At 43.7% G+C, this 71717-nt stretch overlaps 3 protein-coding genes and 1 pseudogene across 3 annotated transcripts in view; all 4 read right to left on the reverse strand.

The window, feature by feature from the left end:
• Nucleotides 1-9065: 9065 nt before the first annotated feature.
• LOC121449381 (leukocyte immunoglobulin-like receptor subfamily B member 3) lies at nucleotides 9066-14020 on the reverse strand. Its single transcript, XM_041653752.1, has 9 exons — nucleotides 13987-14020; nucleotides 13788-13823; nucleotides 13333-13617; nucleotides 12924-13229; nucleotides 11516-11800; nucleotides 11085-11390; nucleotides 10562-10858; nucleotides 10017-10319; nucleotides 9066-9258 (listed from the first exon to the last, which is right to left on the reverse strand). The coding sequence occupies exons 1-9, from the start codon at nucleotides 14018-14020 to the stop codon at nucleotides 9122-9124; spliced, it is 1989 nt and encodes a 662-aa protein (XP_041509686.1). The 3' UTR covers nucleotides 9066-9121.
• An 11790-nt stretch (nucleotides 14021-25810) lies between these two features.
• Nucleotides 25811-30545, reverse strand: LOC121449800 (leukocyte immunoglobulin-like receptor subfamily B member 3). The gene is given in 10 exon segments (XM_041654475.1): nucleotides 25811-25947; nucleotides 26706-27008; nucleotides 27252-27548; nucleotides 27775-28080; nucleotides 28206-28486; nucleotides 29450-29507; nucleotides 29510-29758; nucleotides 29861-30145; nucleotides 30316-30351; nucleotides 30512-30545. Coding segments are annotated over 10 exon segments (1986 nt in total).
• Nucleotides 30546-38305: 7760 nt separating this feature from the next.
• On the reverse strand, nucleotides 38306-44307 carry LOC121449801 (annotated as a pseudogene).
• A 19879-nt stretch (nucleotides 44308-64186) lies between these two features.
• The window catches only part of LOC121449333 (leukocyte immunoglobulin-like receptor subfamily B member 3), a 9036-nt gene continuing 1505 nt past the window's right edge, over nucleotides 64187-71717 (reverse strand). The window contains 7 exon segments of the mRNA XM_041653662.1: nucleotides 64187-64389; nucleotides 68494-68632; nucleotides 69394-69696; nucleotides 69942-70119; nucleotides 70121-70239; nucleotides 70467-70772; nucleotides 70898-71182. Of these exon segments, the coding sequence (XP_041509596.1) occupies nucleotides 64344-64389; nucleotides 68494-68632; nucleotides 69394-69696; nucleotides 69942-70119; nucleotides 70121-70239; nucleotides 70467-70772; nucleotides 70898-71182 (1376 nt within the window). The 3' untranslated portion in view covers nucleotides 64187-64343.

Genomic DNA, 71717 nt, shown 5'->3' on the forward strand with positions numbered 1-71717 from the left:
TTGGGAGAGCCAACATTGGGGAGAGACAGCGTTTGGTAGGCAAGGAGACCTAATCCGGTAAAAGAAGATCCATAGGGAGCATTTGGAAGAAGAGATGGGCCGACGTCAAGGCAAGAATTCGCCCAACAAGCTGAAAAGCAACATGAAGCTACCAGAAACAAGCGACCTCACAACGGGAGGACAAGAACCCCTTAATCAAGAGGAAGGAGAAAAGATTGACTTCATGAAAGTGATTGACACCCTTAAACAGCATGTAAAAAACGCCCTTATAGAAATGGATGAGAAATATAACAGAAAGTTTGAAGAATTGAATAAATCAGTGAATGATACCCTAGAAAACCAAGGAAAAACAATCAAACAGATAATGGAAACAGTTCAAGACCTGAAAACTGAAATGGAGGCAAAGAAGAAAACACAAACAGAGGGCCGTCTGGACATGGAAAATCTAGGTAAACGAATAGAGACTACAGAAACAAGCATAACCAGCAGAATACAAGAGATAGAAGAAAGACTCTCGGATTCTGAAGATACCATAGAGAAAATAAACACACTGATCAAAGAAAACAGCAAGTCCAACAAACTCTCATCACAAAACATTCAGGAAATATGGGACACAATAAAAAGACCAAACCTAAGAATAATAGGAGTAGAAGAAGGAGAAGAAGGGCAGCTCAATGGTCCAGAAAATCTATTTAATAAAATTATAGAAGAAAACTTTCCCAACCTAAGGAAAGATTTTCCTATGAAGGTGCAAGAAGCATACAGAACACCGAATAGGCTGGATCAAAAAAAAACATCCCCTCGCCATATAATTATCAAAACACAAAGCATACAAAATAAGGAAAGAATATTAAGAGCTGCAAAGGAAAAAGGCCAAATTACTTATAAAGGTAAACCTATCAGACTTACACCTGACTTCTCCATGGAAACCATGAAAGCCAGAAGGTCCTGGTTAGATGTACTGCAGAAACTGAGAGACCATGGGTGCAAGCCCAGATTACTATACCCAGCCAAGCTTTCATTCACTATAAATGGAGAAAATAAAATTTTCCAGGATAAAAACAAATTTAAACAATACGCAGCCACAAATCCAGCCTTACAGAAAGTAATTGAAGGAAAATCACTAACCAAGGAGTCCAACAATGACCACAATACCTCAGACATCTAGAGACCCTTCACCAACACAAAACAAAGAAGGGAAACACACAAACTCTACGACTAAAAAAAAATGACCGGAGTTAACAACCACTGGTCATTAATATCACTTAATGTCAATGGACTCAACTCACCTATAAAAAGGCACAGGCTAAGAGATTGGATAAGAAAACAGGATCCAACATTCTGCTGTTTACAAGAAACACACCTCAACCACAAAGACAGGCACCTACTCAGAGTAAAGGGCTGGGAAAAGGCCTATCAAGCAAATGGTCCTAAGAAACAGGCAGGTGTGGCCATACTAATCTCTAACAAAGTTGACTTTAAACTTAAATCAATCAGAAGAGATGGAGAGGGGCATTTTATACTCATAACAGGAACAGTTCATCAGGATGAAGTCTCAATCCTGAACATCTATGCCCCTAATATAAAAGCACCCACGTACATAAAAGAAACATTGCTAAAATTCAAGGCAGCCATCAAACCGCACACACTAATAGTAGGAGACTTCAACACTCCTCTCTCACCAATGGACAGGTCAATCAGACAGGAACCTAACAGAGAAATAAGAGAATTAGTGGAGGTAATGAATCAAATGGACTTAACAGACATCTATAGAACATTCCATCCAAATAGGAAAGAATATACCTTCTTCTCTGCAGCTCATGGAACCTTCTCGAAAATCGACCACATAGTCGGTAACAAAGCAAACATCCACAGTTACAAAAAAAATATTAGTAACCACCTGTGTCTTATCAGATCACCATGGATTAAAGTTAGAATTCAACAATAATGCTACCCCCAGAAAGCATACAAAGTCATGGAAACTGAACAGTCAACTATTGAACCATAGCTGGATTAAGGAAGAAATAAAGAAAGAAATTAAAGTCTTCCTGGAATTCAATGAAAATAAAGAAACAACATACTCAAACTTATGGGACACTATGAAAGCAGTCCTAAGAGGAAAGTTCATAGCACTAAGTGCCCACCCACTTAAAGAAAACAGAGAAAGCTCACATTGGAGACTTAACAGCCCACCTGAAAGCTCTAGAAAAAAAAGAAGCAGACTCACCTAGGAGGAGTAGAAGACTGGAAATAATCAAAATGAGGGCTGAAATCAACAAAATAGAAACACAGAAAACAATACAAAAAATCAATGAAACAAAAAGCTGGTTCCTGGAGAAAATCAACAAGATTGACAAACCACTATCCAAGCTAATCAAACGTCAGAGAGAGAATTTGCAAATTAATAAGATCAGAAATGAAAAGGGGGACATAACCACAGACACAGAGGAAATTCAGAGAATCATTAGATCTTACTACAAAAGCCTATATGCCACAAAATTGGAAAATGTAAAGGAAATGGATACTTTTTTAGATAAATATCATATACCAAAGTTAAATCAGGACCTGGTGAACAATCTAAATAGACCTGTTAGTCGCGAAGAATTAGAAGAGGTTATCAAAAACCTCTCTACCAAAAAAAGCCCAGGACCAGATGGTTTCAATGCGGAATTCTACCAGATCTTCCAAGAAGATCTAATACCTATACTCCTTAATGTATTCCACAAGATAGAAACAGAAGGGTCATTACCAAACTCCTTTTATGAAGCCACAATTACTCTGATACCAAAACCACTCAAAGACTCAACCAGGAAAGAGAACTACAGGCCAATCTCACTCATGAATATCGACGCAAAAATCCTCAACAAAATACTGGCAAATCGAATCCAAGAACACATCCGAAAAATTATCCATTATGATCAAGTAGGCTTCATTCCTGAGATGCAGGGCTGGTTCAACATACGAAAATCTATCAATGTAATCCAGCATATAAATAAACTGAAAGAAAAAAACCATATGATCATTTCATTAGATGCTGAAAAAGCATTTGACAAAATTCAACATCCATTTATGTTAAAAGTCTTGGAGAGATTAGGGATACAAGGGTCATACCTAAATATAATAAAAGCTATATACAGCAAGCCGACAGCTAACATCAAATTAAACGGAGAGAAACTCAAAGCCATCCCGCTTAACTCAGGAACACGACAAGGCTGTCCACTCTCCCCATACCTCTTCAATATAGTGCTTGAAGTTCTAGCAATAGCAATAAGACAACATAATGGAATCAAGGGGATTCGAATTGGAAAGGAAGAAGTTAAACTTTCGTTATTTGCAGATGATATGATAGTGTACATAAGCGACCCCAAAAACTCCACCAAAGAACTCCTACAGCTGATAAACAGCTTTAGTAATGTGGCAGGATACAAGATCAACTCCAAAAAATCAGTCGCCCTCTTATACACAAAGGATATGGAAGCAGAGAGGGAAATCAGAGAAGCTTCACCATTCACAATAGCCAAAAACAGCATAAAATATCTTGGGGTACATCTAACCAAGGAAGTGAAAGATCTATTTGACAAGAACTTTAAGGCATTGAAGAAAGAAATTGAAGAGGATACCAAAAAATGGATGGACCTCCCTTGCTCTTGGATTGGGAGGATCAACATAGTAAAAATGGCAATTCTACCAAAGGCTATTTATAGATTCAATGCAATCCCCATCAAGATCCCATCAAAATTCTTCACAGATCTGGAGAGGACAATAATCAACTTTATATGGAAAAACAAAAAACCCAGGATAGCCAAAACAATCCTATACAATAAAGGATCTTCTGGAGGCATTACCATCCCTGACTTCAAACTCTATTACAGAGCTACAGTAATGAAAACAGTGTGGTACTGGCATAAAAACAGAGAAGTCGACCAATGGAATCGTATAGAAGACCCGGATTTTATCCCACAAACCTATGAACACCTGATTTTCGATAAAGGAGCTAAAAGTATAAAATGGAAGAAAGAAAGCATCTTCAACAAATGGTGCTGGCACAACTGGATGTCATCTTGTAGAAGAATGAAAATAGACCCTTATCTATCACCGTGCACAAAACTCAAGTCCAAATGGATTAAAGACCTCAATATCAGCCCGAACACACTGAACCTGATAGAAGAGAAAGTGGGAAGTACCCTACAGGAGCTGGGCACAGGAGATCGCTTCCTATGTATAACCCCAGAAGCACAGACATTAAGGGCAACATTGAATAAATGGGACCTACTTAAACTGAGAAGCTTCTGTAAAGCAAAGGACATAGTCAATAAGACACAAAGGCAACCTACTGATTGGGAGAAGATCTTCACCAACCCCACAACAGACAAAGGTCTGATCTCCAAAATATATAGAGAACTCAAGAAACTAGACTTTAAAATGCTAATTAACCCAATTAAAAAATGGGGCACTGAACTGAACAGAGAATTCTCAGCAGAGGAAGTTCAAATGGCCAAAAGACACTTAAAGTCGTGCTCAACTTCCTTAGCAATCAGGGAAATGCAAATCAAAACAACTTTGAGATATCATCTTACACCTGTCAGAATGGCTAAAGTCAAAAACACCAAGGATAACCTTTGCTGGAGAGGCTGTGGAGGAACGGGTACCCTCATCCATTGCTGGTGGGAATGCCATCTTGTGCAACCACTGTGGAAGTCAGTGTTTCGGTTTCTCAGGAAATTCGGGATCAACTTACCCCTGGACCCAGCAATACCACTCCTGGGAATATACCCAAGAGATGCTCTATCATATGACAAAAGCATTTGTTCAACTATGTTCATAGCAGTATTATTTGTAATAGCCAGAACCTGGAAACAACCTAGATGCCCTTCAATGGAAGAATGGATGAAGAAAGTATGGAATATATACACGCTAGAGTACTACGCTGCGGTAAAAAACAATGACTTCTCGAATTTTGCAGGCAAATGGATGGAAATAGAAAACACTATCCTGAGTGAGGTGTCCCAGACCCAAAAAGATGAACATGGGATGTACTCGCTCATAATTGGTTTCTAGCCATAAATTAGGGCCACGGAGTCTACAATAGGTGAACCTAAAGAAGCTAAGTAAGAAGGTGAACCCAAGGAAAAACATATAGTTATCCTCTTGGCTAAGGGAAGTAGACCCAATTGCCGGGGAGAAAATTAGGATCTTGGGGGTGGGGTGGGATGGGGGTAAGGGGAGATGGGGAGAGAAAAGGTAGAAGGGAAGGAGGGGGGACTTGGGGAATCAGGAGAATTGGGATAAAGGAAAGGTGGATAGGGGAGCACGGAACCACAATTCTTAGTTAAGGGAACCACTTTAGGGTGAGCAAGAGATTTGACCCTAGAGGGGCTCCCAAGTGCCCAACATGAGGTTCCCAGTTAGTTCCTTGGGTAGCTGAGGATTGGGAACCTGAAATGACCCTATCCGAGAGCAATACTGACGAATATCTTGCATATCATCATAGAACCTTCATCTGGTGATGGATGGAGACAGAGACAGAGACCCACACTGGAGCACTGGACTGAGCTCCCAAGGTCCCAATGAGGAGCAGAAGGAGGGAGAACATGAGCAAAGAAGTCGGGACCACGAGGCGTGCACCCACCCACTGAGACAGTGGAGCTGATCTACTGGGAGCTCACCAAGGCCAGCTGGACTGTGACCGAAAAAGCATGGGATAAAACCGGACTCTCTGAACATGGCGAACAATGAGGGCTGATGAGACGCCAAGGACAATGGCACGGGGTTTTGATCCTACTTAATGTGCTGGCTTTGTGGAAGCCTAGCCAGTTTGGATGTTCACCTTCCTAGATATGGACGGAGGGGGGAGGACCTAGGACTTACCACAGGGCAGGGAACCTGGACTGCTCTGTGGACTGGAGAGGGAGGGGGAGAGGAGTGGGGGGAGGGGTAGAAGGGTGGGAGGAGGGGGAGAAGGGTGGGAGGAGGGGGAGGGAAATGGGAGGCTTGGAGGAGGTGGAAACTTGTTTTTTGTTTATGTTTTTTTTCTTCTTTTCTTAATAAAAAAATTATTAAAAAAAAAGAGGAAATTTCATAGCACTAAATGCCTACATAAAGAAGCTGGATTGCTCCAATACTGAGGGAACCTGAGAGGTGAGTGAACAGCCACATGTCTGCCTGCTCCACTCTCTAGGACCTCCCCAGTAGGACAAAACCCAGGGGCCCTTCACCAACTCCTCACCTTTTCTAGTCAGCCAGCAGGCAGGTTCCTGCAGCTAGGCCTCCCCCAAAACCCACATCATTCAAGGTACTAACCACACACTGCCTAAGAGCTGCGAGCTTGCTATAATACTGAGGGGACCAAGAGCATGCTACCACACTGAGGTGATTAAGAGAGAGCACCAAGAGAGCAAACCAGGAGAGAAGACCAATAGAGCAGGTGTATAGAGACCTCAGAGTCTTTCTGAGACAGACATTGACAGTAGAGAGCAGACCAAGAAAAACTCCCAAATACTCAGACAGCCACAGCTAGGATTGGACCAAGATGCAAAGACACTGCTGGCCTCATTTGAAGGAAGAGATGGGTAGGCACCAATGCAAGAGTTCCTTCAATAACCTAAAAAGCAGCATGGTAACACCAGAACCCAGTGGTCACACTACAGGAAGACTTGATCATCCTAACCCAGAAGAAGTAGAAGAAAACAACTTTATATAATAAAAGTAATATATAGCAAGCCGACAGCTAACATCAAATTAAATGGAGTGAAACTCCAAGTGATTCCACTAATATCAGAAATAAACAAGTCTGTCCACTCTCTCCATATCACTTCAACATAGTTTTTGAGTTTTAGCAATAGCAATAAGGCAACAAAAGGAGATCAAGGGGATTCATGTTGGAAAGGAAGAAGTCAATCTTTCGTTATTTGCAGATGATATGATAGTATATATAAGTGACCCTAAAAACTCTAACATAGAACTCCTATAGCTATTAAACACCTTCAGTGATGTGGCAGGATCCAAAATCAAGTCAACAAAATCAGTAGCCCTCCTATACACAAATGATAAAGAAGGTGAGACAGAAATCAGAGAAACATCACCTTTCACAATGGTAACAAAAAAACATAATATCTTGGTGTAACACTAACACTACCATGCTGTGTGAAGACTCCCCAAACTGTAATGTGGGGGAAAGATCTCATCACACCAAATCTGCAATGAGGACAGCTAACACATTCAGAAGATTTTATACCTCATCATTTTGCTAGAATAGGTTAATGAGATGTGCATCTCTGGTGTCAATATTCCTTTTCGCCCTGTTAAACAAGGGTTATCTCCATGAGATCTGAATTTCTGATGGGCTGACCTACGAAGTACTCTCTGGTCTCTCACTGCATAATTCTGCAATCCATAGCAGAAACAGTTATGGAAGCCCTAGTGACTCACTGGGGATCTGACTTCCGTCCTGCCTGAGCTTGTGGTTTGACACTGGCAACTTTCTTTTTCCTCTGACTTCTCCATTTTTGGCCCAGAAAGACCCTTCTACTCCCTTCTCTGCTTCCAAACCTCTTCACCGTGTTTTTCCGTGTTTCTTTTCTATCTGTTCCAGAGTTTCTGACATGACACTACAAATCCTGTCTCAACGCACTCAGCTCAGGGATCAAATTTTCTGACTGCAGTGTAAGGTGCAAGAATATCATCTGCTCACTTTCAAACTGAAGCTGGTAATAATCTCCCCCTGCCCCTCCTTGGGGTACAATGAGGACAATGACATTTCCTTCAGGGTTATTGTGAGAATCAACTAGTCCAGGAACATGGGAGGGTTCATACATGGATTCTTATTTCTGAGAATATACACTGGGGCGAGTGAGGGCATTGGCTGGTTTTTGTCATTTTGAAGAAGACTAAAATCAATTGGAAACAGGGAACCTCAACTGAGGATATGCCTTGATGAGATTAGACTGTAGTCATGTCTGTGGGGGCATTTTTTTTGATTAATGATGAGAAGAGAGGTCAGAACCTGAAACTATTCCTCTGAGAGACAATACATGGAAACAAATTTTGATACTCCTGACATGGTCACTTCCTTCCCATGATCCCAGCATGTAGTTTGCTGACTTAGATATATGAGGAGGTCTATAATTTCACAGATATTAGTTATCTCTGCTGGATCTATCCAGCCCTTTGTCTTCTGGTTCACTTTGGTATTGCTCACTCCTCCTCCCACAGCTTCATGCAAAAGGGTCTGAAGTGTTAGGAAGTATTGGTAATGGTTGAAGTCTTGATAACTATTTGTTTCCTGTGGCACAAACAATAAAATCCCAGAGACAGATACTGGAGATCAAGCTGAAGATCAGAAAAGCAAAGTGGCCAGCGCTAGCTCTTACTACTAGTTCAGATCTAATGGGTGATCCTGCCACCATAAATCCTCAGACCAAGACTGCTGCGACATGTCTCCTTGCATCTTATATTTCTCTTTAGTGCTAGGGTTAAATATGTGCAACACCACATCCCAGTCATATGGCTAATTAGTGTGGCTGATGGGATTAAAGTTGTGTGCCACCATTGCCTAACCTATATCGATGTCTAGGGTGTCTGTCTTGCATTCTGACTTTCAGGCAGGTTTTTCTTTTAAAACATGAATACTAAACCACTATAGTTTCCCAGCAGGGGGACAATAGACTCTCCTCATGCTTCCATCAGCAACCTATTCCCTTCATCATTTGTATAACTTTCTGTGAACTAGTGTTGTGCACTGAGTGGAAAGGACCCTTGAGCATCTGGGCTGGAAGGTTTCATGTGGTATCCTAGCTCCTTGTACCCCTTCCATTGACCTCAAATATAGCAATTATTAGAGTATCAATTTCTAGAGTTTACTCTAGACATCATGATATCAAGACCACGACACATCTCCCTCCATGGGCCTACCAGTATCACACCTTCCTCTGCATCCAACACTCATACCTTCCTCTGCATCCAACACTCACACCTTCTTCTGCATGCAAAACCCCTTTGCTCCCTGGACATTCTCTCACAGCAGTTCCTCAAAGTAAGAACTGGATTTTTACAGAAAATCTGGATCATTAGATTTATTTCACAGGGTTTGTATCCATGAAATATTTACTTCTTTCTCTTCTGGTTACATCCGGACTGCACATTGGCTTTGCCTCTGGCTGTCCCAAGCCTCAAAGACCAGAATCCCAAGGACTATGAGGATCATGGCAGCAAATCCCATCCTGATGAGATTCTCCACTGTGTGATCTCGTTTGTCTGAGCCTGTGGTTGTGGACAAAAAAGTTACAGAGTTTAGTGATGGTCAAAATTCCCCCAAAGAAGCTAAATGTCCCCAAGATAACTAAATGTCTCTAAGATAATTGAATGCCCACATTCATTCCCATACATTCCCCGGACAGAATTTGGCCTTTATGTTTTCAGTGGTTTGAGTTTGAATTTTCTTTATTCAAATGCCTTGGGTTTGGGCATGTTCTAGGATGGGCTGATAGTCTTCAGTGATCTTGTGAACATAAGAGTATGATGTGGGCTTGTGACCTAAGGGATTTTTCTGTGTTCTGCTTTCTCACTTAATATAAATACCCATCATTCTCATCGTATAAACTAATAAAGTTCTGGAATGAATCTTTTTTCCTTGGCATAGCTGGGTTCCATCCCTTATTCTTATTAGTTCCTTCAGCACCACTGTGAAACACCAGTGAAAACAGAAAATTAAGAGTAGAATAAATTGTCCTGACATTACACGAGTGTGAGGATTCGATGCTAATGAAGCGATCCTGACTCTGCTCACTGTTCTACATCTGCTCTGAAACCTCCCCAACAGCTTCATGCTGTTTACTCCAAACCTAGATATAATAGAGGAAGGAGAGGACATTATTTGATAGACTGCTACTGGTATCCACTTCTATGGCAGGGATAGTGCCTTTTGAATAACTTTCCTATTGTCCTTTTGATCTCACCATGTCAAGGTCACTCCTAGTGTTTGGATCTTAAGTCACCATGACAGTTCAGGGTCACTTCACCTGAGACAGTGAGCTCCACAGGGGCACTGGCATGTGACAACAGGTAGAGAGATGAGCCTGCAGAACCATAGCACCTGTATGTGCCCAAGAGGTCAGATGTCACAGCACTCATGGTGAATTCTGCCTGGAACTCCCGAAATTGGAACTTTGGTTTTAGTCTCTGGGGTTGTTGTGTTGCTCCCTCCTTGGACAGAATGAAAGTGTCCACTGTGTCTGCTGTCTTACACAACAGGGTCACGTTGTCTCCAGAGTGTAGCATGGAGTTAGGATTCACAGAGAGGGAAGGAATGACTTGAAACTGTCCTAAAGAAGAGAGAGATGATGAGAGGCTGCCTTCATTGTTCTGAGCTGACACAACACCTGGATCTTCCGTGAACATCTAGGACTCTGTTACTTTTTTTGCCTGAGTCCATCTCCTGCTCCCCTGCCTCTGCTTCTATTGCTAAATAAGATCCCTGTCCCTCATCCCAGCCAGCACCTCATTAATTCTCCAAAGAGAGCCCTAGTAGAGATTAGGTACCCAGGGAATCTATTTAGTTCCTCACCTGAGATCAGGATGTCCAGGGGGTCACTGGAGGCTGACCACTCAGAGGAGAGGTTGTGAGCACCATAGCATCTGTATTGGCCTCCAGTAGAGTTGCTCACAGAGCCCAGTGTGAAGTTGGCCAAGGAGAGACCGGACTGAGTCCACTGGCCATCTTGCTGGATGAAGTCAGCTCCCCCCAATTTGTACAGGACAAATCTGTCATATTTGATGTCAGAGCAACACTGCAGGGTGAGGCTCTTTCCAGGATCCAGGATATGGCCTTGGTGAGTCAGCAGGGAGGGCTTCTTAGACAGACCTAGAAAAAGGTGACAGGCTAGTGATGGAGGAGCTGGCTTTTACCAAGCACTTATCCTCTCCCACCCTGCCCTGCACACATCACTGCTTCTACCCAGGGGTGAGGCTCTGGCACAGGAACCAGGCTCTTCCTTTTTCACCTTTTATCTGCAACTACCCAGTAAGACACTTCCATGGCAAAGGCATCGGGATTCAGAAATGATTGGTCGATGATGGGAGTGACTCACCAGAGATGTGTATTTCCAGGGGGTCACTGGGTCCTGACAGCAGCTGTGGAGTATGATTGTAGTAACCATAACATCTGAATGTCCCTTTGTGATCTGGTGTTACATGATCTATAGAGAACAAGGCTTGGTACTGCCTAGTACTGTGTATATACTGTGAGTCCACGGAGTTGAGGAACTTCTGATCTTCTTTGGTGAGAATGAACTTGTCATATTTCTCCCCTGAGACACACTGGAGAGTCACGTTCCCTCCTGAGGTCACCACCGGGCTGGGTAGGGCTGTCAGGCCGGGTTTACTGTTGTGGATTCCTAGGACAGAAGACGCAGAAATTTACATGAGCTCACACAGCGACGGTGTTCTTCAGGGCTAGGCTGAGGGAGGGGAATACAGCTAAAAGTAGAGCCTGGGGCTGAGACCCTGACTGTCCCCTCACCTGTTACCACCAGTTCCAGGGTGTCACTGCGCTCTGACCAGCCAGCTGAGCTGTAGTAGTAACAGCGATATTGTCCCCCATGTTGGTATGTCACAAAAGGGATGGAGAACTTGGCCTTGTTCTCCGGCTTCTCTGGGGTCTTTGTACCCCAGGGTTTTTGGCTTCCCTCTTTATGCAGAACATAGATTTCTGCCTCCAGGGTCCCCTGACACCAGATGTTCATGGGACTTCCGAAGGTGATCACAGATCCTGGCTCAGCCTTGATGGTGGGTTTATGGAGGGTCCCTGCAAGGAAGAAGGAGAGAAGGGGATGAGTCTGTCTGACAGTGGCACAGGGAAAGTCACTTTGGATGGCACTTCTTTTCTTGTTAATTTATTCTTCTGTCATACAATACACCCCAACAGCAACTTCCTCACCTCCTCTCTCCCCAGATCCACTGCTCCATTTCCCTTCAGAAAAGTCCACCTTCTCCATGATATTAATGCAACATGGGCTAACAGCATGCAATAAGACTAGTCACACACCATCATATTAAGGTGGACAACACAACCCAGATGAGGAAAAAGATCCACGTGTAAGTGAGAGACTTCCTCACTCTCATTGTTATCAGTCTAACTAAATCCCCAAGCTAGTCAGTTAGTGAAGGTGCATTCCTTTAATCCTCAGCACCATGAGGTGGATGCAGGCGGATCTCTGTGAGTTCAAGGCTAGCCTGGACTACAATGTGAGGTCCAGGACAGCCAGAGCTACACAGTGAGACTCCAAAACAAACCAACAAACATGCAAGCAAACAAACAACAACAGAAACCCAAGCTAAACAACCACAGTATATGTGCAGAGGGCCTAAGGCAGACCCAAGCAGGCTCAGTGGTTGCTGCTTCAGTCTCTGTGAACCCTCATGATCCCTGCTTAGTTGATTCTGTGGACTCTGTTCTCCTGGTGTCCTGAAGCTCTGGCTCCTCTCTCTCTTCTGGGATTACTGTGCTCTTGTGGATGATGGTTTTTTTTTTTTTTTTGGTTTTTCGAGACAGGGTTTCTCTGTTGTTTTGGAGCCTGTCCTGAAACTAGCTTTTGTAGAGCAGGCTGGCCTCGAACTCACAGAGATCCGCCTGCCTCTGCCTCCTGAGTGCTGGGATTAAAGGTGTGCGCCGCCACCGCCCGGCTTGGATGATGGTTCTTGAGCTGATCCAGAGTAACACAAGGCTCCATGAAGATTCATCTGTCCTGGATCTCCTGGGCTTTGCTGTCACTGTCTGCCTTGGATTCTGTATCTTGTGACCACTGTCGTCCATGCTCTGTGTTAATAGACTCAGGAGCCCTGGCTGCTCACACACACCACACACCAAGGCCTCTCTTAGCACCTATATCATTTCAGCATCATCTTAGGGAAAGGCTAGGCTTCCTTACCTGGGACCAGGAGCTCCAGGGGGTCACTAGGTTCTGACCACACCTGAGGGCTGTAGTTGTTAAAGCTGTAGCATCTGAATGTCCACCTTTGACTGGAGGTCACAGGGCCCACAGAGAACTGGGCATGGCGCTCCAAGGTATAGATGTTACAGCGTGAGTCCAGTTTTTGGGACTGCTGCTGTGGTCCTTCCTTAGTCAGAATGAAACAGTAATGTGCCTCCCCTGCGTCACACTGTAGGGTGACATTCTGTCCTTCAGTCACCTCAGGGCTGGGCTGGGCTGACAGCCTGGGTTTGCTGTAGAATCCTAGGAGAGAAGAAGGAATCAGTTAAATGTCCTCGATAGTCTCATTATGTTCCTCGGTTGTGAGGGGGTGGACATACTTACTGAACAGACTGTGTCCTCTCACCTGTCACCACCAGCTCCAGGAAGTCACTGTACTTTGACCATCGATTAAGGGTCCAATATTGACAACAATATTGCCCTGCGTGGTGGCGATCTAATTTTGAGATTGAGAATTCATTCTTTTTCTTAGGGTTCTGTGAAATCTCTCTCTGCCATGGATTTAGGTAGTCCTCTTTGTGCAATCTATAGTCTTTGGCTCCTGCGGCTCCCTCACACAGGAAGGTCACCTTATTCTGCTTGGAGACCACAGAGTGTGGCTGTGCCCTGAGGACAGGCTTAGGAAGGGTCCCTGCAAGAAAAGAGCAGCTAGGACTCAGGACAGCCATCCTAAGATTGCAACCCCATTCCCAAGCCCTCATCACCCCCAGTGCACGTGTGTTGTTTCCATCCTCACTGCCCAGGCAGGGCTCCTGATGATGATGGAAGCCAAGGTCAGGACATCTGCAGACACTCACTCACCTGTCAGCACTGGGGTCCCAAGGCCCAGAGTCAGTCCTGGAAGAGAGTTTCCTGTGAGAGGTTTGTCCCTGAGGCTTGAGCAGGTCCTCCCCTCTTTAGAACCCCCTGAGACCCAGGGCTTTCCTGATGGGCCAGTGCTGAGCGGTGGGGCAGCATCATTTCTAGCCAATGGTATCCCCTCCCCTTCTCCACATCTCACCTACACAGAGCAGGGCTGTGCAGGTGAAGGTCATGGTATCTCTTCCTGTAGTCTGCAACTGTGCTCCTGGGCAGAACAACAGAGACTGACTGCAGGGACAGGAGACATAGGGTGTGGCCTCTGGAGGCAGGAACTCCCCATGACAGGGTTGTACTGGAGCAGCCCCACAGGAAGGGGAACTGCCCTCCTCAGGCACCAGCTCTGACTTCCCCAATACTGTGCCTAGGTCAGGCAGTAGATTCTTCAGTCAATATTTGATGGATGTCATTTCCATAACCCCATCCGCATCTGTCTTATCTGTCCTCATCTTTGTCAGGACCAGATTTCTTACCATGTAGCAGACATGTATGAATATTATACCTAAAAAAATACAAATTTAAATATGTGTTTGTTTTATTTCTTTTCACATTTTTATGTGAAATAGTTTTCATATTCAAAATGTTTGAAGGTTTCTGTGAAGGGTCTTGCTGTGTACATCTGCCTGGAATGAGATTTATACTCCTTTCCTCATAGTCTTGAGTGATGGGTTCCAAATGTGGACTGCTTTCTCTGGCTGTTTGTTATTTTTGGATATGTGTACTTTCCATTCCAAATCTAAATTACACTTATTTATTTATTTACAGTTACGTCTTTAAATTGCATGTATGTGATAATAATATATTGCACTTATTTCTTCTTTATGTGTGACACTCACATGTGTCACAGCTCCTGCATGGAGGTCGGAGGACAACTCCAGAAGGCAGTTTTCTCATTGAGCAATGTAGAATAGAGTCAGGGCTGAAGGTGATGGCAGACACTTATACACTGATCTGTGTCTCTAGTCCAGTCTTATAATCATCACTTTCCTTAATCCTTCCTCTTCAGGTAAAGAAAAAAGTATTCACTGTTTCTGGGGATCTTGAACAGAACAAATTCTCAGCATTGTTTGCCTTTCTTAGGATGCAGGTTGCTGGTGTGGCCACCCTTCCTGGGGCAGTTAATTTCACAGGACTGCAGGTGTGGGCAGCACTTGTGGGCAGTAGTGCATGACTTTGTCACTGTTGTGCTTGTGAATAAACTGGCAAAGGGATGGCTCTTGGATGCCACCACACTGCTGTAGGAAATCATACAGCCAATAGCCTTTGAGTTAACCGTCCACTGGGGGTGTGGCCTCTTATGCTATTTATGCTGATGTAAAGCATGTTTCTGGCCTCTTTTTCTGGCTGTGGGATTTGGTTTCTGTTCTCCATTCAGGAGAGAATTTTGATTTGTGAGTCTACACCTAAATAAATAACAGTCTATTATTTCCAGTTCTCAGCTAGTGTGGGATTTCTTTTAAGTGTCTTTCTACACCACACAGGGGAAGAACCAGGGTAAGTGTGGGAGTGTTCTGTACTTTGCCGTTGACCAGGGGGCAGCCATGCTCACTTTGGGGGCAGCAAATACCAGATGCTGCTAATCAGGTGGGATGCCTTCCTTGTTTTGGATCTTGGCCTTGACATCCCCTGTGGAGTCTCTGGGCTCAACTTCAAGGGTGATGATCTTGCCTTTCAGGAGTTTTCCAAAGACCTACATGTTAGTATTTTTTTGGCAACCAAGATTAAGAGAGAGAGCCCAGTAAATACATTTCGTTTCCTTTTACTTTTGTTGGTAGGTGTAATGGCGGGGCCTTCAGTATTCTAATTCTCCTAAGCCACCCCTGAGTCACACCCACTCTATCATGTAATTTTCAATTTCTGTTCTTTCAATATTTTCATCTGCTATCCTTTTCTTATGACTATGAGCTTACTTATCTTTGTTGTTGTTTTAAGACAAGCTCTCTCTGTGGAGCCCTGGCTGTCCTGGAGCTGGTTATGTAGACCAGGTTGGGCTGGAACTCATAGAAATCTTCCTGCCTGTGTCTCAATTGTTTGTATTAAAGGTGTTGGCCACCAACCAGACCATGGGTTTAACATCCCAATTGTTTCAAAATGTCATATCAGTATGTATTGTGTTTTGATGGAGTCCACCATGTACCTCAACATTTCTTCCTCAACCTCTCTTGCTGGTTTCCCTTCTCTCTGACCTGATCTTCTTTTTGATTTTTTTTGAGACTTGCTAGTTGTTGAAAATACACTGCCCTTTCTTACACCCCAACTTTCTGTTCTCTTCCTTTCATGTAGCTCAATTTGTGCTTCTCATATTCTTGGGCATGGTACCAGGGGCCACACCATTAAAGAAACCTGACCCTTCCTCTCCAGATGCCAATTGCTCTTGATCTATGTGTGAGATTTTGTTCCATTATCTCAGCTTACAGGGATGTATAGATGTAATCACAACCACTGTGAGCTCAGATGTGCAACTGTGTTGCAGTTTCAGAACAGAGAATCTTGTATCATCCACCACCTCTGAGTCTTACCAATTTTCAACCTCCTCTTTAGTAATGTTCCCATGGTAGGAATGTGTCCCAAGCGGAATATTCTCTTACCTAACATCACTTCAAATGGTGTATCCATGGCACACACATGTCCTGTTTGTCACATGGATGATGAGAGAGAGGTCATTGAGTATTTCCCCTTTTTGTTGCTGAGTCCAGCAGACGCCCTTTGTTTCCTTTGTATCAATGTCAATAGGAAGAAATACTATCTTGTAAGCCTGTCTATACATGTCCTGTAAATCAGGACAGTGCTCAGTTGGTAGAGTTTTTGTGTGACATTTTTAGATATCTGTGTTTGATCCCCAGTAATACATACATCTGATGCTGTGGCTCATGTCTTTGACATTAGGGATTATTAGCTAGAGTTAAGAGTATCAAGACTTAAAGGAAATCCTTATTTTGCAGTGTTTTTTTGTCAGTCTGGGTTATATCAGGCACCGAAAAGGAAAGAAAAAGTTTCCTAGAGTATGTGGTGAACATGAGCAAATGTATTTTATACATATAATTTTCTTCAAAGAAATAATACAATTATATTTAGTATAAGGCTCCCACCCTGGGGAAATGTCCCAAGTATTTCATCATATCCATTTCTACGGGGATATTTCTATCTCAGCCCCTACGTCTTTTGCACCCGTATGAGTTGTCATGCCAAGTGTGTCACATGGCTAGAGTGTCTCTCTCGTATTGATTTCATGGGCACCTGTTTCTCCTGACCTGAGAATAAGTGATGGGCCATGCCATTTGGACCGGTCAGAGTTGCACTGAGTGTTGTGAGCTCATTCACCTGTCCGTCCCACAGGCCTCATTGTCAGTGAGAAGAGGTGCTGCCCTCTGCTGGTTGTGTGCGGTGTTCCTGCAGAGCATGGCAGCTGGCTTGTGTGCTGGAGTTTAGCATCTGTCTTTGCAATAAGTTTGTTCTCTACCTTCTGTTTGGCATATGTAAAGCTCATCTGAGTTCTTCCTGTAAGTTTCAAACCTAAGCAATATTTGGTTGTAGGAGAACTAAGAAAACCAAGTGGTCCTGTGACATTTGTCTGTGGCATTTGTCTCTTTAGGGAAGCTTCAGATCAGAGGTTTAGGTATACGGAAATTTACTTGCTAAGGTATAATAATATAAAAGTCTGTCGAGAAGCAAGCAAAGATAAATCAATTCACGAGAAGCTGGCTCTCTTCCCTCTGCAAAAGCCAAAATTCTTCCCGCAGTGACCTTTTTTCCTCTATGGACCTAGGTGAAATGACACAAGAGCTCTTGGCCTGATGAGATGAACTCCATGTGATGAACTTGCCTCAGATGCCTGACAGCCACATATGGCATCTTTTGTGTGTCCTCTCTGACACAGATGTGTTAGATGTAGAGGTCCAGCAGAGACATCACATTTGCTGGTGGATATGAACTCCCCAGGATGTAGTGTCATGATAATGTCTTTATCAACCTTTTCCCATGCCCCCTTGCAACGCACTCCACAGGCACCACAGTGGCTGACCACATAGTCAGATAGACTCTGCTGGGTCAGTCCTTTAAACCTGGGTGTCCATCAGAGTTTTCCAGCTGAGGACAATGCCTGTTACTTTTTACAATCAGCTCATAATGAAATGTAAAAGAGTCTCTGTCTTGAATCTACCTCAGTATTGGGTGGAATCTGAGTGACTGGATCTTAAGTGCAGGCTCTATGCTTGTTTGACCCACTGTACATTCACACTGTATCTAGTGTTTTGATATTTTGGAAAATGAGTTATTTTCTATCCTTTACCAAGTAGGTTCAGATCTTGATTATTGACTTTTGATCAAATTATTTTTCAGTTCAAGGGAGCACGTTTCCCAATATTTAGTCTCTGAATGAAGCACACACATCCATACTCTTCCACACATGCATGTGCACGCACACACAACATGCTCTTCCAGAGGATATTGTTTCAGCCTCCAGCAACCACTTGATGCATCACACAATCTCCATAAGAACAGTCTGAGTGACCGGATGACCACGTGTGACCTGCACAGGCACCAGGACAGACATACACTGAGACAAACCACCAGTACACATAATATTAATTAAATTAATATTTAAATTCTGATAAAAATGTTCTTTTTAGAGGTGTTCATCTGCTTTTTTCTTAGTTGATTCCAGACACAGTCAAATTGTTAACCAAGAAACTCATCACAGCTGGCCTTTGTATTTTCTTGACAATTTTCTAATTTTGACTTTGACATATTGATGCCTCATTGCAAGCTCTCTCTGAAGGTCTCTTGTTTAATGGGAGAGAGTCAAATAATGAATATTCTTAGCAAATTTTTTTATTGGGCAACAGCAAATATTTTAAGGAGAAGTCACAGCTGAACTGGTTTGAAGTCGTACCAACAGCACTGATTTTCCTAAGTTTCAGCTGTCTGGCATTGAGTAAGTCCTCCTCCTGAATGTGGGCTTTGAGTTCCATTTGGAAACTGAGACAAATAACTTCATTAGGCTTCCAAGAAAACAGAAGATGCAATGTGCCCTTAATATATTACTACAATGTTATAAATTTCGCAAGCACACAGTGCTTTTCCCTGCAATTGGTAAGGCACCTGTGACATTTATTAATCCCCTATAATATATGCATTTCATGGGTCAGAGATCAGGCGCCACACCAGCTGAATTTATGCATGGGACTGTCCATCCCCAGCAATGATTCCATGCTCATTCTCTTGGATTTAATTATAATGAGGCAGGCATGAGTCATGTTGGTTCTGTTCCTTGGGGCTATGGAAAAGTATCTACACACATGCATGTTTCCATGGAGGTTCCGTGAAGGTTGAGCTTCTTTCCTGTAGCAGTTGAGCTTTTCTGACTCCTGGGTCTCACAATGAAACATTGAGGTTATCTTTATGTCATTGGTGTGTCATGTGAAGGTGAAATTTCATGAAGGAGGCTTTTGTATCAGAGTTTTCTATTACTAATTTTTGTAATTAAAGATAAACTCCAAAGATGGTAATACCTTACAGTGGAGTGCATGTAAAAGGAACAAAGACAATCAATGATCAATGTCTGATGGCATTTTTAGTCATGAGAATTAGAGGGATAATGACCCTTTGGATTCTGAGAAGCCCCATGGTGAAGATACTAGCGGAGGAAGTGCATGCCAGTGGAGTAAGGTGTCAACTGATGAATGAAAATGGTGAATTTATTTTCCAGTCATGAAACTAACTTCTACACTCCATTTCCCCTTCAAACAGTTTTGTGAATTTTTTTTTAATCAAATCATCAATTGTTCATAATAAACAAATGCTAAGTTCTACAGACAACTTCCAGTCCAAGGGATTTTGGGTGGTGGCAGGAGTGAGGGTGAGGTTGGCGGAAAGGAGAGAGTTGGAGAGGGAAGGGAGAAGGGAAGGACTGGCAACAGCTTGGGGGAGTGGGAGGGTGGAGATGGAGGAAGGGTGGATATAGGAGCAGGGAAGAAAATACCTACATTAAGGGATCCATTTTAGAGTTGGCAAGAGACTTGGCTCTAGAGGGGATCCCAGGTGTCCACGGGGATGTCCCCAGCTAGGTCCTTGGACAGCAGAGGAGAGGGTACCTGAAAGGTCCTTGCCCCACTATCACGCTGATGATTATCTCGAATGTCACCATAGAATCTTCGTCCGGTGACGGATAGAGATAAAGAGACCCTCATCAGAGCAACGGATTGAGCTCCTAAAGTCCAGTTGAAAGGCAGAAGAAGGAAGAAGACGAGCAAAGAAGTCAGGATCGCGAGGGGTTGGTCCACCATCTGAGGGAGTGTGTCTGTTCTAATGGGAGCTCACAAATCCAGCTGGACCTGTTCTGAATGAGCATGTGATCAAACCGGGCTCTCTGATTGTGACTGACAATGGGGGCTGACTGAGAAGCCATTGATAAAGGCACTGGGTCTTGTTTTTATGGCATTTACTGGCTTTGGGACCCTAGTCTATATGGATGCACGGCTCCCTAGGCATGGATGTAGGGGGGAGGGCCTTGGACTTCCCATAGAGCAGGGTTCTCTGCCCTCTCTCAAGCAGGGTGGGAGACGGTGGGGGGGTGTGGGGGAGCGGGAGGGGATTGGGAGGAGGGAAGGAAGTGTAAATAATTGAATGGAAAAATTAATAAATTAAAAAATTTAATAAATATAAATTATAAATATAATAAAATAATTATGATAATAAATTATAAACATAAAATATATTATATATAAACTGTGTTTATATATGTAAATATATTATAAATAAATAAATTAATACATATAATAAATTAATTAATTAGCCGGGCGATGGTGGCGCACGCCTTTAATCCCAGCACTCGGGAGGCAGAGGCAGGCAGATCTCTGTGAGTTCGAGACCAGCCTGGTCTACAGAGCTAGTTCCAGGACAGGCTCCAAAGCCACAGAGAAATCCTGCCTTGAAAAACCAAAAAAAAAATTAATTAATACAAAGAATTAATAAATCTCTCAAACCCCCAAGAATACCAAGAAAAAAAACAATTCAAACATGTGTAGAAAACAAATCAAACCTTGAAGTTTGAAATAGAAGCAATGAAGAAAACACAAAGAGAGAGAATTCTGGATATGGAAAATCTTAGTAAACAAACAGGAAGTACAGAGATAAGCATAACCAACAGAACAGAAGAGATGGAAGAAAGAAACTTAAGGGTTCAAGATACTATAGAGGAAACAGATTCACTGGTCAAAAAAATTCATTAAATCCTAAAAATCTGTAACACAAAACATCCAGGAAATCTGGGACACTATGAAAAGACCAAATCTAAGAATAAATAGAAGAAGGAGAAAAACTTCAGCTCAAAGGCACAGAAAATATATTTAACAAAATCGTAGAAGAAAATTTTCCCAACCAAAAGAAGGATATCCCTATGAAGGTACAAGAAGCTAACAGAACACCAAATACACTGGATCAAAAAAAAGTCTCCTTACCATATAATAATCAAAATTCAAAACATACAGAATAAAGAAAGACTATTAAGAGCTGCAAAGGAAAAAGGTCAAGTAACATATAAAGGTAGAGCTATTAGAATTACACCCGAATTCTCAATCGAAAGCATGAAAGTAAGAAAGTCCTGGGCCGATGAGCTACAGACTTTAAGAGACCACAGATACAAGCCCAGATTATTATATCCAGTGATGTTTTCATTTACCATCAATGGTCAAAGCAAGATACTCTATGACAGGACTAGACTTAACCATACCTAGCCACAAACCCAGCCCTACACAAAGTACAAGAAGGAAAACTCCAACTGAAGGAAGTTAGCTATAACCTTAAAAACACAGACAATAGTTGATGTCACAGCAGGAAATCCCAGGAAAGGGAAAAACACACAAAATAACATCACCACCAACAAAAAGTAAAATAACAGAAACTAGTAATTGCTGGTCCTTAATATCCTTTAATATAAATGGACTCAACTCATATACGAAAAGACACAGGCTAACAGATTGGAAACAAAAACAGAATCCATCCGTCTGTTGCATACAAGAAGCACACCTCAACCTCAAAGAGAGACATCACTTTAGAATAAAGGGTTGGGAAAAAAATTTCCATCAAATCGACTTAAGAAACAAGTGGTTGTAACTATCCTAATATCTAACAAAGTAGACCTCAAGCTAAATTTAATCAAAAGAGACAAAGAAGGACATTTCATATTAGTCGCAGTAAAAATCCATCAAGAGGAAATCTCAATACTGAACATCTATGCCTCAAATACTAGGGCACCCTCATATGGAAAAGAAACACTACAAAAGCTTAAAACACACATTAAACCCCACACATGAATAGTGGGAGACTTCAGAGGGGAGATGGTGGTGCACGCCTTTAATCCCAGCACTCGGGAGGCAGAGGAAGGCGGATCTCTGTGAGTTCACGACCAACCTGGTCTACAGAGCTAGTTCCAGTCTCGAAAAACCAAAACAAAAAAAAAAAATAGTGGGAGACTTCAGCACCCCACTCTCACCATGGGACAGGTCTGCCAGACAGAAACTTAACAGAAATGAGGGAACTTATAGATGTTATGACTCAAATGGATTTAACAGATATCTATAGAACATTCCATCCAAACATAAAAGAATATACCTTCTTCTCAGCACCTCATGGAACCTTCTTCAAAACTGACCACATACTAGGTAACAAAACAAACCCCAATAGATAAAAAATATTGGAATAACCCCATGTATCTTATCAGATCATCATGGCTTAAAATTAGAATTCAAGAGCAACACTAATTTCAGAAATTCCACACACACATGAAAATTAAACAATAGTTACCTTAATCACAATGGGTCAAGGAAGAAATAAAGGAGAAATTAAAGATTTCCTAAATTCAATGAAAATGACTACACAACATACCCATACTTGTGGGATGCAATGAAAGCAGTGTTAAGAGGAAATTTCATAGCACTAAATGCCTACATAAAGAAGCTGGATTGCTCCAATACTGAGGGAACCTGAGAGGTGAGTGAACAGCCACATGTCTGCCTGCTCCACTCTCTAGGACCTCCCCAGTAGGACAAAACCCAGGGGCCCTTCACCAACTCCTCACCTTTTCTAGTCAGCCAGCAGGCAGGTTCCTGCAGCTAGGCCTCCCCCAAAACCCACATCATTCAAGGTACTAACCACACACTGCCTAAGAGCTGCGAGCTTGCTATAATACTGAGGGGACCAAGAGCATGCTACCACACTGAGGTGATTAAGAGAGAGCACCAAGAGAGCAAACCAGGAGAGAAGACCAATAGAGCAGGTGTATAGAGACCTCAGAGTCTTTCTGAGACAGACATTGACAGTAGTGAGCAGACCAAGAAAAACTCCCAAATACTCAGACAGCCACAGCTAGGATTGGACCAAGATGCAAAGACACTGCTGGCCTCATTTGAAGGAAGAGATGGGTAGGCACCAATGCAAGAGTTCCTTCAATAACCTAAAAAGCAGCATGGTAACACCAGAACCCAGTGGTCACACTACAGGAAGACTTGATCATCCTAACCCAGAAGAAGTAGAAGAAAACAACTTTATATAATAAAAGTAATATATAGCAAGCCATCAGCTAACATCAAATTAAATGGAGTGAAACTCCAAGTGATTCCACTAATATCAGAAATAGACAAGTCTGTCCACTCTCTCCATATCACTTCAACATAGTTTTTGAGTTTTAGCAATAGCAATAAGGCATCAAAAGGAGATCAAGGGGATTCATGTTGGAAAGGAAGAAGTCAATCTTTCGTTATTTGCAGATGATATGATAGTATATATAAGTGACCCAAAAACTCTAACATAGAACTCCTATAGCTATTAAACACCTTCAGTGATGTGGCAGGATCCAAAATCAAGTCAACAAAATCAGTAGCCCTCCTATACACAAATGATAAAGAAGGTGAGACAGAAATCAGAGAAACATCACCTTTCACAATGGCAACAAAAAACCATAATATCTTGGTGTAACACTAACACTACCATGCTGTGTGAAGACTCCCCAAACTGTAATGTGGGGGAAAGATCTCATCACACCAAATCTGCAATGAGGACAGCTAACACATTCAGAAGATTTTATACCTCATCATTTTGCTAGAATAGGTTAATGAGATGTGCATCTCTGGTGTCAATATTCCTTTCGCCCTGTTAAACAAGGGTTATCTCCATGAGATCTGCATTTCTGATGGGCTGACCTACGAAGTACTCTCTGGTCTCTCACTGCATAATTCTGCAATCCATAGCAGAAACAGTTATGGAAGCCCTAGTGACTCACTGGGGATCTGACTTCCGTCCTGCCTGAGCTTGTGGTTTGACACTGGCAACTTTCTTTTTCCTCTGACTTCTCCATTTTTGGCCTAGAAAGACCCTTCTACTCCCTTCTCTGCTTCCAAACCTCTTCACCGTGTTTTTCCGTGTTTCTTTTCTATCTGTTCCAGAGTTTCTGACATGACACTACAAATCCTGTCTCAATGCACTCAGCTCAGGGATCAAATTTTCTGACTGCAGTGTAAAGTGCAAGAATATCATCTGCTCACTTTCAAACTGAAGCTGGTAATAATCTCCCCCTGCCCCTCCTTGGGGTACAATGAGGACAATGACATTTCCTTCAGGGTTATTGTGAGAATCAACTAGTCCAGGAACATGGGAGGGTTCATACATGGATTCTCATATCTGAGAATATACACTGGGGCGAGTGAGGGCATTGGCTGGTTTTTGTCATTTTGAAGAAGACTAAAATCAACTGGAAACAGGGAACCTCAACTGAGGATATGCTTTGATGAGATTAGACTGTAGTCATGTCTGTGGGGGCATTTTTTTTGATTAATGATGAGAAGAGAGGTCAGAACCTGAAACTATTCCTCTGAGAGACAATACATGGAAACAAATTTTGATACTCCTGACATGGTCACTTCCTTCCCATGATCCCAGCATGTAGTTTGCTGACTTAGATATATGAGGAGGTCTATAATTACAGAGATATTAGTTATCTCTGCTGGATCTATCCAGCCCTTTGTCTTCTGGTTCACTTTGGTATTGCTCACTCCTCCTCCCACAGCTTCATGCAAAAGGGTCTGAAGTGTTAGGAAGTATTGGTAATGGTTGAAGTCTTGATAACTATTTGTTTCCTGTGGCACAAACAATAAAATCCCAGAGACAGATATTGGAGATCAAGCTGAAGATCAGAAAAGCAAAGTGGCCAGCGCTAGCTCTTACTACTAGTTCAGATCTAATGGGTGATCCTGCCACCATAAATCCTCAGACCGAGACTGCTGCGACATGCCACCTTGCATCTTGTATTTCTCTTTAGTGCTAGGGTTAAATATGTGCAACACCACATCCCAGTCCTATGGCTAATTAGTGTGGCTGATGGGATTAAAGGTGTGTGCCACCATTGCCTAACCTATATCGATGACTAGGGTGGCTGTCTTGCATTCTGACTTTCAGGCAGGTTTTTCTTTTAAAACATGAATACTAAACCACTATAGTTTCCCAGCAGGGGGACAACAGACTCTCCTCATGCTTCCTTCAGCAACCTATTCCCTTCACCATTTGTATAACTTCCTGTGAACTAGTGTTGTGCACTGAGTGGAAAGGACCCTAGAGCATCTGGGCTGGAAGGTTTCATGTGGTATCCCAGGTCCTTGTACCCCTTCCATTGACCTCAAATATAGCAATTATTAGAGTATCAATTTCTAGAGTTTACTCTAGACATCATGATATCAAGACCATGACACAGCTCCCTCCATGGGCCTACCAGTATCACACCTTCCTCTGCATCCAACACTCATACCTTCCTCTGCACCCAACACTCACACCTTCTGCATGCAAAACACCTTTGCTCCCTGGACATTCTCTCACAGCAGTTCCTCAGAGTAAGAACTGGATTTTTACAGAAAATCTGGATCATTAGATTTATTTCACAGGGTTTGTATCCATAAAATATTTACTTCTTTCTCTTCTGGTTACATCTGAATTGCACATTGGCTTTGTCTCTGGCTGTCCCAAGCCTCAAAGACCAGAATCCCAAGGACTATGAGGATCATGACAGCAAATCCCATCCTGATGAGATTCTCCACTGTGTGATCCCGTTTCTCTGAGCCTGTGATTGTGGACAAAAAGTTACAGAGTTTAGTGATGGTCAAAATTCCCTCAGGGAAGCTAAATGTCCCCAAGATAACTAAATGTCTCTAAGATAATTGAATGCCCACATTCATTCCCATACATTCCCCGGACAGAATTTGGCCTTTATGTTTTCAGTGGTTTGCGTTTGAATTTTCTTTATTCAAATGCCTTGGGTTTGGGCATGTTCTAGGATGGGCTGATAGTCTTCAGTGATCTTGTGAACATAAGAGTATGATGTGGGCTTATGACCTAAGGGATTTTTCAGTGTTCTGCTTTCTCATTTAACATAAATACCCATCATTCTCATCGTATAAACTAATAAAGTTCTGGAATGAATCTTTTTTCCTTGGCATAGCTGGGTTCCATCCCTTATTCTTATTAGTTCCTTCAGCACCACTGTGAAACACCAGTGAAAGCAGAAAATTAAGAGTAGAATAAATTGTCCTGACATTACACGAGTATGAGGATTCGGTGCTGATGAAGGGATCTTGACTTTGCTCACTGTTCTACATCTGCTCTGTAACCTCCCTAAGAGCTTCATGCTGTTTACTCCATACCTAGATTGTAATAGAGGAAGGAGAGGACATTATTTGATAGACTGCTACTGGGATTCACTTCTATGGCAGGGATAGTGCCTTTTGAATAACTTTCCTATTGTCCTTTTGATCTCAGCATGTCAAGGTCACTCCTAGTGTTTGGTTCTTAAGTCACCATGACAGTTCAGGGTCACTTCACCTGAGACAGTGAGCTCCACAGGGGCACTGGCATATGACAACAGGTAGAGAGATGAGTTTTGAGAACAATAACACCTGTATGAGTCGGAGACATCAGAGTTCACAGCACTCATGGAGAATTCTGCCTGGAACTCCTGTACTTGGAGCTTCTGTTTTAGTCTCTGGGGTTGGTGTGCTGCTCCTTCCTTGGACAGAATGAAAGTGTCCACTGTGTCTGCTGTCTTACACAACAAGGTCACGTTGTCTCCAGAGTGTACCGTAGAGTTAGGCTTCACTGAGAGGGAAGGAAGGACCTGAAGCTGTCCTAAAGAAAAGAGAGATGATGAGAGGCTGCCTTCAATGTTCTGAGCTGACACAACACCTGGATCTTCCGTGAACATCTAGGACTCTGTTACTTTTTTTTGCCTGAGTCCATCTCCTGTTCCCCTGCCTCTGCATCTATTGCTAAATAAGATCCCTGTCCTTCATCCTAGCCAGCACCTCATTAATTCTCCAAAGAGAGCCCTAGTAGAGATTAGGTACGCAGGGAATCTATTTAGTTCCTCACCTGAGATCAGGATGTCCAGGGGGTCACTGGAGGCTGACCACTCAGAGGAGAGGTTGTGTGCACCATAGCATCTGTACCGGCCTCCAGTAGAGCTGCTCACAGAGCCCAGTGTGAAGTTGGCCAAGGAGAGACCGGACTGAGTCCACTGGCCATCTTGCTGGATGAAGTCAGCTCCCCACAATTTGTACAGGGCAAATCTGTCATATTTGATGTCAGAGCAACACTGCAGGGTGAGGCTCTTTCCAGGATCCAGGATATGGCCATGGTGAGTCAGCAGGGAGGGCCTCTTAGACAGCCCTAGAGGGAAGGTGACAGGCTAGTGATGGAGGAGCTGGCTTTTACCAAGCACTCATCCTCTCCCACCCTGCCCTGCACATCACTGCTTCTACCCAGGTGTGGATCTTTGGCACAGGAACCAGGCTCTTCCTTTTTCACCCTTTATCTGCAAGTACCCAGTAAGACACTTCCAAGGCAAAAGGCATCGGGGATCAGATATGATTGGTCAATGATGGGAGTGACTCACCAGAGATGTGTATTTCCAGGGCGTCACTGGGTACTGACCACAGCTGTGGGGTCTGCTTGTAGTAACCATAACATCTGAATGTCCCTTTGTGATCTGGTGTTACATGATCTATAGAGAACAAGGCTTGGTACTGCCTAGTACTGTGTATATACTGTGAGTCCACGGAGTTGAGGAACTTCTGATCTTCTTTGGTGAGAATGAACTTGTCATATTTCTCCCCTGAGACACACTGGAGAGTCATGCTCCCTCCTGAGGTCACCACAGGGCTGGGCAGGGCTGTCAGGCTGGGTTTAATGTTGTAGATTCCTAGGATAGAAGGCGCAGACTGTTACATGTGCTCACACAGACACAATGTTCTTCAGGGCTAGGCTGTGGGAGGGGAATACTCCTGAGAGTAGAGCCTGGGGCTGAGACCCTTTCTGTCCCCTCACCTGTTACCACCAATTCCAGGGTGTCACTGTGTTCTGACCAGCCAGCTGAACTGTAGTAGTAACAGCGATAATGTCCCGCATGTTGGTCTGTCATAGAAGTGATAGAGAACTTGGCCTTGTTCTCAGGCTTCTTTGGGATCTGTGTACCCCAGGGTTTTTGGCTTCCCTCTTTATGCAGAACATAGATATCTGCCTCCAGGGTTCCCTGACACCAGATGTCCATGGGCCTTCGGAAGGTGATCACAGATCCTGGCTCAGCCTTGATGGTGGGTTTGTGTAGGGTCCCTGTAAGGAAGTAGGAGAGAAGGCGGTGAGTCTGTCTGACAGTGGCAATGAGAAAGTCACTTTGGATGGCACTTCTTTTTTCTTTTTAATTTATTCCTCTGTCATACAATACACCCCACAACAGCAGCTTCCTGACCTCCTCTCTCCCAGATCCACTGCTCTATTTCCCTTCAGAAAAGTGCAGCCTTCCCGGGGATATTTAAGCAACATGGCCAAACAGCATGCAATAAGACTAGTCACACACTCTCATATTAAGGTGGACAACACAACCCAGTAGGAGGAAAAAGATCCCACGTACAGGCAAAAGAGTCAGAGACTTCCCCAGTCCTGTTGTTATGAGTCTAACAAAATCCACAAGCTTGTCAGCCAGTGATGGTGCATTCCTTTAATCTCCAGCACCAGGAGTCGGGTGCAAACAGATCTCTGTGAGTTCAGGCCAGCCTGGCCTACAGTGTGAGGTCCAGAACAGCCAGGGCTACACAGTAAAACTCCAAAACAAACCAACAAACAAGCAAGCAAACAAACAATAACAAAACCCAAGCTAAACAACCACAGCATGTGTGCAGAGGGCCTAATTCAGACTCATGCAGGCTCTGTGGTTGCTGCTTCAGTCTCTGTGAGCCCTCATGATCCCTGCTTAGTTGATTCTGTATGCCCTGTTCTCCTGGTGTCCTGAGTGCTCTGGCTCCTCCCTCTCTCCTGTGGACTTACTGTGCTCTTGTGGATGATGGTTCTTGAGCTGATCCAGAGTAACATAAGGTTCCATGAAGATTCATCGGTCCTGGATCTCCTGGGCTTTGCTGTCACTGTCTGCCTTGGATTCTGTATCTTGTGACCACTGTCGTCCATGCTCTGTGTTAATGGACTCAGGAGTCCTGGCTTCTCACACACACCACACACCAAGGCCTCTTTGTGCACCTATATCATTTCAGCATCATCTTAGGGAAAGGCTAGGTTCCTTCCCTGAGACCAGGAGCTCCAGGGGGTCACTAGGTTCTGACCACACCTGAGGGTTGTAGTGTCAAAGCTGTAGCATCTGAATATCCACCTTTGACTGGAGATCACAGGGCCCACAGAGAACTGGGCGTGGTGCTCCCCAGTATAGATGTTACAGCGTGAGTCCAGTTTTTGGGACAGCTGCTGTGGTCCTTCCTTAGTCAGAATGAAACAGTAATGTGCCTCCCCTGCGTCACACTGTAGGGTGACATTCTGTCCTTCAGTCACCTCAGGGCTGGGCTGGGCTGACAGCCTGGGTTTACTGTAGAATCCTAGGAGAGAAGGAAGAATCAGTTAAATGTCCTTGGTAGTCTCATTATGTTTCCGGTTGTGGGTGGGTAGGCATACTTACTGAACAGACTGTGTCCTCTCACCTGTCACCACCAGCTCCAGGAAGTCACTGTACTCTGACCATCCATTAAGGGTCTGATATTGACAGTGATATCGCCCTGTGTGGTGGTAGTCTAATTTTGAGATTGAGAATTCATTCTTTTTCTCAGGGTTCTGTGAAATCTCTGTGTGCCATAGATTTTGGTATGCCTCTTTATAAATTCTATACTCTTTGGCTCCTGCGGCTCCCTCACACAGGAAGGTCACCTTATTCTTCTTGGAGACCACAGAGTGTGGCTGTGCCCTGAGGACAGGCTTAGGAAGGGTCCCTGCAAGAAAAGAGCAGCTAGGACTCAGGACAGCCATCCTAAGATTGCAACCCCATTCCCAACCCTCTATCCACCCAGCGCACGTATGTTGTTTCCATCCTCACTGCCTAGGCTGGGCTCTTGGGGATGATGAGAAGCCAAGGTCAGGACATTTGCAGACACCCACTCACCTGTCAGCACTGGGGTCCCCAGGCCCAGAGCCAGTCCTGGAAGAGAGTTTCCTGTGAGAGGTTTGTCCCTGAGACTTGAGCAGGTCCTCCCCATTCAGTCCCCTGAGACCCAAGGCTTTCCTGATGGGCCAGTGCTGAGCGGTGGGGCAGCATCATTTCTAGCCAATGGTATCCCCTCCCCATCTCCACATCTCACCTACACAGAGCAGGGCTATGAAGGTGAAGATCATGGCATCTCCTCCTGTAGGCTGAACTGTGCTACTGGTGAGAACAACAGAGACTGCCTGGAGGAACATGAGACTTAGGTTATTACCTCTGGAGTCAGGAACTCCCCCTGACAGGGTTGTACTGGAGCAGCCCCACAGGAAGGGGAACTGCCCTCCTCAGACTCTGACTTCCCTACTGTGACTAGGTCAGGCAGTAGATTCTTTTTTTTTTTCTTCGAGACAGGGTTTCTCTGTGGTTTTGGAGCCTGTCCTGGAACTAGCTCTTGTAGACCAGGCTGGTCTCGAACTCACAGAGATCCACCTGCCTCTGTCCTTGTATGATTTCCTACAGCAGTGTGGTAGCATCCAAGAGCCATCCCTTTTCCAGTTTATTCACAAGCACAACAGTGACAAAGCCATGCACTGCTGCCCATAAGTGCTGCCCACCCCTGCAGCCCTGTGAAGTTGACTGCCTCAAGAAGGGTGGCCATACAAACAACCTGCATCCCAAGAAAGTCAAACAATGTTGGGAACTTCTTTGGTCCAAGATCCCCATAAACGATGAATATTATTTTTTCTTACCTGAAGCAGAAGGACTAAGGAAAGTGATGATAACAGATTGGTCTAGAGACATGGATCAGTGTATAAGAGCCTGCCACCACCTTCAGCCCTGACTCTGATCCACATTGCTCAGTGAGAAAACTGCCTTCTGGAGTTGTCCTCCGACTTCCATGCAGGAGCTGTGACACATGTAAGCGTCACACATAAAGAAGAAAATGAGTACAATAATACATGCAATTTACAGACATAAGTGTAAATAAGTAAATAAGTGTGATTTAAAATAGAAATGGAAAGTGCACATATTCCAAAAAAACCAACCAGAGACAGCAGTGCACATTTGGAACCCATCACTAGACAAGGAAAAAAAGGATTATCAATTTCATTCCACGCAGATGGACACAGTGAGACCCTTCTCAGAAACCTTCAAAAATTTTGAATATGAAAAGTATTTCACATAAAAATGTGAAAAGAAATAAAACAAACACACATATAAATTTGTATTTCTTATGTGTAATATTCATTAATGTCTGTTACATGCACAGAACTCTGGTACTGACAAAGAAGAGGACAGATGCGACAGATACGGATGGGGTTATGGAAATGTCATCCATCAAATATTGCCTAAAGAATCTACTGCCTGCTAAGGAGAGGGTGTCTGAACTGGCCCTATCCTATAGCCATACTGATGAATATCTTGTATATCACCATAGAACCTTCATCTGGTGATGGATGGCGATAGAGACAGAGACCCACACTGGAGCACTGGACTGAGCTCCCAAGGTCCAAATGAGGAGCAGAAGGAGGGAGAACATGAGCAAGGAAGTCAGGACAGCGAGGGGTGCACCCACCCACTGAGACGGTGGGGCTGATCTATTGGGAGCTCACCAAGGCCATCTGGACTGTGACTGAAAAAGCATGGGTTAAAACTGGTCTCTCTGAACATGGCGAACAATGAGGGCTGATGAGAAGCAAAGGACAATGGCACTCTTCTTGAGGCAGTCAACTGCACAGGACTGCAGGGGTGGGCAGCACTTTTGGGCAGCAGTGCATGGCTTTGTCACTGTTGTGCTTGTGAATAAACTGGCAAAGGGATGGCTCTTGGATGCCACCACACTACTGTAGGAAATCATACAGCCAATAGCCTTTGAGTTAACCCTCCACTGGGGCATGGCCTCTTATACTATTTATGCCTATGTAAAGCATGTGTCTGAACGTTTGGCTCTGGACTGGTTCCCAGCAGTCCACGGGTATGACCCCAGCTAGGACTCCGGGTAGTGAAAGAGAGGGAGCCTGAACTGGCCTTGTCCCATAGTCACACTGATGACTATCTTGAATATCACCATAGAACCTTCGTCTGGTGAAGAATGGAGACAGAGAGAAAGACCCACATTGGAGCACTGGACTGAGCTCCCAAGGACCAGTTGAAAAGCAGAAGGAGAGAAAATATGAGCAAGGAAGTCAGGACCGCAAGGGGTTCATCCACCCACTGAGACGGTGTGACTGTCATTGGCCCCTTAGTCAGCCCCCTTTGTCATCCACATTCAGAGAGTCCAGTTTGATCCCATGCTCGTTCAGTCCCAGTCCAGCTGGAGTTGGTGAGCTCCCATTAGCTCAGGCACACCATCTTGTTTTCCAGGCCTTTGCCAAAGATATATGTGTTAGGATTTGTTTGGCAACCTAAATTACGAGAAAGAGAGCTCAGTAAATACATTTCATTTCCTTTTACTTTTGATGTTAGGGGTGATGGTGGGGCCTTCAGTATTCTACTTCTCCTGACCATACTCCACCCCTGAGTCACACCCACTTCATCCTGTAATTTTCAATTTTTGATCTTCCAATTTTTTTCATCTGCCATCTTTTCTTACGCTTATGGGTTTAATTATCTTTGTTGTTGTTTTAAGACAGGCTCTTTCTGTGGAACCCTGGCTGTCCTGGAGCTGGTTATGTAGGCCAGGCTGGGCTGGAACTCATAGAAGTCTTCCTGTCTCTGCTTCCCAATTGTTTGTATTAAAGGTGTTGGCCACAAACCTGGCCATGGGTTTAACATCCTAATTGTTTCAAAATGTCACATCAGTATGTATTGTGTTTTAATGGAGTCCACCATGCACCCCTCCATTTCTCCCTCACCCTCTCTTGCTGGTTTCCCTTCTCTCTGACCTGATCTTCTTTTTGATTTTTTCTGTGACATGCTAGTTGTTGAAAATACACTGCCCTTTCTTACACCCCAACTTTCTGTTCTCTTCCTTTCATGTAGCTCAATTTGTGCTTCTCATATTCTTGGGATGGTACCAGAGACTACACCGTTAAAGAAACCTGACCCTTCCTCTCCAGTGGATCTCAGATGCCAATTGCTCTTGATCTATGGGTGAGATTTTGTGCCAATCTCCCAGCTTATAGGGATGTGTAGATGTAATCACAACCACTGTGAGCTCAGATGTGCAACTGTGTTGCAGTTTCAGATCAGAGGATCTTGTATCATCTACCACCTCTGAGTCTTACCAATTTTCAACCTCCTCTTTAGTAATGATCCCATGGTAGGAATGTGTCCCAAGCGGAAAATTCTCTGACCTAACATCACTTCAAATGATGGATCCAGGGCACACAAATGTCCTGTTTGTCACATGGATGATGAGAGAGAGGTCATTGAGTAATCCCCTTTTTGTTGCTGAGTCCAGCAGACACCCTTTGTTTCCTTTGTATCAATGTCAATAGGAAGAACTTCTATCTTGTAATCCTGTCTATACATGTCCTGTAAATCAGGACAATGCTCAGTTGGTAGAGTTTTTGTGTGACATTCTTAGATGTCTGTGTCTGATCCCCAGTAATGCATACATCTGATGCTGTGGCATCATACCAGCTGAAACGTAGGCATGGATCTGTCCGTCCCTAGCAATGATTCCATGCTCACTCCCCCTGGGATTTAATTACAATGAGGAAGGCAGGAGCCAAGATGGTTCTGTTCCTTGTGGCTATGGAAAAGTCTCTGCACACACATACATGTTTCCATGAGGGCTCAGTGAAGGCTGAGCTTTTTTCCTGAAGCAGTTTAGCTTTTCTGACTCCTGGGTCTCACAATGAAATACTGAGGTTATTTTTTTTTTGCTGTAGGCATGAATTTTATTCATTTTTACTCTAAAACATTATACATGACTAACTTTAGAAAAGTAGAAATTAAAAATCATTTATATATAAACTCATATGCTTCTTTGTTATGAAACCAGACTTACTATTGTATATTTGGGACCAATCTGATGACAGTCCCCACCACCCCAAGGAATTAAGAAAATTGTCTTAAAAAAAAACAAAAAGAAAAAAGAACCAACAAGCTAAAGAAAATATCAGACGAGGCTGAGGATGTGGCTCAGCTGGTGGGATGCTGCCCAGGTGTGTACAAGCCCCACATACATGGAGTGTGGCGGTACAGGCCTATAATCCCAACACTCAGAAGGTAGAGGCAGGAAGATCAAGAGTACAAGGTCCTCAGTTACAGGTTTGAGGCCAATATGGGATAAATGAGCCAGTGTCAAAAATAAAAATCAGATACTGAAGAATGTTTCTTGTGCTGTAAACAAACACCAGAACTCAAAAAGCACTATGGTATCTGCCTCAAAGCTGCCCATGTTGAACGGATTAGCTCCTAACACTGGTCCAGAAAATGCCCAGTGCTCCTGTGTTAACTCCAGCTTAACCCTGTGTTAGGCACACACACCACCGGGCCTCCGAATCCTGTTGCTGACCTAGGCAGAAGTGTGGAGTGGAGCAGCTTCCCTCCCGTTACTGGCAGGCTGGTTTCTGAAAGCCCATCTCCATGGGATGACATCTACCCCCATTTGGAGGGATATATGATGAGATTCTTAGGAAATGAAAATCAGGGACATTTCCATGTCCTAAGTTCCTGGTTATTGCTACTTTAACAAATAACATGCAGAGTGGCTTCTTGTGGTTTTTACCATTGGACAATTATTGGTCACAGCTCACTAGTCCTCTGGACTAGTCAAGGTATCCCAAGACTAAGTTTCTTTGTGAGCACTCTGGTGGAAGTGTTACACAGCTCCTAAAGGCATCCGTGTTCTTGGTTTGGGGTCTTTTCCTTCCCAAGTGACTGTCCATGGCTTCCACACGAACCCTGTCACCTTCCAGTTAAGGGATTTTGTGAGGAGCCTACTCAGGTAATGCAAATCTTATTTCAAATTCATCTGACTAGATACCTTAATTCCCTTCTGCCAAGGGTATTGGGGAGGGGTGCGGGACAGGACAGACAGGGTGTTCTGCCTGTCACAACCTGAGAATGAAGCTTGCAGAGCTGAGTGCATACCCTCCTTTAGGTGATAACCGTGACAACTGTGTCTAATTGGTGTGGAAACGTAGCTCATGCCAGGGCCTCATGGACTCAAGTAGAGAGTGTGGAGAAGTCAGCTCAAGAACAAAGTGGTAGGAACCATAATATTTGGGTGACCATTGGCAGGTGACTAAGGACAAGGATATTGCTGAGTAACTGGTGAGAAATGCCTGAAAGAGAAACAGCCAAGTTCAAGGCCTGTGCTGGGTCACTGACCTCCCACGTTCACATGGGATATCATGTAGAAGATTCAAGTTCTGGAGAAGGTACAAGACATGGAAAGGGAGGGAAGATGGCTCAAGCCACTACTGGTAGGACAGGAGCCTAGGGAACAGAAGCACAGCCGTTTAGTGCCCACACTTGTGAGTAGCAGAGACAGGGCTGAACTCCTGAGGAGGCCCGCAGCCTTCTTTTCTTACAGACTCCAATTCTTCTCTATAGAGAAGGGTGAACAAATGGAGGACCTGAGCCAGCGCTGAGACACCAAGCTACAAATTCAGGTCCTTCAGCACCGAGACATGTGTAACAGGTAGGAAAAAGATCTGGCCCTCACACCTGAATGACAGTTACCAAGGTGTAGGTGGCATGAGATGACAACCCATCTACCCTCTCCCACCCAGAGATGGCCATGTGCAAGATTCTGATGCACTAAGGCATGCTCAAACTGGAGTGTGACTACTGGAGTTACACAGCTGGTTCCCAGTCCTGAGCAAGGCCAGATTTGTCTAGAGCTGTGGTTCTCAACCTCTGTCATGCTGTGATCCTTGAATATAGTTCCTCATGTTGTGGTGACCCCCAACCAGAAAACTATTTTGTTGCTACTTCAGAACTGTAATGTTGGTGTTATGATTTGTAATGTAAGCATATGAGATCCATGTAGAGGTCATGGCCCACAGGTTGAGAACCACTGGTCTAGAGGTTGCCGCAAACAGAATTCTGTCCTCTGAGAATGAAGGGCTTTTCTTTTTTGTACCTTGCAGTTGAATCTATGAAAGATCAAGTTCATCTGAGGGAGTGGCCTAAACAGGTCTTTGCTAACAGACACACCTGTAAGATGTGGCATGGTCCATGTCAACGTGTTGGGACAGGGTGGAGAGAGGCAGCTGCTTCAGGCCACTGCTGTCCGTTGGCAGTATGGAACATCTCACCCTCTCCGTGGCTGGCCGGAGGGGCATCTCCCTTACCAAAGGGGCTGATACAGGACCATCCACACAGAACTGAATGAAGCCATGAAGGTTTCCTAAGAGGCTGATGAAGTTTCTTTGGCTGTAAAAAGGGATTTTTTCCCCAACTCCAGAATACCGTGGGGTATCCTGGAACTGCCTCTGCCATCTTCCTGCCAGCTCAATTACACAACCACTGAGGATGGAGCCCGAAGAACGGAGGTCCTGGCTGAGTGCAGCATCAATCCCTCCACTCCCCACCCTTTTCAGGACTTCTGCCTGAGCGAGAGCAGGCCAGCAATGGGGTATCTGTGTGAAGTGCCACACACAGGAAAATGTCCTTATGTGAGTCTCAATGCCAGACTGCAAGGGCTGGTAGAAGAAAGTCCCATCATGTGGCTCTCTGAAGCTGGAGCTCCGTGAAGCTTGCTGTGCAGTTCAGGGTGGGGATGGTGCCGGCAGCAGATGAAGCACCTTCCTTCCCATTCGTCCTTATGTTTGACTTCATACAAGTGGTCTAAGGTTGTGTGAATACACTGTTGAGGATCTCACATGGGTACACATGCAGGTTACCTGCTGTACAAAATGCTGTGTTTGAGATGAAATCCATGCACAGAAACATCAAATCCAAGCACTGTACTCAGACGGAAAGACGACAGCTGGAAAGCCTCCAGCTCAGAGCTCTATCTCCACAGAGGAGAAACAAATTTGTTGGTCCCCATGGAAGACATGGCACAACACTTGCTTTCTCCATTCACTGATTATTGATTGAAGCTGGGTGATATACTCTTTTTTTTTTTTTTTTTTTTTTTTTTTTGGTTTTTTTTGGTTTTTCGAGACAGGGTTTCTCTGTGGCTTTGGAGCCTGTCCTGGAACTAGCTCTGTAGACCAGGCTGGTCTCAAACTCACAGAGATCCGCCTGCCTCTGCCTCCCGAGTGCTGGGATTAAAGGCGTGCGCCACCATCGCCCGGCTGGGTGATATACTCTTGATGGCACTGAGCAGAGGTGACCCTGGGCATTTTATTACTATATCCCTGAACTTATGAGGTGAGGAGAATAGGACCCATTCCACAATTAGATTTAAATATATCAATGCAAGGAAAACATTTTAGTCAGGACCCTGCACATGCCAACAACTGCTAGCTACTATTACTTAAGACACTTTCACCCAAGGAAGTGGAAGGTTTAGAACAGAAAATAGGAGGTTGAGTGTTGTATGAGCTGCGGGCTGCGTTCCTGCCTCCCGACTCCTGTCTGTCTGTCTAGCTTATGCCCAAAATAACAACACACAAACTATATTCATATAAACACTGATTGGCCCATTTCTATTAATGTGTGTAGTACCACGAGTTGGTGACTTACCAGGGAGATTCTAGCCTACGTCCATCTTGGGTCGGAGCTTCATCGCATCTGCTCCAGAGAGCAGAGGCATGGCGCCCGAGCTCACTTCCCTTCTTTCCAGCATTCTGTTCTGTTTAATCCACCCACCTAAAGGCTGGCCTATCAAATGGGGCCAAGGCAGTTTCTTTATTAGCCAATGACCTTCCTCCATCAGTTGAGGTTTAGCCACTGGTACTGGCTCCTGACACAAGCAGCTTCCACCTGCTCATCCAAAACTCATAATGAGTGGTCCTCAATATCTGCAGGTGACTGATCCAAGCCAGCTTGGCAGATGGAAAACTGATCAAGAAATGCAGTTTTAGGAACAGGGAAATAAAGTTTAATCTTGCAACTTGATAGATGTGGAGGTGTTCTGGTCAATGTAGAAGTCCTTGCGAGCCTCAGAGGAGAAGCCCAGGCCAGCCCCATGGCTGTACTTTTAGCTCATGGCCCAGTCATAGTCCTGCTGCAGATTCTGTTGGAGTGTGTCTGAAGACTTCTTGTCCAGGGCCATGTTGTGCCTGCTAGTCATGCTGGGAGGGTGGCTGAATGATGGGGACAGATGCTGAAAGCCACCCATAAGCTTCAGGAATTTCAGCTTCTGTTCTTCATTTTCAAAGCCAGTAGTGTCCCACTGGCCAAACTGGGTTCCTGTCCAGTTCTTGGGCTCTGAAGCCTCTGTCTTGCCTGACTCACGATCAGTCTCCTCTTGTAAGGCCTTCCCCCTCACCTGATCTATGCAGGCCTCATCCATGTTGCCTTCCTTTTCCAGTACCACCTCCAGGTCTGTGTCCGACTCCTCTTCTTCCTCCTGCCAGCAGTCTTCCTTTACTCCACTGTCTTTCCTCTTCTTTTTCTTCCTTTTCACAGCCAGCCCTTCACCGTATGGCTGGTCCACCTTTCTCTTGGATTTCACTTTCTTCTTCCCAGGGGCCTTTGGGCTGTCTATCGGGATGTAGTCCAAAGCTTCGCTTTTGAGTGACTTCTTACTTCCTTTCTTTAGGCTGTTCTCTATGGAGACTTTGGAGTGGATCAGGAGGATGTCTCCCTGTTGGTGGGTCTTCTTCTTCTTCTTTCTTTGTGCTGTGCTCTCTGGGGCTCCCCTGCTTCCTTTTCTGCCTGAAGGCTGCCTGTTCCTCACCCTCTGTCTCCCCTGAGCATGGCATAGTGCATCCCCAGCCTCACAGAGTCAAGAGTCCTGTGGAGGGAAGGCTGCAATGTCCAGAACCTTTTTTTCCTTACTGTGTTTTTTGGCCTTCTTACCAGCTTTGCTTACCTCCTCAGCATGCTTGGAGTCTGAGGAGGTCTTCAGCACTGAGCCTTGGGAGGTGGCCAGTGGTAGGACTTCCTCCTCTTATTTTTCTTCTCTCCACTGAGGCATTCTGCTGATTGCTCAAGAACCTGCCTTCTAGGGCTGATGGGGCTTTTCCCGTCCTGTCTGTGTGGCCTCAGACTCCAGGTGCTCCTCCAAGTGATCACTAGTGGACTTTTTCTTCTTTTTCTTGCCCAGGGATATCTCAGGGACCTGTCCTTCACCCACATTTTTGGAAGGGGATGTGACTCTTGGAGGAGAAACATCAACAAAATTGTCTTTACTGTTTAATACTGAGTATCGAGTCTCTGGTTCTGTGATCTCTGCAACCATCACCTTCTTTATCTTCTTCTTTTACTTCCTCTCTGGTAGCCATGGGCCCAGGTCTACTTTCTGAGCCTTGGTGACCGTTCCTTGTCCACCCGAAGGCCAAGCCACCCCAGGTGAGCACCTGTGCCGCTGCGACCCGGAAGTCGCCAAGGTGTGTCATGTGAAGCTGATATTTCACGAAGGGGGCTTTTGCATAGTTTTCTATTACTGATTTTTTTTGTAATTAAAGATAAACTCCAAAGATGGAAATATCTAACAGTGGAGTGAATGTAAAAGGGACAAGGACAATCAATGATCAATATCTGATGGTATTTTTAGACATGAGAATTAGAGGGATAATGAGAAGCCCCATAGTGTCAACAGTATCAAGCACAGAGATTGGCAGCTAAAGAATGAAAATGGTAAATTTTGTTTTGGAGTCATGAAACTAAATTTATGTCACTGTCAACACTCGATTTCCCCTTCAAACAATTTTATATTTTTTTTTATCAAATCAATCAATTATTCATAATAAACTGATGCTAAGCTCTACAGAAGATTTCCAGTCCAAGGGATTGAATCCATCTTTTGTTTGAATAACATGATGCTGAGCACAGGTTACCAGAGCTCTGTGTTGGTCTTCATGTGGGTTTGTGATTAAGAAGATATCTATCAAGATCTGTTCTCAGATCCACCATTGACTTGGATCAACATCTTCCACTTTTTCCAGACCCTTTTTTCATTCTATATGAAGTCTGAGTTGTCCTTGTTGCAGTCAGATGAAAGCCTGATTACCTTAGCAACATGCTTCATTCATGATTGCTTAAAACTATGAATGACCCCAGGGAATGTGGTGTCAATGAGTGGACAGGGGCGGTCATCAGAGCCCTGTGTCCTGGACAACTCACCAGGAACACAGGCAGGATCCTTACAACCTCATGAACTCCTTGTTAAAAGGCAGAGCTTGTTAAAATCCTATGCATGTTCTGCCTGCTAAGGATCATGATTTCAAGAGCTGAGGCTTGTGATTTTTGTTTCAATAGTGTAAATAATAGTATATTTAAATTATCATATATGTGTTTACCTGTTTTGTTTGCTTTTACATTTTTAAATTGAAAATAGACTTTTCTTATACAGTATATTCTAATTATGATTTCCTTCCCTTCAAATTTTCATGTTAATTTACACCACACTATCCACCCAAATCCATATCCTGTCTTTGCCTCTCTTATTAGGAAACAAATTAAGTTAAAAGATAGTTATAATCCTTTGCTTTACAGCTAGTATCCAGTTATGAATGAGTACATACAATGATCATCTTTCTGGGTCTGGGTTACCTCTCTCAGGATGTTTTTTTTTGTTCCACCCGTTTGCATGCATTATGCAATGGATTTTTTCCCCACTGAGAAGCTCTCCTTTGTGTAAATGTACCACATTTTCTCCTTCCTTCCTTCCTTCCTTCCTTCCTTCCTTCCTTTCTTATTTATTTATTTTATTTATTAAAAATTTCCACCTCCTCCCCTCCTTCCATATCCTGCCCCTCCCCCTACTCCCCATCCCTTTCCAATTCTAAGAGCAGTCAGGGTTCCCTGCCCTGTGGGAAGTCCAAGGTACTCCCCCCTCCATCCAGGTCTAGGAAGGTGAGCATCCAAACAGACTAGGCTCCCACAAATCCAGTACATGCAGTAGGATCAAAACCCAGTGCCATTGTCCTTAGAGTCTTATTCAGCCCTCATTGTCAACCACATACAGAGAGTCCCATTTGATCACGTGCTCCATCAGTCCCAGTCCAGCTGGCCTTGGTGAGCTCCCATTAGATCAGTCCCACCGTCTCAGTGGGTGGACGCACCCCTCCCGGTCCTGACTGTTTTGTTCATTTTCTTCCTCCTTCTGCCCTTCATTTGGACCTTGGGAGCTCAGTCCAGTGTTCCAATGGTACCACATTTTCTTCATCCACTCATCAGTTGAGGAGCATCTTGGTTGTTTCCAGGTTCTGGCTATTACAAATAATGCTGCTATGAGCATAGTTGAACTAACGTCCTTGTAGTATGATTCAGCTTTTTTGGGGTATATGCCCAAGAAAAGTATTTCTGGGTCCTGAAGTAGGTTGATTCCCAGTATTTCAAGAAACTGCCATACTGATTTCCAAAGTGGTGGCATAAGTTTGCATTCCCACCAGTAATGGAGGAGTATTCCCCTTACTCCACTACTTCACAGCAGAAAATCCCAAAGAAGGGAAAAACACGCACAATAACATCAACAACAATGAAAACTAAAATAACAGGAACTAGAAATCACTGATCATTAATATCCCTTAATATAATTGGACTCAACTCACCGATAGAAAGATACAGGCTAACAGATTGGATACAAAAACAGGATCTATCGTTCTGTTGCATTCAAGAAACACACCTCAGCCTCAAAGACAGACATTGCCTCAGAGTAATGTGTTGGATAAAATTTTCCAATTTAATCGACCTAAGAAACAAGCTGGTGTAGCTATCCTAATATCTAAGAAAACAGACTGTACTCTTTGGCTCCTGTGTCTCTTTCCCCTCACAAAATGTCATTGGTGTATGCTTATAGACCACAGTCTGGCTGTACTGTGAGGATAGACTTAGGGAGAGTCCCTGCAAAGAAATGAGCAACAGTGACCCAGGACATCCACCCTCAGATTTCAGCCTCCAACCCCAACTTTCCTGTCATCCTAAGGTCAGCACACATGTGGGTTCTCCATCATCATGGTCCAGGCATGGCTCCTGGAATGATGAGAGTAAAGGTCATGACATCTGCAGACACTCATCTGTCATCACTGGAGTTCTGAGTCTCAGAGTCATTCCTAGAAGAGAGTTCCCTGTGAGAGGTTTGTCCCTGAAACTTAAGCAGGTTCTCCCTCTTTAGAACCTCCTGAGACTCTTGGTTTCCTGATGGGCTGACAGCATCACTCCTAGACCACAGTATCCCTTCCCCATCTCCACATCTCACCCACACAGAGCAGGGCTCTGAAGGTGAAGGTCATGGCATCTCCTCCTGGAAGTTGCAACTGTGTTTATGAGCGGAGTTACAGAGACTGTCTGGAGAGACAAGAAACACAGGGTGTGACCTCTGGAGGTAGACCCTTCTCATGACATGGGTGTACTGGAGCAGTCTTACAGGAAGGGGAACTGCCCACCTCAGGCACCAGGCTCTGACTTCCCCAAGGCTGTGGAATGGTTGGGTAGTAGACTCTAAAATCAATTTTTCATGGATGACATTTCGATAATCCTAACAGTGACTGCCTCATTCTGCCCTCATCTTTGTCAGTTCCACATGGATGAAACTGTATGAATATTACACATAAATACCTGTATGAATATTATACATATGAAATATACATTTACAAGTGTATTTGTTTTATTCTTTTTCATGTGTTTTATGTGAAATATTTCTTCATATTTAAAATGCTTACAACTTTCTGTGAAGAGTCTTTCTGTGTCCATCTGCATGGGATACAATTTATAATCCTATTCAGTAGAGTGTTAGCTAAAAAGTAAAATCTTGGATCAAAGAAGAAGTGGATAGCTCTGCTAGGATATTCTCTTTTTTTTTTTTCTTGGTTTTTCGAGACAGGGTTTCTCTGTGGTTTTGGAGCCTGTCCTGGAACTAGCTCTTGTAGACCAGGCTGGTCTCGAACTCACAAAGATCCACCTGCCTCTGCCTCCCAAGTGCTGGGATTAAAGGCGTGCGCCACCACCACCCGGCTTAGGATATTCTCTTAGGGGAATGGAGATGACCTCAGCTGTAGTGGTTCTCCAGGAGAGGAGCAGGATTATTATATCCTGCAGGGAGACCATCCCCACTGCATTCCAATTTCAGGTAACTTGGTTTTCTGACAAGTCAGGATATCTTTCCTTCCAGGGATGAGCTGTCCTATTGTGGCTCCATCCTCCAGACCTGCCCTATTGCAACTCTAAGTATAGCCTGGCTTCCCACTTAGTCAGGATATCTTTTGCAGCTCCAGAAGTGTAACACTTGCTTACGTCTTCCTCACAGTCTCAAGTGCTGGGCTCCAAATGTGCACCACTGTTTCTGGTTGTTTGTTCTTTTCTGATGTATGTACTTTCCATTACAACCTTAAATTATACTTAGCAATTTACACTTATGTCTTTAAGATACACTTATTCAGTAATAATAAATTACACTTATCTTCTTCTTTATGTGTGTATATTCACACGTGTCACAGCACACTCATGGAGGTCAGGGGACAACTACTGGAGTCAGTTTACTCCTTACATAATATGAATGACAGTCAGGGCTGAAGATTGGCAGCAGTACTTATACACTCATCTGTCACTAGCCCAATCTTAACATCACCATTTTCCTTAGTACTTCTGCTTAAAGATATATATATATATATATATTCATTCCCTGGGTCCCAGGAGTCCTGGGTCAAACAAATTTCCAGCTTTATTTGACTTTCTTGGGCTGCAGGTTGTTGGTGTGGCCACCCTTCTTTTTGAGGGAGTTGAAACACAAGAATGCAGGTGTGAACAGCACTTGTGGGAAGCAGTGCATGGTTTTCTCAAAATTATGTTTCTAGAGAAACAGTCAAAGAAATGAATTTTGGATAGCACCATACAGGGTTAGCACCAGTGACTGGGTGCCGTGCTCTGTCTGCTTGCAGCAATTACCAGCTTCTGCTGCTGGTTATGGTGGGATGACTTCCTTGTCTTGTATCTCATCCTTGAAATTCTCTATGGAATCACTGGGTGGGACCTTGAGGAATATGGTCTTGCCATTCAGGACTTTGCCAAATATCTGCATGATAATGTATGTCTGGCCACATGCATGAGGAGAAAGAGAGTTCAGTAAAATTATTTTACATACTTTACTTTCAGTGCCAGGGATTGATGGCAGAGAGAACAGCATTCTTTTTATCTTTTAAATTTTTTTATTGTTATTTATTGAGTTCTACATTTTTCTCTGCTCCCCTCTCTGTCTCTCCCCTCCCCCTTCAGCTCTCCCCTAAAGTTTCCATGCTTCCAATTTACTCAGGAGATCTTGTCTTTTTATACTTTCTACTTCCCATGTAGATTAGACCTATGTAAGTCTCTCTTAGTGTCCGTATTGTTGTCTAAATTCCCTGGGATTGTGGTTTGTAGGCTGACTTTCTTTACTTTATGTTTAAAAATCACTCATGAGTGAGTACATGTGATAATTGTCTTTCTATGTCTTGGTTACCTCACTCAAAATAATGTCTTCTAGTTCCATCCATTTTCCCGCAAAATTCAGGCTGTTGTCATTTTTCTCTGTTGTATAGCACTCCATTGTATAAATGTACCACTTTTTTTTTTTTTTGGTTTTTCGAGACAGGGTTTTTCTGTGGCTTTGGAGCCTGTCCTGGAACTAGCTCTGTAGACCAGGCTGGTCTCGAACTCACAGAGATCCGCCTGCCTCTGCCTCCCGAGTGCTGGGATTAAAGGCATGCGCCACCATCGCCCGGCTTAAATGTACCACTTTTTAAACCATTCTTTGATCGAGTGGCATTTAAGATGTTTCCAGGTTCTGGCTATGACAAACAAAGCTGCTATGAACATAGTTGAGCACATGTCCTTGTGGCATGATTGAGCTTCCTTTGGATATATACCTAAAAGTGGTATTATTGGGTCTTGAGGAATGTTGGTTCCTAATTTTCTGAGAAATTGCCACACTGACATCCAAAGGGGTTGTACCAGTTTGCATTCCCACCAGCAATGCAGAATTGTTCTCCTTTCCCCACAACCTCTCCAGCATAGGTTGTTGTCAGTGTTTTTGATCTTGGCCTTTCTTACAGGTGTAAGATGGGATCTCAGAGTTGTTTTGATTTGCATTTCTCTGATGACTAAGGATGTTGAACATTTCCTTAAGTGTCTTTCAGCCATTTTAGATTCCTCTGTTGAGAGTTCTCTGTTTAGGTCTGTACTCCATTTTTTTTATTGGATTATGTGATCTTTTGGTGTCCAATTTCTTGAGTTCTTTGTATATTTTGGAGATCAGACTTTTGTGTGATGTGGGGTTAGTGAAGATCTTTTCTCATTCTGTAGGCTGTCCTTTTGTTTCGTTGCCCATGTCCTTTGCTTTACAGAAGCTTTTCAGTTTCAGGAGGTCCCATTTATTAATTGTTTCTCTCAGTGTCTGTGCTGCTGGGGTTCTATTTAGGAAGTGGTTCTCTGTGCCAGTGCGCTCAAGTGTACTTCCCATTTTCTCTTCTATAAGGTTCAGTGTGGCTGGCTTTATGTTGGGGTCTTTGATCCATTTGGACTTGAGTTTTGTGCATGGTGATAGATATGCATCTATTTTCATTTTTCTATATCTTGATATCCAGTTATGCCAGCACCACTGTTAAATATGCTTTCTTTTTTCCATTTGATATTTTTTTTGTTTCTTTATCAAAGATCAGGTATTTGAAGATATGTGGATTGATATCCTTGTCTTCAGTTCAGTTTCATTTGTCCTCCCTGTCTGTTCTTATGCCAGTACCAGGCTGTTTTTCAGTACTGTAGCTCTGTAGTAGAGTTTGAAGTCAGGGATTGTGATGCCTCCAGAAGTTCTTTTATTGCCCAGGATTGTTTTGGCTCTCCTGGGTTCTTTGCTTTTCCAAATGAAGTTGAGTACCATTCTTTCGAGTTCTTTGAAGAATTTTGCTGGGATTTTGATGGGCATTGTGTTGAATCTGTAGATGGCTTTTGGTAAGATTGCCATTTTTACTATATTAATTCTGCCTACCCAAGAGCATGGGACATCTTTTCACTTTTTGCTGTCTTCTTCAATTTCTTTCTTCAAAGATTTAAAGTTCTTTTCATACAAGTCATCCACTTGTTTGGTTAGAGTTACTCTGAGATATTTTATGCTATTTGTGGCTATTGTGAAGGGTGTTGATTCCCTGATTTCTTCCTCAGCCCTTTTATCATCTGTGTACAGGAGGGTACTGATTTTTTTTGAGTTAATCTTGTATCCTGCTATGTTGCTGAATGTGTTCATGAGTTGTAAAAGTTCTTTGGTAAAATTTTTGGGATCACTTATGTAAACTATCATATCACCAGCAAACAGTGAGAGTTTGACTTCTTCTTTTCCAATTTGTATCCCCTTGATCTCCCTTTGGTGTCTTAGTGCTCTAGCTAGGATCTCAAGAACTATTTTGAATAGATAAAGAGAGAGTGGACAACCTTGTCTTATTCCTGATTTCAGTGGAATTGCTGGGAGTTTTTCTCCATTTAGTTTGATGGTGGCTGTAGTCTTGCTGTATATTGCCTTAATTATGTTTAGATATGTTCATTGTATCCCTGCTCTCTCCAATACCTTTATCATGAAGGGATGTTGTATTTTGTCAAATGCTTTTTCAGCATCTAATGATGCGATTATGTGATTTTTCTTTTTTAATTCAAACATTTTATTTTATTTTTTTGCTTTATAAATAATACCATTCAAAATTTCCACTCCCTCTCCCCCTCCAGTCCTAAGAGAGGGCAGGGTACACTATCCTGTTGGAAGTTAAAGGCCCTCCACACTCTCCAGGCTTACGAAGGTATGCATCCAAAGAGACTAGGAATCCAAAAAGCCAGTATATGCAGTAGAATCAAATCCCACTGCCATTACCATTGGCTTCTCAGTCAGTCCCCACTGTCAGCCACATTCAGAGAGTCTTGTTTGATCACATGCTTGTTCAGTCCCAGTCTAGCTGGCCTTGGTGAGCTCCCATTAGATCAGTCACACTGTCTCTGTGGGTAGATGAACCCCTCATGGTCCTGACTTCCTTGCTCACCTTCTCCCTCTTTTTGCTCTTCAACTAGACCTTGAGAGCACAGTCCGGTGCTCCAATGTGGGTCTCTGTTTCTATCTCCATCCATTGGAGATGAAGGTTCTATGGTGATATTCAAGATATTCATCAGTATGGATATTGGATAAGGCCAGATCAGGTACCCTCTTCTCTACTGCCCAAGCATCTAGCTGAGGACATCCCCTTGGACACGTGGGAACTCCTCTAGAGCAAGTCTCTTGCCAACCCTAAAATGGCTCCCTTAATTAAAATATCTTCTTCCCTGCTCTAATATTTGCTGTTCATCCATCTGACCCATCCCACTATCCCAAGTTCTCTCCAATCCTCCCCTTCTCCCTTCTCTCTCTGCTCCACTTCCCCCAACCCACCACTGTCCCACCCTTACCCCCATGCTCCCAACTTTTGACCAGTGATCTTGTCTGCTTCCAATTTCCATGAGGATCTATATATGTTTTTCTTTGGGTTCACATTTTTTATTTAGCTTCTCTAGGATCATGAACTATAGGCTCAATGTCCTTTATTTATGGCTAGAATCCACTTATGAGTGAGTACATACCATATAAATCTTTTTGGGTCTGGGTTATCTCACTCAGTAAAGTGTTTACTATTTCCATCCATTTGCATGGAAAATTCATGATGTCATTTTTTTAAACACTAAGTAGAACTCTAATGTGTAAATGTGCCACACTTTCTTTATCCATTCTTCCACTGAGGTTGTTTCCAGGTTCTGGCTATTACAAACAAAGCTGCTATGAACATAGTAGAGCACATACTTTTGTTGTATGAGAAAGCCTCTCTTGGGTATATTCCCAAGAGTGGTATTGCTGGGTCCAGGGGTAGGTTGATCCTGAATTTCCTGAGAAACCGCCACACAGATTTCCAAAGTGGTTGCACAAGTTTGCATTCCCACCAGCAATGGATGAGTGTACCCCTTTTTCCACAACATCTCCAGCATAAGCTATCATTGGTGTTTTTTATTTTATCCATTCTGACAGGCGTAAAATGGTATCTTAAAGTTGTCTTGATTTGCATTTCCCTGATCGCTAAGGAAGTTGAGCATGACCTTAAGTGTCTTTTGGTTATTTGAACTTCTTCTGTTGAGAATTCTCTGTTCAGCTCAGTGCCCCATTTTATAATTGGGTTGATTAGCCTTTTATGGTCTAGTTTCTTGAAGTCTTTATATATTTTAGAAGTGAAAGATCTATTTGACAAGAACTTTAAGTCTTTGAAGAAAGAAATTGAAGAGGACGTCAGAAAATGGAAGGATTTCCCTTGATCTTCTATTGGGAACATCAACATAGTAAAAGTGGCAATTCTACCAAAAGCAATCTATAGATTCAATGCAATCCCCATCAAAATCCCATCAAAATTGTTCACAGATCTGGAGAAGACAATTATCAACTTTATATGGAAAAACAAAAAAACCAGGATAGCCAAAACAATCTTATACAATAAAGGATCGTTTGGAGGCATTACCATCCCTGACTTTAAACTATTACAGAGCTACAGTATTGAAAACAGCTTTGGCATAAAAACAGAGAAGTCAACCAATGGAATCGAATAGAAGACCCTGACTTTAACCCACAACCCTACGAACACCTGATTTTCGATAACGGAGCTAAAAGTATACAATGGAAAAAAGAGAGCATCTTCAACAAATTTTGCTGGCAAAACTGGATGTCAATCTGTAGAAGAATGAAAATAGATCTATATCTATCACCACTAAACTCAGGAACACGACAAGGCTGTCCACTCTCACCATACCTCTTCAATATAGTACTTGAAGTTCTAGCAATAGCAATAAGACAACATAAGGGGATCAAAGGTATTCGAATTGGAAAGGAAGAAGTTAAACTTTCGTTATTTGCAGATGATATGATAGTGTACATAAGCGACCCCAAAAACTCCACCAAAGAACTTTTACAGCTGATAAACACCTATAGTAATGTGGCAGGATACAAGATAAACTCCAAAAAATCAGTCGCCCTCTTATACACAAAGGATATGGAAGCAGAGAGGGAAATCAGAGAAGCTTCACCTTTCACAATAGCCACAAACAGCATAAAATATCTTGGGGTAACTCTAACCAAGGAAGTGAAAGATCTATTTGACAAGAACTTTAAGGCATTGAAGAAAGAAATTGAGGAGTATACCAGAAAATGGAAGGACCTTCCTTGCTCTTGGATTGGGAGGATCAACATAGTAAAATGGCAATTCTACCAAAGGCAATTTATAGATTCAATGCAATCCCCATCAGGGTCCCATCAAAATTCTTCACAGATCTTGAGAGGACAATAATCAACTTTATATGGAAAAACAAAAAACCCAGGATAGCCAAAACAATCCTATACAATAAAGGATTGTCTGGAGGCATTACCATCCCTGACTTCAAACTCTATTACAGAGCTACAGTGATGAAAACAGTGTGGTACTGGCATAAAAACAGAGAAGTTGACCTTTGTAGCTCTTAATATTCTTTCTTTATTGTGTATGTTTTGTGTTTTGATTATTATATGGCGAGGGGATGTTTTCTCTTTTTGATCCAGTCTACTCGGTGTTCTGTATGCTTCTCGAACCTTCATAAGAATATCCTTCTTTAGGTTTGGAAAGTTTTCTTCTATAATTTTGTTGACTATAGTTTCTGGGCCTTTGATCTGTAATTCTTCTCCTTCTCCTTCTTCTATTATTCTTAGATTTGGTCTTTTTATGGTGTCCCAGTTTTCCTGGATGTTTTGTGATGAGAATTTGTTGGATTTGCTGTTTTCTTAGATCAGTGCATTTATATTCTGTATATTGTCTTCCACATCTCAGATTGTTTCTTCTATCTCTTGTATTCTGTTGGTTATGCTTGTCTCTGTAGTCTCTCTTCATTTACCTAGATTTTCCATATCCAGCCGACCCTTGGTTTGTGTTTTCTTCATTGCCTCCATTTCAGTTTTCAAGTCTTGAATTGTTTCCATTATCTGTTTGATTGTTTTTTCTTGGTTTCCTACTTCATCTTTTAGGGATTTATTTGTTTCTTCAAACATTCTGTCATTCTTCTCATCCATTTCTTTAAGGGAGTTTTTTGAATCCTGTTTAAGGGGGTCTATCACTTTCATAATGTCTATTTTTTTCTATTTCTTCTGGATTAGGGTGTTCAAGTCTTGCTGTTGTATTTTCGCTGGGTTCTGGTGTTATCGTGTGTTTTTCAGATTGTTGGAGGAATTCTTGCATCGGTGCCTGCCTATCTCTTCTTTCAAATGCTCTCCAGTGGATCTTCTGATACAGGATCAGGGCCACTTGCTGGCCAGGGACCTCACAGACAAAAGGACTAGCTTGCTGCATGCAGGTTCAGTGAATCAAAGGAACTCTTGCCCGGTTGCATTCACCACCCTGTCCCAGAGTCTCAGCCTCAAAACAGGCTGAGTTGGGGGATCTGATGACCTTACAGGAGGGAAGGGGTCCTGGGAGAAAGCTGGGATGGGATAGGAAGAGAGAGGCAGTAGCCAGGGAGAGAAGCCCCTGCAGAATGACCAGAAAGTTTGGGGGGGGGGGGTTGAGAAGTGTCTGTGCTCCCTTTCTGGGGCTTCTGCCAGCTGGTCAGGAACACACTCACCTCTCTGATGGATCTTCTGCTACAGGATCAGCACCACTTGCTGCTCTCATCATTTTCTTTAAGGGAGTTTTTCATCCTATATAAGGGATTCTATCACTTTTTTTTTTAAATAATTTTTTTTTATTAGGAAAAGAAGAAAAAAAACATAAACAAAAAACAAGTTTCCACCTCCTCCCAGCCTCCCATTTCCCTCCCCCTCCTCCCACCCTTCTCCCCCTCCTCCCACCCTTCTACCCCTCCCCCCACTCCTCTCCCCCTCCCTCTCCAGTCCACAGAGCAGTCCAGGTTCCCTGCCCTGTGGTAAGTCCTAGGTCCTCCCCCCTCCGTCCATATTTAGGAAGGTGAACATCCAAACTGGCTAGGCTTCCACAAAGCCAGCACATTAAGTAGGATCAAAACCCCGTGCCATTGTCCTTGGCGTCTCATCAGCCCTCATTGTTCGCCATGTTCAGAGAGTCCGGTTTTATCCCATGCTTTTTCGGTCACAGTCCAGCTGGCCTTGGTGAGCTCCCAGTAGATCAGGTCCACTGTCTCAGTGGGTGGGTGCACGCCTCGTGGTCCCGACTTCTTTGCTCATGTTCTCCCTCCTTCTGCTCCTCATTGGGACCTTGGGAGCTCAGTCCAGTGCTCCAGTGTGGGTCTCTGTCTCTGTCTCCATCCATCACCAGATGAAGGTTCTATGATGATATGCAAGATATTCGTCAGTATTGCTCTCGGATAGGGTCATTTCAGGTTCCCAATCCTCAGCTACCCAAGGAACTAACTGGGAACCTCATGTTGGGCACTTGGGAGCCCCTCTAGGGTCAAATCTCTTGCTCACACTAAAGTGGTTCCCTTAACTAAGAATTGCGGTTCCGTGCTCCCCTATCCACCTTTCCTTTATCCCAATTCTCCTGATTCCCCAAATCCCCCCTCCTTCCCTTCTACCTTTTCTCTCCCCATCTCCCCTTACCCCCATCCCACCCCACCCCCAAGATCCTAATTTTCTCCCCGGCAATTGGGTCTACTTCCCTTAGCCAAGAGTATAACTATATGTTTTTCCTTGGGTTCACCTTCTTACTTAGCTTCTTTAGGTTCACCTATTGTAGACTCCGTGGCCCTAATTTATGGCTAGAAACCAATTATGAGCGAGTACATCCCATGTTCATCTTTTTGGGTCTGGGACACCTCACTCAGGATAGTGTTTTCTATTTCCATCCATTTGCCTGCAAAATTCGAGAAGTCATTGTTTTTTACCGCAGCGTAGTACTCTAGCGTGTATATATTCCATACTTTCTTCATCCATTCTTCCATTGAAGGGCATCTAGGTTGTTTCCAGGTTCTGGCTATTACAAATAATACTGCTATGAACATAGTTGAACAAATGCTTTTGTCATATGATAGAGCATCTCTTGGGTATATTCCCAGGAGTGGTATTGCTGGGTCCAGGGGTAAGTTGATCCCGAATTTCCTGAGAAACCGAAACACTGACTTCCACAGTGGTTGCACAAGATGGCATTCCCACCAGCAATGGATGAGGGTACCCGTTCCTCCACAGCCTCTCCAGCAAAGGTTATCCTTGGTGTTTTTGACTTTAGCCATTCTGACAGGTGTAAGATGATATCTCAAAGTTGTTTTGATTTGCATTTCCCTGATTGCTAAGGAAGTTGAGCACGACTTTAAGTGTCTTTTGGCCATTTGAACTTCCTCTGCTGAGAATTCTCTGTTCAGTTCAGTGCCCCATTTTTTAATTGGGTTAATTAGCATTTTAAAGTCTAGTTTCTTGAGTTCTTTATATATTTTGGAGATCAAACCTTTGTCTGTTGTGGGGTTGGTGAAGATCTTCTCCCAATCAGTAGGTTGCCTTTGTGTCTTATTGACTATGTCCTTTGCTTTACAGAAGCTTCTCAGTTTAAGTAGGTCCCATTTATTCAATGTTGCCCTTAATGTCTGTGCTTCTGGGGTTATACATAGGAAGTGATCTCCTGTGCCCAGCTCCTGTAGGGTACTTCCCACTTTCTCTTCTATCAGGTTCAGTGTGTTTGGGCTGATATTGAGGTCTTTAATCCATTTGGACTTGAGTTTTGTGCACGGTGATAGATAAGGGTCTATTTTCATTCTTCTACAAGATGACATCCAGTTGTGCCAGCACCATTTGTTGAAGATGCTTTCTTTCTTCCATTTTATACTTTTAGCTCCTTTATCGAAAATCAGGTGTTCATAGGTTTGTGGGATAAAATCCGGGTCTTCTATACGATTCCATTGGTCGACTTCTCTGTTTTTATGCCAGTACCACACTGTTTTCATTACTGTAGCTCTGTAATAGAGTTTGAAGTCAGGGATGGTAATGCCTCCAGAAGATCCTTTATTGTATAGGATTGTTTTGGCTATCCTGGGTTTTTTGTTTTTCCATATAAAGTTGATTATTGTCCTCTCCAGATCTGTGAAGAATTTTGATGGGATCTTGATGGGGATTGCATTGAATCTATAAATAGCCTTTGGTAGAATTGCCATTTTTACTATGTTGATCCTCCCAATCCAAGAGCAAGGGAGGTCCATCCATTTTTTGGTATCTTCTTCAATTTCTTTCTTCAATGCCTTAAAGTTCTTGTCAAATAGATCTTTCACTTCCTTGGTTAGATGTACCCCAAGATATTTTATGCTGTTTTTGGCTATTGTGAATGGTGAAGCTTCTCTGATTTCCCTCTCTGCTTCCATATCCTTTGTGTATAAGAGGGCGACTGATTTTTTGGAGTTGATCTTGTATCCTGCCACATTACTAAAGCTGTTTATCAGCTGTAGGAGTTCTTTGGTGGAGTTTTTGGGGTCGCTTATGTACACTATCATATCATCTGCAAATAACGAAAGTTTAACTTCTTCCTTTCCAATTCGAATCCCCTTGATTCCATTATGTTGTCTTATTGCTATTGCTAGAACTTCAAGCACTATATTGAAGAGGTATGGGGAGAGTGGACAGCCTTGTCGTGTTCCTGAGTTAAGTGGGATGGCTTTGAGTTTCTCTCCGTTTAATTTGATGTTAGCTGTCGGCTTGCTGTATATAGCTTTTATTATATTTAGGTATGACCCTTGTATCCCTAATCTCTCCAAGACTTTTAACATAAATGGATGTTGAATTTTGTCAAATGCTTTTTCAGCATCTAATGAAATGATCATATGGTTTTTTTCTTTCAGATTATTTATATGCTGGATTACATTGATAGATTTTCGTATGTTGAACCAGCCCTGCATCTCAGGAATGAAGCCTACTTGATCATAATGGATAATTTTTCGGATGTGTTCTTGGATTCGATTTGCCAGTATTTTGTTGAGGATTTTTGCGTCGATATTCATGAGTGAGATTGGCCTGTAGTTCTCTTTCCTGGTTGAGTCTTTGAGTGGTTTTGGTATCAGAGTAATTGTGGCTTCATAAAAGGAGTTTGGTAATGACCCTTCTGTTTCTATCTTGTGGAATACATTAAGGAGTATAGGTATTAGATCTTCTTGGAAGATCTGGTAGAATTCCGCATTGAAACCATCTGGTCCTGGGCTTTTTTTGGTAGGGAGGTTTTTGATAACCTCTTCTAATTCTTCGCGACTAACAGGTCTATTTAGATTGTTCACCAGGTCCTGATTTAACTTTGGTATATGATATTTATCTAAAAAAGTATCCATTTCCTTTACATTTTCCAATTTTGTGGCATATAGGCTTTTGTAGTAAGATCTAATGATTCTCTGAATTTCCTCTGTGTCTGTGGTTATGTCCCCCTTTTCATTTCTGATCTTATTAATTTGCAAATTCTCTCTCTGCCGTTTGATTAGCTTGGATAGTGGTTTGTCAATCTTGTTGATTTTCTCCAGGAACCAGCTTTTTGTTTCATTGATTTTTTGTATTGTTTTCTGTGTTTCTATTTTGTTGATTTCAGCCCTCATTTTGATTATTTCCAGTCTTCTACTCCTCCTAGGTGAGTCTGCTTCTTTTTTTTCTAGAGCTTTCAGGTGGGCTGTTAAGTCTCCAATGTGAGCTTTCTCTGTTTTCTTTAAGTGGGCACTTAGTGCTATGAACTTTCCTCTTAGGACTGCTTTCATAGTGTCCCATAAGTTTGAGTATGTTGTTTCTTTATTTTCATTGAATTCCAGGAAGACTTTAATTTCTTTCTTTATTTCTTCCTTAATCCAGCTATGGTTCAATAGTTGACTGTTCAGTTTCCATGACTTTGTATGCTTTCTGGGGGTAGCATTATTGTTGAATTCTAACTTTAATCCATGGTGATCTGATAAGACACAGGTGGTTACTAATATTTTTTTGTAACTGTGGATGTTTGCTTTGTTACCGACTATGTGGTCGATTTTCGAGAAGGTTCCATGAGCTGCAGAGAAGAAGGTATATTCTTTCCTATTTGGATGGAATGTTCTATAGATGTCTGTTAAGTCCATTTGATTCATTACCTCCACTAATTCTCTTATTTCTCTGTTAGGTTCCTGTCTGATTGACCTGTCCATTGGTGAGAGAGGAGTGTTGAAGTCTCCTACTATTAGTGTGTGCGGTTTGATGGCTGCCTTGAATTTTAGCAATGTTTCTTTTATGTACGTGGGTGCTTTTATATTAGGGGCATAGATGTTCAGGATTGAGACTTCATCCTGATGAACTGTTCCTGTTATGAGTATAAAATGCCCCTCTCCATCTCTTCTGATTGATTTAAGTTTAAAGTCAACTTTGTTAGAGATTAGTATGGCCACACCTGCCTGTTTCTTAGGTCCATTTGCTTGATAGGCCTTTTCCCAGCCCTTTACTCTGAGTAGGTGCCTGTCTTTGTGGTTGAGGTGTGTTTCTTGTAAACAGCAGAATGTTGGGTCATGTTTTCTTATCCAATCTTTTAGCCTGTGCCTTTTTATAGGTGAGTTGAGTCCATTGACATTAAGTGATATTAATGACCAGTGGTTGTTAACTCCGGTCATTTTTTTTTTTAGTCGTAGAGTTTGTGTGTTTCCCTTCTTTGTTTTGTGTTGGTGAAGGGTCTCTAGATGTCTGAGTTATTGTGGTCATTGTTGGACTCCTTGGTTAGTGATTTTCCTTCAATTACTTTCTGTAAGGCTGGATTTGTGGCTGCGTATTGTTTAAATTTGTTTTTATCCTGGAAAATTTTATTTTCTCCATTTATAGTGAATGAAAGCTTGGCTGGGTATAGTAATCTGGGCTTGCACCCATGGTCTCTCAGTTTCTGCAGTACATCTATCCAGGACCTTCTGGCTTTCATGGTTTCCATGGAGAAGTCAGGTGTAAGTCTGATAGGTTTACCTTTATAAGTAATTTGGCCTTTTTCCTTTGCAGCTCTTAATATTCTTTCCTTATTCTGTATGCTTTGTGTTTTGATAATTATATGGCGAGGGGATGTTTTTTTTTGATCCAGCCTATTCGGTGTTCTGTATGCTTCTTGCACCTTCATAGGAAAATCTTTCCTTAGGTTGGGAAAGTTTTCTTCTATAATTTTATTAAATAGATTTTCTGGACCATTGAGGTGCCCTTCTTCTCCTTCTTCTACTCCTATTATTCTTAGGTTTGGTCTTTTTATTGTGTCCCATATTTCCTGAATGTTTTGTGATGAGAGTTTGTTGGACTTGCTGTTTTCTTTGATCAGTGTGTTTATTTTCTCTATGGTATCTTCAGAATCCGAGAGTCTTTCTTCTATCTCTTGTATTCTGCTGGTTATGCTTGTTTCTGTAGTCTCTATTCGTTTACCTAGATTTTCCATGTCCAGACGGCCCTCTGATTGTGTTTTCTTCTTTGCCTCCATTTCAGTTTTCAGGTCTTGAACTGTTTCCATTATCTGTTTGATTGTTTTTCCTTGGTTTTCTAGGGTATCATTCACTGATTTATTCAATTCTTCAAACTTTCTGTTATATTTCTCATCCATTTCTATAAGGGCGTTTTTTACATGCTGTTTAAGGGTGTCAATCACTTTCATGAAGTCAATCTTTTCTCCTTCCTCTTGATTAAGGGGTTCTTGTCCTCCCGTTGAGAGGTCGTTTGTTTCTGGTAGCTTCATGTTGCTTTTCAGCTTGTTGGGCGAATTCTTGCCTTGACGTCGGCCCATCTCTTCTTTCAAATGCTCCCTATGGATCTTCTTTTACCGGATTAGGTCTCCTTGCCTTCCAAACGCTGTCTCTCCCCAATGTTGGCTCTCCCAATGCTGGGTCTCCTGGCGCCGAAAGATCAGGCCTCCGTGCTGGTTGGGCAGCTCGCAGACAAAGCGCCTACCCCGCTTGGTGCAGGCAGGCCACAGAAACAAAGGAACTGCTGCCCCCCGGGGGCCCCGGGTACTCGGACTCAGCGCCCAGATAGGCTGGGCTGGGCGATGCCACGCGCCAAAAGAGGGCAGTGGGGGCGAAGTGGGGAGGGCTCTGGACGGAAGCTGGGTGGGCCAGGAAGAAAGAGGCAGCACCCGGGGAGTAGAGGCCCTGCAGAGAGCCCAAGCAGGACAGGGGGCCAAGAAACCCCCGAGCTCCCCGTCCCAGGCTGGCGCCGTGGGCCAGAAACTCACCCCAATGCTGGGTCTCCTGGCGCCGAAAGATCAGGCCTCCGTGCTGGTTGGGCAGCTCGCAGACAAAGCGCCTACCCCGCTTGGTGCAGGCAGGCCACAGAAACAAAGGAACTGCTGCCCGCCCGGGAGCCCCGGGTACTCGGACCCAGCGCCCAGATAGGCTGCGCTGGGCGATGCCACGCGCCAAAAGAGGGCAGTGGGGGCGAAGTGGGGAGGGCTCGGGACGGAAGCTGGGTGGGCCAGGAAGAAAGAGGCAGCAGAGAGCCCAAGCAGGACAGGGGGCCAAGAAACCCCCGAGCTCCCCGTCCCAGGCTGGCGCCGTGGGCCAGAAACTCACCCCAATGCTGGGTCTCCTGGCGCCGAAAGATCAGGCCTCCGTGCTGGTTGGGCAGCTCGCAGACAAAGCGCCTACCCCGCTTGGTGCAGGCAGGCCACAGAAACAAAGGAACTGCTGCCCGCCCGGGAGCCCCGGGTACTCGGACCCAGCGCCCAGATAGGCTGCGCTGGGCGATGCCACGCGCCAAAAGAGGGCAGTGGGGGCGAAGTGGGGAGGGCTCTGGACGGAAGCTGGGTGGGCCAGGAAGAAAGAGGCAGCACCCGGGGAGTAGAGGCCCTGCAGAGAGCCCAAGCAGGACAGGGGGCCAAGAAACCCCCGAGCTCCCCGTCCCAGGCTGGCGCCGTGGGCCAGAAACTCACCCCAATGCTGGGTCTCCTGGCGCCGAAAAGCGATTCTATCACTTTTATGCTGTTATGTTTAAAGTCTATTTCTTCTACTTCTTCTGGATTAGGGTGTTCATGTCTTCCTGTAGTATGTTCGATGGATTCTGGTGTTATCATGTTGTTTTTCAGATTGTTGGAGGAATTCTTGCATTGGTGTCTGCCCATCTCTTCCTTAAAATGCAGCCAGGAGAGTCTTGGCATCTTGGTCCAGTCTATGCTGTGACTGACTCTCTGGATGGATCTCCTCAGTGCAGTATCAGGAACTGTTCCTGGGTCAAGGATCTTGGAGCCAATAGGGCAGGCTTGGGGGAGGCAGGGTCATGTGGAACAAAGAAGCCCCTGCAGCAGGCATTGGAGGGGCCCTGTGCTCTGATCTTGGACCGTCTGCCTTAGGATGACACACACTCACCAGTCTGGATTGATCTCCTCAGCACAGGAACAGGGAGTCCTGGTAGTCCATGGACCCCACAGACAAAAGGGCGAACTTTGTGGGAGGGGAGGGTCATGTGGAACAAAGAAGTCCCTGCAGCAGGAGCAGGACTGTGGTGCACTCCCTTCCAGGGAAACTTCTGGCCCAGTGGGCAAACACTCACCCTTGCGGATGGAAAGCCTCAGTGCAGGAGCAGTAACTGTTCCTGGGTCTAGGACCTCTCTAACAATAGGGCAGGCTTGGGGGAGGTGGAACAAAGAAGCCCTTGCAGCAGGTGCTAGAGGGTCCCAGTGCTCCCTTCTTGGACTGACCACTATGAGATGACACACACTCACCAGTCTGGATTCATCTCCTCAGCACAGGAACAGCGAGTTCTGGTAGTCCAAGGACCCTGCAGACAAAAGCTATTTCTATTATTCTTAGTTTTGGTCTGTTACAAGAGAGAGGGCCGCTTGTTTGTCCTGGCCTCCCACCTTGCTTAACTGTGAAATAACTACACAAAACTGTATTCTTTAAAGCATTGTTTGGCCTATTACCTCTAACATCTTATTGGCATACTCTTCCACCTTAGTTTATCCCATTTCTATTCATCTATGTATTGCCACATGGCAGTGACTTACCAGAAAGATTCAGCATGACAGATTTTGGTGGCTTCATGGTGTCTCTTCCTTCCTCTCCCTTTCTTCCTCCCAGCATTCAATTCTGTCTTCTCCACCCAACTAAGTTCTGGCCTATCAGGCGAAGGCAGTTTCTTTATTCATTAACCAATACAAGAAACACATAGAAAGAAGGACCTCTTACACCATTCTCCTCCTACACCATTGGTCTTTTCAAAGTGTCCCAAATTTCCTGGATTTTTGTGTTAAGGATTTGTTGGATTTAACATTTTCTTTGACAGATGAATCTAATTCCTCTATTGTATCTTCCACTCCTGAGATTCTCTCTTTCATCTTTTGAAATCTGTTCATTATACTCACACATGTAGTTCCTGTTCTTTACCCAGATTTTCCATATCAAGAATTCCCTCAGTTGTGTTTTCTTTATCATCTCTATTTCAATTTTCCTGTCTTGAACTGTTTGCTTTACTTGTTTGATTGTTTTGTTTCTTTTTTCTTTCTTGATTTTCTCCTATTTCTTGAAGGGATTTATTGATTTCTTCCAATTTTTGTTTGTCTTTTCTTTTACTTCTTTAAGGGATTTTTTCATTTTCTTTTTAAGGGTCTCTACCATTTTGATAAAGTTACATTTAAGCTCACTTTCTTCTGCTTCTTCTTAGTTAGTATGTTCATGTCTTCCTGTTGTAGAGCCACTAGGTTCAGGTGGTGCTGTATTGGTTTTGCTAGATGTATTTTTTTTAATTTTTTTTTATTGCGAAAAGAAGAAAAAAAACATAAACAAAAAACAAGTTTCCACCTCCTCCCAGCCTCCCATTTCCCTCCCCCTCCTCCCACCCTTCTCCCCCTCCTCCCACCCTTCTTCCCCTCCCCCCACTCCTCTCCCCCTCCCTCTCCAGTTCACAGAGCAGACCAAGGTTCCCTGCCCTGTGGTAAGTCCTAGGTCCTCCCCCCTCCGTCCATATCTAGGAAGGTGAACATCCAAACTGGCTAGGCTCCCACAAAGCCAGCACATTAAGTAGGATCAAAACCCCGTGCCATTGTCCTTGGTGTCTCATCAGCCCTCATTGTTCGCCATGTTCAGAGAGTCCGGTTTTATTCCATGCTTTTTCGGTCACAGTCCAGCTGGCCTTGGTGAGCTCCCAGTAGATCAGCTCCACTGTCTCAGTGGAGACCACGCCTCGTGGTCCCGACTTCTTTGCTCATGTTCTCCCTCCTTCTGCTCCTCATTGGGACCTTGGGAGCTCAGTCCAGTGCTCCTGTGTGGATCTCTGTCTCTATCTCTATCCATCACCAGATGAAGATTCTATGATGATATGCAAGATATTCGTCAGTATTGCTCTAGGATAGGGTCATTTCAGGTTCCCAATCCTCAGCTGCCCAAGGAACTAACTGGGAACCTCATCTTGGGCACTTGGGAGCCCCTCTAGGGTCAAGTCTCTTGCCCACCCTAAAGTGGCTCCCTTAACTAAGAATTGTGGTTCCGTGCTCCCCTATCCACCTTTCCTTTATCCCAATTCTCCTGTTTCCCCAGGTCCCCCCTCCATCCCTTCTACCTTTTCTCTCCCCATCTCCCCTTACCCCCATATTTTTATATTACAGTCTGCCCATGTCTTCCTCCAGTGGTGGCAGGAGGGCTCTGTCTTTCAGGGATTCCCTATGCCTCTGATTCATGAAGGTGAGGCCTGTGGCTTAGGTGGTCAGTCTTCCTCTGGGTGCGGGCAGGTCCCTGCCTCTAGTGGATGTTGGTACGGTTCTTGGGATCCTCTCCAAGGGATGTTTGGGTTGAGGTTCTCTCCAAGGGAAGTCTGAGTCAAGGTTTTGTCCAGGGGCAGTCTGGGCAAAGGCTCAGGTAGTTACAAATGCGGTAGAAGTTGGTAGCAAGTATGTGGAGGCTGCTGGGGTCTCCAGAGCTTGGTTGGTGAGGAAGAGGTACAGAATGTTCTTCCCAGTACAAGAGCCTAGAGAGCTGAGCCCTCTAACTGGGAACCCAGACACTTACCTCTCCAGGGGCAGTCTGGGTTAAGGATTCCCTGGTCACAGATGTGGTGGAGCATGGTAGTATGCATGTGGAGGCAGCTCAGGGACTCTGGAGCTTGATGGGTGGGAGTGGGGCATGGGATGTGCCTCCCAGGGCTAGGGCTTAGAGAGATGAGCTCTACAACTGTGAACCCAGATGCTTACCTCTTCAGGGGCAGTCTCAATATGCTTTTTCTTAGTAAGCTTTGTTGAACATCTGTGACTCTGACCTTGTACATAACTGTATGATTTAAACCCATGCTGGATTCACAAATGGGCCTTTAGTCTAACTTAAACTTCCTCTGAGGGAAAAGTGAGCCAATTGTATACAGTTAGTCTGAGAAAAAGGATAACCAGACTTTTTTTTTTTAAATTTATTTATTTATTAAGGATTTCTGCCTCGTCCCCACAACCGCTTCCCATTTCCCTCCCCCTCCCCCAATCAAGTCCCCCCCCCCCATCTGCTCGAAGAGCAATCAGGGTTCCCTGACCTGTGGGAAGCTCAAGGACTGCCCACCTCTATCCAGGTCTCATAAGGTGAGCATTCAAACTGCCTAGGCTCCCACAAAGCCAGTACGTGCAGTAGGATCAAAAACCCACTGCCATTGTTCTTGAATTCTCAGTATTCCTCATTGTCTGCTATGTTCAGCTAGTCCGGATTTATCCCATGCTTTTTCAGACCTAGGCCAGCTGGCCTTGGTGAGATCCCAATAGAACATCCCCATTGTCTTAGTGTGTGGGTGCACCCCTCGTGGTCCTGAGTTCCTTGCTCGTGCTCCGTCTCCTTCTGCTCCTGATTTGGACCTTGAGATTTCTGTCCGGTGCTCCCGTGTGGGTCTCTGTCTCTGTCTCCTTTCATCGCCTGATGAAGGTTAATATTCCTGAGGATGCCTATGTGTTTGTCTTTGGATTCACCTTATTTAGCTTCTCTAGGAACATGAATTATAGGCTCAATGTCCTTTATTTATGGCTAGAAACCAAATATGAGTGAGTACATCCCATGTTCCTCTTTTTGGGTCTGGCTTACCTCACTCAGGATAGTGTTTTCTATTTCCATCCATTTGTATGCAAAATTCAAGAAGTCCTTGTTTTTTACTGCTGAGTAATACTCTAATATGTATATATTCCATACTTTCTTCATCCATTCTTCCGTTGAAGGGCATCTAGGTTGTTTCCAGGTTCTGGCTATTACAAACAATGCTGCCATGAACATAGTTGAGCATATACTTTTGTTGTATGATAGGGCCTCTCTTGGGTATATTCCCAAGAGTGGTATTGCTGGATCCAGGGGTAGGTTGATCCCGAATTTCCTGAGAAACCGAAACACTGCTTTCCAGAGTGGTTGCACAAGTTTGCATTCCCACCAGCAATGGGTGAGTGTACCCCTTTCTCCACAACCTCTCCAGCAAAGGCTATCATTGGTGTTTTTTATTTTAGCCATTCTGACAGGTGTAAGGTGGTATCTTAAAGTTGTCTTGATTTGCATTTTCCTGATCGCTAAGGAAGTTGAGCATGACCTTAAGTGTCTTTTGGCCATTTGAAGTTCTTCTGTTGAGAATTCTCTGTTCAGATCAGTGCCCCATTTTATAATTGGGTTGATTAGCCTTTTACGGTCTAGTTTCTTGAGTTCTTTATATATTTTGGAGATCAAACCTTTGTCAGTTGCAGGGTTGGTGAAGATCTTCTCCCAGTCAGTGGGTTGTCTTTTTGTCTTAGTGACAGTGTCCTTTGCTTTACAGAAGCTTCTCAGCCTCAGGAGGTCCCATTTATTCAATGATGCCCTTAGTGTCTGTGCTGCTGGGGATAACCAGACTTTTAAACGTCTATACACCTTGTGTGACAAATAGATCCAGTTATGAAGCATGTTCCAGTATATAGTCTATTTATCAAAGCTATATTACTAAATAAAATGTCATCTTTTGACCACCCATTGATATATGTGACCAGTAAATAATTAACACACTGCCATGCTGTGGAACGAATCCCCAAATTGTTATGTGGGGGAAAGAGCTCATCACACAAGAAGTTTGCAATGAGGACAGCTAACACATTCAGATTTTGTACCTTATCATTTTGCTAGATAAGGTTAATGTGATGTGCATCTCTGATGTCAATATTCCTGTTAAACAAGGGCTATCTCCATGAGATATGCATTTCTGCTGGGCTGACCTATGAAGTACTCTCTGGTCTCTCACTGCATAATTCTGCAATCCATAGCAGAAACAGTTATGCAAGCCCTAGTGACTCACTAGGGATCTGACTTCCGTCCTTGCCTGAGCTTGTGATCTGAAACCGGCAATTTCCTTATTCCTCTGACTTCTCCATTTTTGACACAGGAAGGCACTTTCTATTCCCTTCTCTGCTTCCAAACCTCTTCACTGTGTTTTTCTGTTTCTTCTCTATCTGTATCAGAGTTCCTGACACGACACCGCTGATGCTGTCTCAATGCCCTTAGCACGAATTATCAGGGGATCAAATTTTTTGGCTTCAGTGTAAGGTGCAAAATATCATCTGCTTACTTTCAAACTGAAGATGCTAATAATCTCCCCCTCCCCTTACTTGGGGTACAATGAGGACAATGACCTTTCCTTCAGGGTTAGTGTGAGAATAAACTAGTCCAACAACATGGGAGGGCTCATACATGGATTCTTATTTCTGAGCATATACATTGGGGTGAGTGAGGGCATTGGTTGGTTTTTGTCATTTTGATGAAGACTAAAATCAATTGGAAATAGGGAACCTCAACTGAGGATATGCTTTGATGAGATTAAACTGTAGTCATGTCTGTGGGGGCATTTTCTTGATTAATGATGCTAGGAGATCTCAGAACCTGAAACTATTCTCCTGAGAGACAATACATGGAAACAAATTTTGGTACTCCTGACACGGTCACTTTATTTCCATGATCCAAGCATGTAGTTTGCTGACTTATGTATAGGAGGAGGTCTATAATTTCACAGATATTGGGTATTTCTGCTGGATCCATCCAGCTCTTTCTCTTCTGGTTCATAATAGTATTCCTCATTCTTCCTCCCACAGCTTCATGCAGAAGTGTCTGAAGTGTTAGGAAGTATTGGTAATGGTTGAAGTCTTGACAACCATTTGTTCCCTGTAGCACAAACAATAAAATCCCAGAGACAGATATTGGGGATCAAGCTGAAGATCAGAAAAGCAAAGTGGCCAGCACTAGCTCTTACTACTAGTTCAGACCTAATGGGTGATCCTGCCACTATGAATCCTCAGACCGAGACTGCTGAGACATGTCTCCTCGCATCTTATATTCCTCTCTAGTGCTAGGATTAAAGCTGTGCACCACCACCACCCAGTCCTATGGCTAATTAGTGTGGCTGATGGGATTAAAGGTGTGTGCCACCATTGCCTAACCTATATCGATGACTAGGGTGGCTGTCTTGCATTCTGACTTTCAGGCAGGTTTTATTTTTAAAACATGAATACTAAACCACTATAGTTTCCCAGCAGGGGGACAATAGACTCTCCTCATGTTTCCATCAGCAACCTATTCCCTTCATCATTTGTATAACTTTCTGTGAACTAGTGTTGTGTGATGGAGGAAGGTCATTGGCTAATAAAGGCACTGCCCTGGCCCATTTTATTGGTTAGAGGATAGGTGGGAGGAGTAAACAGAACAAAATGCTGGGAGGAAGAGGAAGTGAGGTCAGAGACTTGACAGCTCTCCTCTAGGGAGCAGACGCCTGAGAGAGACTCCATGCCCTGCTCCCGGGCAGACATACGCCATGAAGCTCCGACCCAGGATGGACTAGGCTAGAATCTCCCCGGTAAGTGCACCTTGGGGTGCTACACACAGATGATTAGAAATGGGCTAAATTAATATGTGAGAATTAGCCTAGAAGAGATTGGGCCAAGCAGTGTTTAAAAGAATACAGTGTCCATGTAATTATTTCGGGCATAAGCTAGCCGGGCAGGCGGCTCGGGTGTTGGAAACGCAGCCCCTCCGCTGCCCTTACTACAGTTGGCGCCCCACGTGATGGACTAAACCCACTTAAAAAACCTGAGAAGACTTAAAAATAAGGGAGAGAGAGTTTAACACAGATTTTTGCTGTTTGTTGGTGGCGTGCTGTAGAGAGATTTCCTGATTCGGCAACAGTAGCAGAAAAAAAAACGCTGTGTCATTTTAAAGCGCGACTTCCTGGGGCTGTGCCGCCATTGCGATCTTTGTCTGGCTCCTGCGGGAGACAGAGCTTTTGAATAGAGCATTTGTTTGATGGCAACTAGACTCGCTGTGTTCTCGGGTCTGCTCTGCTTGTTAGAGGCAAGCATGCGCTTTCATCTAAGAGAGGCTTCCTAACTCAGCTTTAGCTGCAAAGCCTGCAGCTCATTAAGAGGTCCTGCCATGAAACACTTAAATAGTGTTGACGAAAAGCTGAACGCATGCTTTTCGGTTTTCAGCCATAGCAGGAAAAAAGCTGCGCCGTTTAAAAATGCCGGCTTTCTGGGCTGTCCTGCCAGGACAAACTCTGACTCTTTTACGCAGGCGGTTTGTGCGGTTTGCAAGCACAGGCTGCTGAAGCTCGCTTGCTGGCTACAGCCAGTACCTCAGCCATGAGGCTGGAAAGCTAAGGAATGGACTGGATCTAGCTGGCAAAGCCACGCCTTTAATCCTACCCATATTGCTCAGTAATTTAAAGGCTCGTGTGGTCAGAAAAAGAGAGATATACAGTAAAGAGAGATTCAAAGACAGAGAAAATTTCTAAATGGTTTGAAGTGTGTTAAAAATATATGCAGACTAAAATTTAAAGTTCTTAAAGTAACAAAAAAAAAGGAAGAGAGTTGTTGTGTGTGGTAGCACACACCTTTAATCCCAGTGCCTAGAAGGCAGAGACAAACAGATCTCTGTGAGTTCAAGGTGTAGTAGCTTACACCTTTAATCCCAATGCCTGGGAGGCAGAGACAGGCGGATCTCTGAGAGTTCAAAGACAGCCTGGTCTACAGAGTTACTTCAGGTCAAAGATACAGAGAACCTGTCTCAAAAAGCAAAGAGTTAAGTAAAAATAAACAAAATAGAGGTTAAAACAAAGCTGCACAAAGATGGAAAATACACAGAGAATTTTGATACTGTATGCTATTATGCTCTCTTTAAATTATTTAAATGCTGAGGAAGGAGCAACAGATGCTAAAAGATATTTGTTTATAAATGCTGCTGAACTAATCCAACATAAATATCTTGAATTTGGATCTAAGGATATGATACTTTGGAAAAGAGTTTCTTATTTTGTTTTCACAGAGGATGAGACGCTGTTCATTTCTTCTATTCCGATTTGGTATGATGGACCACGTCCTCCTGAATGGTTCCTGTGCACGCCTTCAAAAAATTGCTTCGCTCAACTGCCAATTGAGATGAAACTAGCACACAGGTTATACCGTGAAAGACCTAATTAACGACGCCCCCATTCAGCAGGAAGCAGTTTGGAGAGAAAAAACTGCGCCCATATTCCCAAATATGGTTTATAAACGTTCTTTTACATTTTAAGGGGGATATGATATAGATATAAATAATTTACATTAGTATAGATTTTGCTTTATTGATAGAGACTTAAGGTCAATTTTGTTATATATATAAGTGTTTCTGATTTTTATTAAGGTATTGTGATTGTGTAGTTCATTATTAAAATGTAATGTATAATTAGGAAATATAGGTTGTTGAAAGATAATCATAATAGTGAAGCTTGTAGTCATGTTAATTAGATTTTCTAGATATATAGAGATATATTTTAGATAGACATTCTTCATGTCTTTCAAAAATTACAGAATAGGACATTTAATGTTTTAATAACTGAGGACTTTTCATGACAATGAGACACTCTGCTCCTGGCAGCACCAATGTACTTCAAGAGTATGATGGGCATCGAAGAGGCACCTTATGGAGTTTGATAGCCATTTGGGCAAGAAACTGCTCTTGCCTGGACTATGGCATAAACTGGACACAGAGAACCCACAGAGAGGGGACTACTGAACTTGCCTAAGGTGAGATGATCTTTCGGGGTTCCTGATTCATGAAAGAGTCTGCGAGACATTCTGCAGGACACAACAGATAGTGACTGAAGTGACTTTGAATTTTCCTGCTTTATGGAAATGTCTGCTGGATACCATGGGCCTGAAGGCTGAAGATGGATGCCCCAACGGTACAAAAGAACTTTGGGTGACTGTCCAGGCAGTGAGATGTCTTTGTCATTTCTAGAGTTTGAAGTTTCTTAGTTCTTGTTTACTTAGGTAATATTATATCTTTCTGGAGTCTTTGATGGAGTTAAGAATAGTTAGTTATAGTTATAGCTTTCCTTAGTTATGATAAAGATTATTGTAACTTTTACTTGATAACTGTTTTGTTATATGTAATTTTGCTATGTTAAAGCCTTTTTTTTTTGTTTAAACCGAAAAAGGGGAAATGACGGAGGAAGGTCATTGGCTAATAAAGGCACTGCCCTGGCCCATTTTATTGGTTAGAGGATAGGTGGGAGGAGTAAACAGAACAAAATGCTGGGAGGAAGAGGAAGTGAGGTCAGAGACTTGACAGCTCTCCTCTAGGGAGCAGACGCCTGAGAGAGACGCCATGCCCTGCTCCCGGGCAGACACACGCCATGAAGCTCCGACCCAGGATGGACTAGGCTAGAATCTCCCCGGTAAGCGCACCTTGGGGTGCTACACACAGATGATTAGAAATGGGCTAAATTAATATGTGAGAATTAGCCTAGAAGAGATTGGGCCAAGCAGTGTTTAAAAGAATACAGTGTCCATGTAATTATTTTGGGCATAAGCTAGCCGGGCAGGTGGCCGGGGGTGCTGAGAACTCAGCCCCGCCGCCCTTATTACTACAGTTGTGCACTGAGTGGAAAGGACCCTTGAGCATCTGGGCTGGAAGGTTTCATGTGGTATCCTAGCTCCTTGTACCCCTTCCATTGACCTCAAATATGGCAATTATTAGAGTATCAATATTCTAGAGTTTACTCTAGACATCATGATATAAAGACCATGACACAATTCACTTCATGGGCCTACCAGAGTCATGCCTTTCTCACCCAACATTCACCTTCCTCTTCATGCAAAACACATTTACTCCCTGTACATTCTCTCATAACAGCTCCTCAATGTAAGAACTGGACTTTTACAGAAAAGATCATTATATTTTTTTCACAGGTTGTGGATCTTTGAAAATTTTACTTCTTTCTCTTCTGGTTACCTCTGAACAGCATGTTGGCTTTGTCTCTGGCTGCTCCAGGCCTCAAAAACCAGAATCCCAAGGACTATGAGGATCATGACAGCAAACCCCATCCTGATGAGATTCTCTACTGTGTGATCTTGTTTCTCTGAAGCTGTGGCTATAACAAAGAAGTTACAAGGTTTAGTGATTATTTCCTCGAGAAATCTAAGTGTCCCCGAGATAACCAAATGTCTTTAAGATAACTGAATGTCCACCAAGGACCTCAACATTCCGCAGACAGAACTTGGACCCTATGTTTTCAGTGCTTTGAGTTTGAATTCTCCTTATTCAACTGTCCTGGACTTGGTCATGTTCTAGGATGACCTGATAGTCTCCAATGAGCTTGTGAAGAGAAGAAGAGTATGATGTGGGCTTATGACCTGAGGTTTTTTTTTTTTAAATGTGTTCTTCATTCTAATTTAATGCAAATACCCATAATTTTCATGCTATAAACTACTGAAATTCTGGAATGAATCTTTTTTTTCCCTTGGCATAGCTGGGTTCCCTCTCTTATTCTTATTATTTCCTTCAGCACCACTGTGAAACACCAGTTAAAATGGAAACTTCAGAGTGGACTAAATTGTCATGACATTACAGGAGGGTGAGGATTAGGTGCTAACCCAGGGATCCTGACTGTGCTCACTGTTCTACATCTGCTCTGTAACCTCCCCAATAGCTTCATGCTGTTTACTCCAAACCTAGATTGAAACAGAGGATGGAGTGGACATTATTTGATGAACTGCTACTGGCATCCATTTCTTTGGCAGGGAAAGTGCTTTCTGAGTAACCTTTCCTATTGTCCCTTTGATCTCACCCAAGTCAAGGTTACTACTAGGGTTTGGATCTTAAGTCACCACAACCAGTTCAGGGTCACTTCACCTGAGACAGTGAGCTCCACAGGGGCACTGGCGTATGACAACAGGTAGAGAGATGAGCCTGCAGAAACATAGCACCTGTAGGTGCCCGAGAGGTCAGAGGTCACAGCACTCATGGTGAATTCTGCCTGGAACTCCCCAAAATGGAACTTTGGTTTTAGTCTCTTGGGTTGGTGCGCTGCTCCCTCTTTAAACAGAATGAAAGTGTCCACTGTGTATGATGTCTTACACAACAAAATCACATTGTCTCCAGAGTGAACCGTGGAGTTAGGCTTCACTGAGAGGGAAGGCATGACCTGAAACTGTCCTAAAGAAGAGAGAGATGATGAGAGGCTGCCTTCAATGCTCTGAGATGACAAATCACCTCAATCTTTCATGAACACCTAGGACTCTGTTACTTTTCATTGCCTGAGCCCTTCTCCTCCTCCCCTGTTTCTTTCATCTATTCCCAAATCAGATTCCTGTCCCTCATTCCAGCCATCACCTCCTTAATTCCCCAAGTTATGTCCTAGTAGAGGTCAGGTACCCAGGGGAAACTATTAAGTTCATCACCTGAGATCAGGATGTCCAGGGGGTCACTGGAGGCTGACCACGCAGAGGAGAGGTTGTGAGCACCATAGCATCTGTACCGGCCTCCAGTAGAGCTGCTCACAGAGCCCAGTGTGAAGTTGGCCGTGGAGAGGCCAGACTGTGTCAACTGGCTGTCTTGCTGGATGAAGTCAGCTCCCCCCCAGTTTGTACAGGACAAATCTGTCATATTTGATGTCAGAGCAACACTGCAGGGTGAGGCTCTTTCCAGGATCCAGGATATGGCCTTGGTGAGATAGCAGGGAGGGCTTCTTAGACAGCCCTAGAGGAAGGTGACAGGCTAGTAATTGAGGAGATGGTTTTTACTAAACACTTATCCTCTCCCATCCCGCCCTGTACACATCACTGCTTCTACCCAGGGGTGGGGCTCTGGCTCAGGAACCAGGCTCTTCCCTTCTAACTTTTTATCTGCAACTATCCATTGGGACACTACCATGGCAGAGGGCATTGGGTGTCAAAAACGATTGGTCAATGATGGGAGTGACTCACCAGAGATGTGTATTTCCAGGGGGTCACTGGGTACTGACCACAGCTGTGGGGTCTGCTTGTAGTAACCATAACATCTGAATGTCCCTTTGTGATCTGCTGTTACATGATCTATAGAGAACAAGGCTTGGTACTGCATTTTACTGTGTATATATTGTGAGTCCATGGAGTCGACGAACTTCTGATCTTCCTTGGTGAGAATGAACTTGTCATGTTTTCCATTTGAGACACACTGGAGAGTCATGTTCCCTCCTGACACCACCACAGGGCTGGGCAGGCCTGTCAGGCGGGGTTTAATGTTGTAGATTCCTAGGACAGAGGCGCCAGATTGTTAAATGTGCTCACACAGCCACAATGTTCTTCAGAGCTATGCTGAGGGAGGGGAATACTCCTGAGAACAGAGCATGGGGCTGAGAGCCTGACTGTCGCCTCACCTGTCACCGCCAGTTCCAGGGTGTCACTGTGCTCTGACCAGCCAGCCGAACTGTAGTAGTAACAGCGATATTGTCCCCCATGTTGGTGTGTTACAGAAGGGATAGAGAACTTGGCCTTGTTCTCCGGCTTCTCTGGGGTCTGTGTACCCCAGGGTTTTTGGCTTCCCTGTTTATGCAGAACATAGATTTCTGCCTCCAGGGTGCCCTGACACCAGATGTTCATGGGACTTCCTGAGGTGATCACAGATCCTGGCTCAGCCTTGATGGTGGGTTTGTGGAGGGTCCCTGTAAGGAAGTAGGAGAGAGGGAGGTGAGTCTGTCTGACAGTGGCACAGGGAAAAGCACTTTCGATGGCACTTCTTTTCTTGTTAATTTATTCTTCTGTCATACAATGTACCCCAACAGCAGCTTCCTCACCTCCTCTCTCCCCAGATCCACTGCTCCATTTCAATTCAGAAAAGTCCACCTTCTCCATGATATTAATGCAACATGGGCTAACAGCATGCAATAAGACTAGTCACACACCCTCATGTGGAGGTGGACAACACAACCCAGATGAGGAAAAAGATCCCACGTGCAGACAAAAGAGTCAGAGACTTCCTCACTCTAGTTGTTATGAGTCTAACAAAATCCCCAAGCTAGTCAGTCAGTGATGGTGCATTCCTTTAATCACCAGCACCAGAAAGTGGATGCAGGCAGATCTTTGTAAGTTCAAGGCCTGCCTGGCCTACAGTGTGAGGTCCAGGACAATGAAATGCCAAAACAAACCAATAAACAAGCAAGCAAGCAAACAACAACAAAAACCCAAGCTAAACAACCA

Source organism: Microtus oregoni, unplaced genomic scaffold, assembly GCF_018167655.1.
Source record: "Microtus oregoni isolate MIOR12 unplaced genomic scaffold, Mior012 000006F_ref0000085, whole genome shotgun sequence".
NCBI lineage: Eukaryota > Metazoa > Chordata > Mammalia > Rodentia > Cricetidae > Microtus > Microtus oregoni.

Bases quoted from the DNA above. Each gene is read 5' to 3' on its own strand.
- LOC121449381 (XM_041653752.1), bottom strand. From the start codon at position 14,020: ATGACCTTCACCTGCACAGCCCTGCTCTGTGTAG. The intron at 10,320-10,561 runs GTGAGGAACTAA...TCTCTTCTTTAG, and splicing joins CCTGGACATCCTGATCTCAG to GACAGTTTCAAGTCATTCCT. The intron at 9,259-10,016 runs GTGAAGTGACCC...CCACAACCACAG, and splicing joins TGTGGAGCTCACTGTCTCAG to GCTCAGACAAACGAGATCAC.